Consider the following 72,089-nt stretch of genomic DNA (forward strand, 5'->3'; position numbering starts at 1 on the left):
GGGGGGCATTCACGAACAACACCTGTTCCAAGGTTAGGCCTGGGAGGGCCATATTATTTTAAAAAAGATTATATTCGTCGTTCTATCCTCACAGATCTTTGAACTGTACAATTTGAAACAGAACTTTCTAAAGGCTGCATTGCTCATTTCACGATCACAAGTCAGGGTACCAGCACTCTTTCCAATAGACGTAATGGCTTGGGGAGCCTTTTTCTTTCATGCAAGGTATGCTAGATACCTGCCAGGCTTGTCACCGTATTCAAATAATCTCTGCTTCGCAAATAATATATCCCTCTTTGCTGTCTGAGTCAGTGTGGCATTCAAAGTTGGCCTAAGGGCTGTGATCAGCTGTAGTCTAGTAATGGAGGGTCTACCCACATACGCTGTCTCACCTGCCTTCAGGCGAGTCTCGATCAGATGCTTTTGTTCTCCCTTGTGTCTTTTCCGGGTCACAGAATATGACATGACCAAGCCTCGCACATTTGCCTTACCAGTCTCTCACATCACCGAAGGATTACCGGCCGTGTTTGAGCTGATATTCCAGAAGGTTTTTAATTCCTGAGAGAAATATGTTATGAACTTACTATCCTTCAATAGGAAAGGGTCCATACACCAATGTCGGGAAGCTATCTCGTCATCACTAGTCTTAGCCTCCATATGTAATGCGGCATGTTCTAAAATAGTTATATTACCTAGTTTACAAAACAATATTGAGTTCAAAAGGGTCGAGGGGGCAGGCGAATATCAATTCTGGTATGGCACTTGCGTGGGTTAGAATAAAAAGTAAAGTCTCTACCCTGAAGGCGAAGTCACGTCCACATACATACCAGCCTTACCTCCCTAATCAGATCCACCAACTGCCTAGATCTCAAAGATATGCCCACAGAGCTCTTAGGTATTCTGTCCACCTCGGGACGATGGTACAATTAAAATCTCCCCCTATAATTGTGTGGCGCACCCCAAGAGCAACCTACTTGTTGATCACTTCCATTACAAATTTAAATGGTGCACCGGCGGGCAATAGAGATTCAAATTCCCATATTCCTCTCCATATATTAGGGCTTTAATTAATATATACCATCCAGACTCATCTTTTATCTGGCTTCGCATTTGGAAGGGAAGATGCTTCCCAGTAAGACTGGCAACTCCCCTACTTTTTGAGCTGAAAGAGGAAAAGAACACCTGGCCGAATCCACCCTGTAGCAGACTCGAATGCTCCTTATCAAGTAGATATGTCTCCTGTAGAAGGGCGACATCCACCTTTTCTTTTTTTAAGACTTGATAATATTTTTTTCCTTTTGATTAATGAGTGGCTCCCCTTGACTTTGCAGGTGTACCACCTAAACGAATGACTAGCCACGATAGTCTAAGCAAGCCCGAGACCCCACAGGAGGGAGAACCCCACCCAAAAGACATTGGTTAAAAACCAAAAATGAATCACACATAAAATACTCTTTAAAAAAGCTAAATCAAAACAACTAAGAACTATTCCTAAAAACAAATAACACAAAACATATTTAAAAGAAAACTTTGCCCCTTGTTCACAAGGGGCATTACTACCTTCCAATAATCCCACCATAACATCTCCCAGCCAGAGGCATGCCCTCGGCTCAGGCATTACAAAGTAGAGTAAATAAATTCCAACACCTTATAAGACAGATGTTAGAAGTGTGCGAGCTAAACCACCATCACCTCGATACACTTAGCAAAACAACACAAGATGAAAATGTATAAAATTACAAAATTACAATCCCAGCAAGTAATAAGCAACCAAATAAAAATAAATAAACACTCAGCAAAGTCCCCCAATAATCAAATAAACCGCACGATAGATAAGAGTCCATAGAAAGGATAAGGAGCTAACACTCCCCCTCCCCCACCACCACGGAAAGATGGAGAAGAGAAAAAAGGAAGAAAGGAGGAGAAAAATAAAAAGAAAAGGGGGGCAAAATTAGGTCATTAACCATACAGTTCAAATCCTACAGTTTATTTGAGAACATTCAGGAATTCTTTTTCTTTTTTCGGTGATCTGATACAGAATCCTCCATGACTGTAGCATAGCCTTGCCGGATATCGCATAGAATATTGAATATTTAATCCCTCAGGCGCTTCTTCGCCTCATCAACTGCCTTCCTCTTGCGGACCACAGCCAGAGAACAACATTATCCTGGAGGCTTTATATATCATGCCATGGCGATCCTTACCCAACATTTGGTGGACTCAAGCAGCATCTGTTTTTCCCTCTAATGCTGAAGTTGAACTAGGACCGGGCAGAGGCGCTGGTCCAAGCCGGGCCGGCGCACAGCAACCCGGTGGGCCCGCTCAAGCGGCAACCAGCCCAGCTCCAACTCCAGTTTCAGCAGCTGTGGGAGCCATGGCTCCAGGAAATCAACAAACTGACGTTCCTCCTCCCATTCGGGAAGGCCCAGCAACCGAATATTTTTCCGATGACCTCGATTTTCGAGGTCATCAATATGATCATCTAAGGTCGGATCTCGATGTTCCAGAGCCCAGACCTGACCCATGGATGACTCATCTGTGGTCTGGGAGGCCGAGGCACATTGCCCCGCCCCACCCCTCCCCCGACACGCTGCCCGAGTTTCTCGACCTCTCCGTCATGTTTCTGCATCATGACCGAGATCGACTCCCACCTGAACAGTGTCTCTTCAATGGACTCATTAATCTTCTCTCAGAGTTTAAGAAATTCCGAGATTAGGCTTGCCCTTGCAGGTCACGCCCCGGGGTGGACGCAGGCGTCTCTGTTGCTAAGGGGTAGTGGGGGGAAGGTCCCTGCCTGGGCTCTGCCCGTTGTGAACTGTGAGAGACTTTACCTCTGGTCATTTCAAAAAGCGTCAGACTGCTAAAGTTTGATGTAGAATGGCTAGGGCTGCTGGGCAAAAGCTATTTTAGCAATTTAGCAGGTGAGGTGAGGGTGGGTACCTCAATTTGCCTGAGTTTTGGGCAGAGCTCTGCAGACTGAGACCTACTGGGCCGCCGCCATCTTGGATCTCACTAGCATCCTGTTTAAAAGGGGCATGAGGCAATAGACAGAAAATTAAAAACTGATTAGCCTAACCCTGGTCATGGGTACGTTCCTGGAATCCATTGTGATTGATGAGATTTCTGAATAATTGCCAGTGCCTGGTAAAGTACGACAAAGTCAGTATGGTTTCATCAACGGGAGGTCATGCTAATGAATTTGTTAGAATGCTTTGAGGATGTAACAAGCAGTTTAGACGAAGGAGAGCTAATGGATACTGTGTGTCTGGACTTCAAAAAGGATGTTGACAAGGTGCTTCACAGGAGATGGCTGAGTAAGACAAGGGCCCATGGTGTCAGAGACTAGGTACTAGTGTGTACAGAAGCTTGACTGTCTGGTAGAAGGTAGAGAGTGGGAATAAAAGGATCCTTCAAGGATAGCAGCCAATGACAACTGGTATTTTGCAAGGGAACCATAACTTTTTACTTTGTACATGAAGAATCTAGATGAAGAAACTGAGGGAAATACTGTGTTTGAAATCTTATATTCAGCAAAAGAACTGAGACATCTCTTATAAACAATGATATTTGTTTATTGAACACAATTAATATTAGAACAATAAAACGTACAATACCGTAATGAAAAACACTACAATCTATCTTATTGTTTAACTGAACTTTGGATGATCACATATCACCCCACTAGAAGTTGACCAGATTCCACGTGGTGAAGTCTTCTTGTTCTTCTGATGGTCTTGTAGGTGTCTTGTCTTTCAGTGGTTTTTCTCGAGCTACCACTCGCTAAGCAGTTTTACGTTGATTCTTATCCTCCCAAGTCTTCACGCCTTTTGGGAGGGTGTGAAGAATCTGCCAATGAAATGATCAGGTTCATTTACCCTGATTAATCAGATCCAACCTGGGGTTGTCACATTGATGGCCCAAAGGCGACATTCCATGGTCCCATTCAGGTCCAATTTCAGGTGTGTATTACAGGGTCTGGAGCTGTCAGGTTTGTTTGCAACCATTTGTGGGTAGCTGCAGCCTGTCTGCATTCTGTAGCATGTGGAAGAGCACAGAGACTTTGGTCAAGGCTAGGTTCTTCTTCCCAGCATGTTTTAATCATTGTTCATTTTTGTAACTCCATGGTAAATGTATTATTGTCCATCGTAAGATTATTATTTAAGGTGGCCTTAAATACAGTGATGGCACTTCTTTTGCAATGACTTGAATGGATGGACTTCTGTGGTTCTACAAGACTCTGGTCAGACAAAATTTGGTTTGTTGTGTACCGTTTTGGGCCCCATAACTCAGGAAGGATGTACCACCCCGGAGCATGTTCAGAGTAGCTTCATAAGAATGGTCCTAGTAATTACATGCTCAACATATGAGGTCTCTGGGTCGATAGGTGTTGCAGTTTATAAGGGTGAAAGGGGATCTAATAGAAGCATACAGAATACTGGTTGCCTGGTCAGAGTAGACATTCTGAAGATGCTTTCACATTGAGGAGAGAAAAGATCAAGGACATAGCCTGAGAGTCAAGAGATAATCTTTAGAATGGAGATAAGGAGGAACGTCTTCAGTCTGAGAGTGGAGAATCTATGGTAGAACGGCAGTTTCCTTCCCTAAAGGACATCAGTGAACCAGGTATGTTTTTCTTGGCAATCGATTCATAACCACCATCAGTCTCTTCATTCCAGATTTGAATTCAACCTCTGCCACTTGCTGTGGCAGGATTTGGACCCAGGTCACCAGAACATTATCTGGGTTTATCACATAAGAATTCAATGGTAATACCACGGGGCCACTGACTTGCCCAATCCTCCACAGTGTGACTAACATGTGCAGTATGACATGCACTGGGATGTGCCTTCATGTTATCCTTGACTTCCTTATCAAGGTATGGAAGATTTTTCTCCATTATGCAATTCCTCGTCAATCTATAGTATCTCCCTAATTGTTTGCCAAATTTCTTCAGCTGTCCTGCCTTTGACTGTTCTTTGCTCCCCCCAGACCATACAGCCTTCCTTCCTTAGGTCAGTGTAATTATCATTGCCTAACACTAAAACTCTCATGTATGACTCAGTCTTCACTCTTTCAATCTGAACGTGAAACTCCAGCATGTTGTGGTAACTTCTTCCAAGATAAAGCTCATCCACCAATCCTTCCTTGCCAAATAATATCAAATCTAAATTAGATTAGATGCCCTACAGTATGGAAACAGGCCCTTCGGCCCAACAAGTCCATACCGACCATCCAAAGAGTAACCCACTCAGTCCCATTTCCCTCTGAGTAATATACCTATCTCTATGGGCAATTTAGCATGGCCAATTCACCTGACCTGCACATCTTTGGACGGTGAGAGGAAACCCACGCAGACAGCGGGAAAATGTGCAAACTACACGCAGACAGTCCCCCGAGGCTGGAATCGAACCTGGGACCCTGGTGCTGTACTAACCACTGAGCCATCGTGCTGCCCCATTCTCTGGTTGTTTCCATATCGTCCTGCTCTCAGAAATACTCTCTCATACACTCTATATTCAAGGATATCACTGTCCAGTTGATTAATTGAGCCAATTTGCATGTTCAAGCCACCCATAGTTACTGTTGTGCCCTTTTTACAAACCCTCACTCTTTTCCACCTCAGAAGTACTTTGAGGGGACAGTGGCTGAAAATTACTCTTCCCAAGAGGTTTCTTCTCTTGCTTTTTATTTGCACTGAGACGGATTTCAAATATTGTTTTTGCACAAAATACTTTGAAAAGATCTGAGTTACCACTCACACGAATAAATGTTTATTTTCTTTTCACTAGCCACATATCACAGTAAATAGCGAGGAATTAATATGGCTAAAAGTGGTCATGAGATATCGTTAGCAAATAGGGTTGAGGAAAATTCCAAAGAGTTCTTTTCATAGATATGGAGCAAGAGGGTAACTAGAGAAATGTTTGGCACACACAAGGACAAAGGAAGAAAGGATTAAGAGAAATTGGGTGAGATTCTTAGCGAGTACTTTGCATCTGTATTCACCAAGGAGAGGGACATGACGGATGTTGAGGTGAGGGATAGATCCCCGAATACTCTGGATGAAGTCGACATAAAGAGGGAGGAAGTTTTGGATACTCTAAAAGGTATTAAAGTAGACAAGCCTCCAAGTCTGGATGGGTTCAACCACAGGTTACTGAGGGATGTGAGTGTGGAAATAACTGGGGCTTTAACATATATCTTTGCAGGATGATAGACCATGGGTGAGGTCCCGTAGGACTGGAGAATTGCTAATATTGTCCCCTTATTTATAAAGGATAGCGGGATAATCCAGGTAATTGCAGCCCGGCGAGCCTGACATCAGTGGTAGGGAAGTTGCTGGAGAAGGTACTGAGGGACTTGAGTAAGGTGTTTTATTAGGTTCCCCATGGTCGGCTGATGGAGACGGTGAAGTCGCATGGTGTCCAGGGAGTTCTATCTAGATGGATAGAGAACTGGCTGGTCAACAGGAGACAGAGAGTAATAGTGAAAGGGGATTTCTCAAAATGGTGACCTATGACCAGTGTTGTGCAACAGCGATGCGTGCTGGGACCACTGTTGTTTGTGATATATATCAATGATTTGGAAGAAGGTATCGGCTGCCTGATTAGCAAGTTTGCAGATGACACCAAGATTTTTGGAGTAACAGACAGTGAAGGGGACTGTCAGAGAATACAGCAGAATATAGATTGATTGGAGAGGTGGGCACTGAAATGGCAGATGGAGTTCAATCTGTGCAAATGTGAGATGATGCATTTTGAAAGATCCAGTTCAAGAGTGAACAATACAGTAAACGGAAATGTCCTAGGGAAAATTGACTTATAGCGAGATCTGAGTATTCAGGTCCATTGTTTCCTGAAGATGCCAACATAAGTCAGTAAATTGGTCAAGGCGGCATATGGCATGCTTTACTTCATTGGATCAGGTGTTGAGTACAAGCGCTGGCAGGACATGTTATAGTTGCATAGGACTGTGGTTTGGCCGCATTTGGAATACTGCATATAGTTCTGGTCACCACATTAACAAAAGGATGTGGATGTTTTGAATAGGGTACAGAGTAGGTTCACCAGGATTCTGCCTGGGATGGACGGTGCTGGTTATGAAGCAAGATTGAGTAGATTAGGACTATTTTCATGACAAAGTCGAAGGTTGAGGTCAACAAAATCAAGACAGATATACACAGGGTGGATAGCAAGAAGTTTTTCCCCCAGATTATGGAACTCAAATATTCGGGGTCATGAGTCAAAAGTGAGAGGAGAAAGGTTTGGGGCAGATATATGTGGGAAGTTTTTTACACAAAGGGCGGTGGCAGCCTGGAATGTGTGGCCAGCGGAGGTGGGTAGGGGCATGAACGAAATCGTTATCTAAGATGTATTTAGACAGAAATATAAATGGGCAGGGAGCAGAGGGATACAGGACCTTAGAAAATAGGTGGCAGGTTTAGACAATAGGAGGATCTGGATCAGCACAGGTTTGGAGGGCTGAAGGATCTGTTCCTGTGTTGAAATGTTCTTTGTTCTTTATCATTCATTCTAAAAATAGCAAGTTTTCAACTTATTGTATGCTACAATTTAATAATATAAACGATTTATTTATTTGATAATGCATGTCAAATTATTATCATTTCTAAATTACAGTCATAGGGTCAAAGAGATGTACAGCATGGAAACAGACCGTCCGGTCCAACTTGTCCATGCCAACCAGATATCCCAACCCAATCTATTCCCACCTGCTTGCACTCAGCCCATATCCCTCGAAACACTTTCTATTCATATACCCATCCAGACACCATCTCAATATTATAATTGTACTAACCACCACCACTTCCTCTGGCAGTTCATTCGAAGCATGTACAATCCTCTGAGTGAGAAAAAATGCCCCTTACATCTCTTTTACATTTTTTCCCTACCCAACCGTAACCTATGCCCTCTCGTTCTGGACTTCCCTATCCCAGAAGAAAAAGGCCTTGTCTATTTACCCTATCCATACCCCTCATAATTTTATAAACCGCTATAAGGTCACCTCTCAGTCTCCAACATTCCAGGGAAAACAGTCCCAGTCTGTTCAACCTCCAGCTATAGCTCACACCCCCCAACCTTGGCAACATGAATGTAAATCTTTTCTGAACCCTTTCAAGTTTCACCTGATTAATCAGATTCTGGGGATTTTTCCATCCTCATGCATTTCAAGACATCCAGCACTTCTTCCTCTGTAATATGGACATTTTTCAAGATATCACCATCTATTTCTCCATATATCTACATCTCCCATGTCCTTCTTATGAGTAAACACTGATGCAAAATACTCGTTTAGTATCTCTCCCATCACCTGTGACTCCACACAAAGGCACCTTGCTGATCTTTGAGGGCTCTATTCTCTCCCTGTTTATCCTTTTTATCTCATGTATTTGTAAAAACCTTTTGGATTCTCTTTACCTCTATTTGCCAAAGCTATCTCATGTTCCCCTTTTTGCCTTCCTGATTTCCCTCTTTAGTATACTCCTCCTGCCTTTATACTCTTCTAAGGATTCACTCAAACTATTCTGCCTGTATCTGTCATATCCTTCCTTCTTATTCTTAACCAGACCCTCAATTTCTTTTGACTTTCAGCACTCTCTATACCTACCAGCCTTTCCTTTCACTCTAACATGAATATACTGTCTCTGGACTCCGGCTATCTAATTTCTGAAGACTTCCCATTTTCTAGCCGTCTGCTTACTTGGGAATATTTGCCGCCCTCAGCTTTTGAAAGATCTTGCCTAATGCCGTCAAAATTGGCCTTTCTCCAATTTAGAACTTCAACTTTTAGATCTAGTCTATCCTTTTCCATCATTATTTTAAAACTAATACAATTGATGGCAAATAACTGAAGCTCACACATTTCAGATGAGAAATTAAATTTAAATGTGTCAGAGTTATAATTCTATTTGATTGTTCAATCATTTGCTCACTCTGAATATTAAATCATGTGGAGGTCAACCATTTTGCAAATGATAGGGTGACAATATATGCAGTTGAATACTGAGATTCAATGTGTAATTGTGATCACCAGCACAGTCAGACAACATGTCCTTTTTCGATACAAATAAAAATGTGATTCCTTACTTTTGTATCATAAAAGATTGTTTGGTGTTTATATTTTAATTCTATCAATATAAAATCAACTTCATTGTTTTCAGAGATGATGCAGTTATTGTTCATTGAATATTTGTAGCTCATACTTTATTATTGCCCACTTCATAAATATGGCAAACTCCTGATCATTGTTCAGGTCAGCAAACCCATCACTTTCCATCATGACCGACATTAATAGTGGATTCTAAAAGGCCTGAATTCAGGTACAGTGCTACTGGACCTCACAGCTGCATGTAGCGATGACAGAGAGCCTGTCCTGGTCCTGAATCTGTGAAGAGAGTTTCCAACCTGTGTCAGGGCAGTCATAGAAACATTCCCTCACAGAGAATCATTTGGAATCCACCTTGAGCAGGAGGAAACTAGCCAACAGGCTATCACTGCTCTCAGTGTAGGTACAAATGCTGTCTAAATTAGATACCAATGACTGACCAAGTACCAGGCCTTACAAGTTCATCATTAGTCAGAGCCTGGCCCATGGAGCAGATGTATGGACATGGAGTGTCAGAATCACAACGCACACATTACTTATGGTGATGACATCTGGCATGTCACCCAGACTCCGTACATCTGCACCGTGGGCCAGACACTGGGTGAAAACGTTCACATTTGACAGTCTATTGAAGCATTTTGTGTCTTACAGTGAACCCTCTGAAACAACAACCAATAAATGTACCTTCACATTCAACAGTATCAAAACAAAATTATACATGTCTGTGGATATTCAGATACTAATTCATGGGTCACCCAGCAGAATGTATCTGTAGAAACCAGGAGCAAACAGCAAGCCAACATCGTTTTAATAACTGAACTTGTGGATTTTGTCTGGTCTAGATAACCACACATATTGTGCTGACACTTAGGTGAATGTAACAATTACATCAAAAATGGAAGTCTTGGTCTAACGTCCCTACCCACCTTCCTGACCTCACACACCTCACTCCCTCACACACTCCATTCCCTCACTCCCTCACACATTCACTAACTGACGAAAATCCACAAGCTGAGTGAAATTTGCAACATAGAACAGTACAGCACAGTGCAGGCACTTAATCCCTCAATGTTTTGCCAGCCTTTTTTTCCCACTCTAAGATCAGACTAACCTATATAACCTTCAATGCACTAACTTTCGTGTGCCTATCCAAGAGTCTTCTTAAATATCCCTAATGGATCTGACTCTCCTACTACTACTGCTGGAGGAAAGCCCAAGCAGCTCAAACTTTCGTTGTAAGATATGCCCTCCAGTCCAGGAAGCACCCTGGTAAGTCTCCTCTGCACACTCTCTGAGGCTTCCACGTGTAGTTGAACCACAGCTTTATAGAACAAAGAAATAACTTCGCTGCTCATAATCTCTATCTCCCTGATAATGAAAGACAACACACCGTATTCCTTCTGAACAACCCTATCAACTTGGTGGCAACTTTGAGAGATCGATGGACAATGACCCCAAGATCCCTTTGTCACTCCGCACAGCCAAGAATTCTGCCTTCAACCCTGTATGCTTTATGCAAATGCAACCTTTTAAAATAAATTGCTTCACATTTTTTAAAGTTGAACTCTATCTGCCACTTGTCAGCCCAGCTCTGCATCCTGTCAATGTCCTGTTGCAAACTACAACAGCCCTCCACACTATCCACAACCCGACCACCCTTCGTGATATTGGCAAACTTACTAACCTACTTGTCCACTTCCTCATCAAAATCATTGATAAAAATCACAAAGAGCATAGGTTCCAGAGCCGATCCCTGTAGAACACCACTGGTCACTGAGCTCCAGGCTGAATACTTTCCAACTGCTTCCATCTTCTGTCTTCTGTGGGCCAGCCACGCCCGTATCCAGACAGCCAAATGTCTCTGCGCCCCATGCTTCTGTACCTTCTGAATGAGCCGACAATGGGGAACGCCTTGTTCACCACATCTACTGGTCTCGCTTCATCAATGTGCTTTTTCCATCTTCAAAGGTTTCAATAAGGTTTCTGAGGGATGACCTGCTCCTCACAAAGCTATGCTGACTATGTCTAATCAAACTATTGTTTTCTAAGTAATTGTAAATCCGGCCTCTCAGAAACGTCTGCAATACTTTGCCCACACTGATATAAGACTGACTGTTCAGTCATTCCCACAGTTATTCCTAATCCATTTGCTGAACAAGGGTGTATCATTTGTAACCTTCCAATCATCTGGCTGGCACTGCTCCAGTGGACTGTGAGGACGCAAAGATCATCACCAAAGGCACGCCAATCTCTCACGTCACTTCCTGGAGTAATCTAGGGTAACCCCATCTGGCCCAGGGGATTTACCTATCCTTATGTTTGTAATTCATTCAATCAGTGTATACTTCCCCTCATACTTTCTGCACCCTGTCCAACCAACTGGTTGACTGCTTTCCATTTCAGTGCAATACACAGTGCTGCCTCCCTGAGTAAGTACAGTTCACAACATTCTGGGAATCATGGAATGAAAAAATAAAGGAATGCACGAATGCCTTCCTGATGAAGAATTTATGACCGAAAGATCGACTCTCCTGCCCCTCGGATGCTGCCTGACGTGCTGTACTTTTCTAGCACCACACATTTTGACTCTGATCTCCATCAACTGCAGTCCTCACTTTCTCCACTACTAAGGGCTGTCCCCTCTGTACACTGAGTGGGGAATTAACCATCAGAAACTCATTGTATGTGGAGCTGACTGCTCAGTTCTGGCAAGTTGCATTTGATGAATATGTTTTTTTTAAAAAAAGAAGTTACAATTCCTCATATATTCATTTAGTGCCAGAGTTAGAGTTGTGGTTCATGGTTTGAGCAGCTTGATAACAAACAGGAAATGACTGAAGAACTCCGAGGTACAGGGTATTCCAGGAATTATATTCCAGCTTAGATTAATGCTGGGAGTATTATCAGACAGGCTGACAGGTGCGATAAGGGAATGAGTTGACATGTGGAGGTGTGACAGTTTTACCAACGCAGAGGCTCTTTTGAGGGAGGTTAGAGCTAACAACTCAATACTCTGTTGTACTGGAACTATAGACAGGACAAGGCAGGGTGTTAAAGAGGAGGTGATGTTGCTTTATTAATTATCAAGTCAGTTACTGCTGAAAGGATGGACAATAGCTTAGAAGGGTCTTCAAATGAGACTTTGTGGGTTGAGGTTTGAATCAAAATGATGACACACACACTGCTTTTTTCAGCACATTTTAGCTTACATGTGGAACTAGTTCCTTAGGTCCAACAGGTCCAGACAGACCCTCTGAAGAGCAATATTAAGACTGACAAGTTGCCAGGCCCGAATCAAATTTGTCCTCGGCTGCTTTGGAAACGAGAAATACAATTGCTTCGGAAACAAGAAATGCAATTGCTTCGCCACTTGCGAAGTTCTTTGCATCCTCGAACTCCACTGTAGTCGTACCTGAGGACTGGAGGGAGGCAAATGTAATTCCTCTCTTCACGAAAGGAAATAGGGAAATCCCCGACAATTACAGACCAGTAAGTCTCACGACTGTTGTCTGCAAGGTGTTAGAAAGTATTCTGAGGGATAAGATTTCTGACCATCGGGAAAAGCATGGCTTGATTAAATGCAGTCAACACAGCTTTGTGAGGGGCAGGTGATGATGAGGATCGAGCAGTGGATGTGGTGTGTATGGACTTCAGCAACGCATTTGATAAGGTTCCACATGGTAGGCTCATTCAGAAGGTCAGGAGGAATGGGACACCTGGGAACTTAGCTGTCTGGGTACAGAATTGGCTGGCCTACAGAAGACAACGAGTGGTTGTAGAAAGAAAATATTCTGCCTCAACGTCCGTGACGAGTGGTGTTCCACAGGGCACTGTCCTTGGGCCTCTACTGTTTGAAATTTTTATTAATGACTTGGATGAGGGGATTGAAGGATGGGTCAGCAAGTTTGCAGATGACACAAAGGTTGGAGGTTTCGTTGACACTACAGAGGGCTCTTGTAGGCTGCAGCATGACATTGACAGGATGCAGAGATGGGCTGAGAGGTGGAAGATGGAGTTCAACCTGGATAAATGCGAGGTGAAGCATTTTGGAAGTTCGAATTTGAAAGCTGAGTACAGGATTAAGGATAGGATTCTTGGCAGTGTGGAGGAACAGAGAGATCTTGGTGTGCAGGTACATAGATCCCTTAAAATGGCCACCCAAGTGGACAGGGTTGTTAAGAAAGCACATGGTGTTTTGGCTTTCATTAACAGGAGAATTGAGTTTCAGAGTTGTGAGATCTTGTTGCAGCTCTATAAAACATTGGTGAGACCGCACCTGGAATACTGCATCCATTTCTGATCGCGCTATTATAGGAAAAATGTGGATTCTTTGGAGACGGTTCAGAGGAGGTTTACCAGGATGCTGCCTGGACTGGAGGGCTTATCTTATGAAGAGAGGTTGACTGAGATCGGACTTTTTTCATTGGAGAAAGGGAGGAGAGGGGACCTAATTGAGATATACAAGATAATGAGAGGCACAGATAGAGTCGAAAGCCAGAGACTATTTCCCAGGACAGAAATGGCTAACACGAGGGGTCATAGTTTTAAGCTGGTTGGAGGAAAGTACAGAGGGGATGTCAGAGGCGGGATATTTACAGAGATTTGTGAGAGCATGGAATACGTTGCCAGCAGCAGTTGTGGAAGCAAGGTCATTGGGGACATTTAAGAGACTGCTGGACATGCATATGGTCACAGAAATTTGAGGGTGCAGACACAAGGATCAGTGGTCGGCACCACATCATGGGCTGAAGGGCCTGTTCTTTGCTGTACTGTTCTATGTTCTATGCTCTATTTCAAAGTCCTTGCACTTAATAATAAATTGCTCTTGGGTGTGGAACTGAGACCCATCATTTCAATGCTCCATACTGTGAGTTGTGCACTGTTTTCATCATATTGTTGTGAAAATGAACTGAATAAAGGGGGGATTTTGTGTTTATTGGACAATCTAAAAGTTCGTATTACGAAAGGATGTCGGACCTTCAGTAATAAGACTTTACTGTTAATGGTTAGAACAATGCTGCAAACATTTACACAGAGATTTCCAGATCAAGTCACACACAAGTACGTTTGGCTGTACTGATGCCGGTCATCAATGGAGCTGCACAAATCTGTTTGGATACTGACATTGTGGAGATAACATACACTGGATATGGTTTATGAGGGATTCAATATAAGATGCCATGTGCTGCAGGAGTCCATCACCTTTATAACACTTTCATTCAGGATTGGGTCCAAGGTACAGAACTACAGAGTTTAGGTCCCATACTGGAAGGGATATAATTCCAAGACATGGTTGTTTACAGGTCATTGTTATAAATGTTGAACTGCATTTTGACCAGAGCCATGTGGTAGTCCATTGACCAGTCTGAACCACACACATCTCCCTGTTGTTCAGGTATGTCTCTAACCAGTCTATTGTGAGGGATTGTGTGAGTAACTGCCCAGCTCCAGTTAGGAAGCTCTCTGGTCACAGTGAGTCAGGGGGAGTCTCAGATCCCAGTCCGGGAGCTCGGACACGGTCAGTCACGGTGCCCAGCACAGTGAGACAGGGGGAGTCTCAGATCCCAGTCCGGGAGCTCGGACACGGTCAGTCACGGTGCCCAGCACAGTGAGTCAGGGGGTGTCTCAGATCCCAGTCCAGGAGCTTGGACATGGTCAGTAACGGTGCCCAGCACAGTGAGTCAGGGGGAGTCTCAGATCCCAGTGCAGGAGCTTGGACCCGGTCAGTCACGGTGCCCAGCACAGTGAGTCAGGTGGAGACTCAGATCCCAGTCTGGGAGCTTGGACACGGTCAGTCAGCCTCTCGTGGTTGTTAGGGTCAGGATCCTTCCCCTGTGAGGGGGTGAGGAGATGAATGTTAGGCTGCCCCATATCCCTCTGCGTTCTTTGTGCCCTAGTGTGGGATGGTTCCTTCTGGAATGTGAGAATTACCAAGTAGGATTAGGGAAATGGAAGTGGTTGGTACAGCTGTTAGTGCTGGGACAGCTGGGAGAAAGGTGTCGAGGTGTTCTGAGTGAGGGAGTGGGCAGCACAGACACCAGGCAGAGTTGGGCAGAGGGGCAGAGAAGAGATTAAAGAGACTGAGAGAAGATGCTGCATTCAGTGAGAGTGGGAGAACGTGAGCCTTGGTGAGAGGTGGGTGCAGTAACAGAGATAGAGTGAGAGTGAGGTCACAAAGTGCAGATGGTGGCACTTACCCTGGTGCAGGGGAGAAGGTCACTGACCTTCTGCCTATACTGATAGATATTCACCCAGAAGGCTGGTACCTCACTGACCCAGGGATCAGCTTTGACCAAGCTGGCAGGGTCTGGTGTCATAGCTTCCCCTGTAATCCCTGGAGGAGGATAATGTCCCTCTCATGCACCATGTCATACACCAGGACAAGGGCCTTGCCCACATTTTGGGGCCCCAGTTTACCCCTTCTGCCATGTCCCGGCCAATTTCGACTTCACAATCCAAGAGTAAAATGACTTTTTAAAGATGGCTCCTGGAAACAGGGAGGCTGGTAAATTATTGGGTATCCAGGCAGAGGGCAATTCTTATGAAGAAGGGGAAAAATCATCACGTTAGTGTCAGATGAGAGGAAGACCACGCAGGCAGGGACGGTATAAGGCAGATTGGGGATGGTATCATGAGAAAATGCAATTCACCTTGTGGAGAGAAACACTCCATAAAACCCGATTAAAATGAGACTTGACCAAATCATAAGATGGGTTTGGCCTGTGTCTGTCTGAATCAAAATAGGGATGAAATAATGGGAGCAACAAACTTGGAAAGGAGAATTATACAGGAGATTCAATTCCTTAAAAAAGGGGTAACATAATGTTCCAGACTGTTAAAAGGTGCCGGGGAAAATCCCCTGCCTTATACTTACCTACATTATCAAATCCTCCCTGAATGCAGGGCTGGTGCCGGAGGACTGGACAACGGCTAACACTGCAACTTTGTTTAATGTGGAGCAAGGGACTAACTGAATAGGTCGAGGCTAGAATTCTGAGACAGTGGATAAACTGTCACTGAGGAAATCCCAGGGACTCCAGGACAGTCGGCCTTGATGTTTTCAAGGAAGATCGTGTGTCATTAATCTGACAGTGTCGGTTTGAAGCAGTTAGTTGTACCTGCATGTTACCTACTTGGATTTGACAAGAGATCCCATGGCAGACTGTTTAAAACCAGAAACTATGGGGACCAGATGAATGGAGCAAACAACCCAGAGAAATGCAAGGCAAGGCATTTGGGGACATCAACAAGAGAGAGGAATACACAATAAATGAGAGTATGGTCAGTGTGGGCAGATAAATGAAGGTAGCTGGACAGATCAATAATCTTTTTAATGCAGCAATTGGCATGATTTCCTCTGTCAGCCAAAATACAGAATTTCAGAGCAGGAAGCTTATGCAGGAAATGTATAAATAATGAGTTCAGTCACAGCTTGGGGACTGTATACAGTTCTGGTCATCCGATCACATGGAAGGATGGGATGGAATTGGACTGGAGAGGGTACAGAGGAGATCCGTTACCCTGTGACAGTGGAAGTGCAGTTATGGGGAAAGATAGGGGAATGGAGGATGCTGAGAGGAGATTTGATTGGGGTGCACATATTGTCAGGAGCCTGGGTAGAAAGGGAGAGAACATTTTGCTCTTGTTGTAGAATTGCATTACAAACGGTGAATATTAAATATAATTAATTGAAATATTAGCGAAGTACTGAGGAAGGTTGTTATTTCACCCAGAGTATGGTCGAGATCTGGGAGTCACGCATGGAAGTGGAGTAGAGGTAGAAACTGTCAAACAATTTTAAAAAGGTGCCGGGAGCTGAACTGGAAGGCCTATCGTCTCTGGGGAGAGAGAACTAGGGCTTTAAAAATAACATTATATCTTGTCCAATGTAGACAGTGTGCAGAGTGATTTCCTCTATACTGTACTATTTTATGAAGTTTTCAAGGGTTACCAATATCTGACAGGATCAATACGCAGGAATGAGGGGAGAAAACAGCGAGTAGCAGTGTGTGAATTGATTATCATCACAATAATACTGATCCCAATCTTTATACACAGTGTACTTCACTGAGTTAGCCTTTTTATCCTTCCTGTGTAAATGGTAAACCCCTTTGATATATTCAGTTCTCGGTCATTGTCACACTGGAGCCACATCTCCATTATGACAGCTCCATCTGACCTGGTTCATGCTATTTAAAACGACCATTTCATTGGCCTTGTTGAAACGTTAGGAAGGAATTCAGGGATGGCAGCAAGTACAAAGTCCAGGATAGCTGTAGGGTCCAGAGGTGGTTAGAGAGATAGGAAGTTGTGTGAAAGTTATGAGATATTGCAGGGATATGGGTTGTTCCGGAGGCTGAAGAAGATTACAAAGACAAGAATAGTTTTAGATTTCGGTTGAAGTGAAAATGAAGCCGGAGCAGCCAGATCAATTTTCTGGCTACGAGAGCCTTGTAGAGAGAAACCCTCCCCGACACCAGATGAAAATGTTACCTGGACAATTTATCAGATCATTTATTTATCTTTACCTCTCAGCTCCAGATATAAAAAAAATTCTGTCCACTGTGCCTACATACTGCCAGTCTCTGAAACATCCTACATGTTCCATGACCCTTCCCACTTCTGTAAACCCACTAGTTTCTACAAACATTCCTATTTGTGTAAAGGTCTCCATGCCCTATGAAGCTCTCTGTTTCGAAACCCCCTTCCTCCTTATGGAGAAGGTCACACACAAATGGCAGACCGAGTCTTTGGAACCAGTTAGTGATTAGTAAGAGACATTTTGGGTGGAGAACATTGAGACGGAGAGTTTGTAGAAAACAGGAAAAAAAGCCTGCAGGAGATTGATAACAGGAGGATCGACTGAAAGGTACAGGACAGCCATTGGGGAAATGTACAGAGACAGCATTGGTGAAACTGCAGGAGGTTTCAGAGACTAGGGGACTTGTAGGTGTTAATTAACCTTAGAGATACGTGGAGTGTTTTTACAGTGATTGGAACGAGGTCAGTCAGTTAAATCTCATTAATACGTGTTACCTGATTGGGACTGTTAACTGACTCTAATCAGGGAATCCTGGCTCAAAAATAAACAGAAGCATCAGGGGCTCTGTTAACTATAAGAGCCGGCTCTGAGCTAGCTTGGGTCAGTGCCATGGATCTGCATGAAGAAATAAAAGGTGATTTGGTAACAGGATACCAGCCTCTGTGGAGTTATTTCAGTCTTAACATCTGGTAGATATTACAGAGAGAGGGAGGGCTGGGAGAATTTCCACAGATCAGGACGGGTTTAGAATCTGGAGGTTGCAGAGACAGTGAGCTGTGTCGGGGCAGAAAGTGGTTACAGAATCAGGAGCATGGTTGGGACTAGAGGATGTTACACAGCTGGTTAGGCATTGGATTAGGGTACACAACAGGGAAAATTGTAGGAACTGGAACAAAGAAAATAGATTGGCAGTGTTGTCAGTGCTGGAGAACGTTGGAGATATAATGAACACTGTAGTGGCTGGAGTTTATGGAGATATTGCAATCTGTCAGGGTAGGAGGAGGTTAGTAAGGCTGATTGTTGTGTGGATTGGAGGAGATTGCAAAGATTAGGTTTATATGGATCAGATAGTTGCAGAGAAGGGGAGAGCTGTAAAGACTTGAGAAATATTTTATAGAGAGGAAAGGTTATTGGGGCTGGAGGAGATTTCAGAGAAAGAAGGTTTGTATAGCCTGTATGAGTTACAGAGATAAGGACGGCGACATTGGCTGATGGAGATTTAGAATGTATCATACAGGATCGACGAGGTTATAAAGACGGGATATTTATGGATTTGGAGGACTCTCAAGACATCACACGGAATGACACAGACGCCTTTTGGCACAGAAGGGTATCATTTGGTCGATCATGGCTACACCAGCTCTTCAACTGAACTCTTTGCTGAGTAATGATCTCCTCCTTCATTCACATCCTCACATTTGTTTTGTATCAAATATCATCTAATCGCCTCCTGAATGTGTCAGTCAAACATGCATCTACAACGCATCTAAGTGCATCTTAACTACTTGCGAAGATCTTTTTCCAGGTATAAATCCTCTTTCTAATTCCGACGCAGCCTTACTCCATCTTTTGATACGCTCGTTATGAGGGGCCCGCAGGAGGATTCCGGGACAGCTCTATGGTGGCTCTCAGTTTGCCCATAATTCCCCTCTGCTCTACCATCTCCCCTCTGAACCTCCAGCATTCTTCGTGGCTCTTAATTCGATTCTCCATCTGACACAAATTCTATTGTTATTCACACGAAGCATCATTGGGCTTGTTTATCCTGCTGTTCCTATTTGAGGGACCATTCCTCAACTGGACCCAAGCCATCTTGTCTTTGCAGGGAGCCCATAGTTCAGTTTGTCATTTTCTGACCAAATTGGTGTTCCGGTCAAACCTTCCCAGGTTCACTCTTGCCCCATTGAAGGCTGCTCTCAGTCAACTAATGTTTCTCACTCTCAGTTACTTATATCATTCTCTACCATCATCCTGAACTTTACAATAAAATGATCGCTGTGCCCCAAAATCTTCCCCTACTGACACTGGATCTACTTGCCCCATCTTTTTCCAAGGACTAGGTCCAACAGTACATGCTGTCTTGGGCTGGACACATACTCCTGCAGTAAGCGCTCCTCCATGTAATCTAGGAATACTCGAACCTCGTGACCCTGCAACACCAATAACACAGTTAATATCAGTTAATATTTATTCCCTCCGTCATTTTTTTTTGGTTTCTGACCGACAGACTGTACCTCACACTGTAATTGTATATTTTTTTGTTCTGTAGCTCCAGCCAAATTAATTGTGTCCTTGGATGGATCATCTTTGTCTTGGACTCCTAAACTAATGCTAATTTAAACCAGTACTTTTCCCTTCATCCTTTCCCTTCACTTCTATCATTTTGGAATTCTTTATCCCCAGCAATATTTGACACCCAGTCCTGCCATTCCTTGAGCCAGATTTAGACACACCAATCTGCATCTGTAACTCCACACACTCCGAGTATTAATGTCTATGCAGAGAACCTCAGATTAAGGCTTTCTTTCTTGCTCCATCTTCCACTGATAAACTTGTTGTTGTAAGTTAGTACCAAATGTATCTCCCAGTATTTTGAGAATCCTGGTAGGCTCCTCTAATATTCCTTTTTGGATCCTAAGCACAGGCCAAGTTATTTTCAATCCCTCCCAAAAAACCCCATAAGAAATTCAGTCCCGGCTCTGTCACGTTAGCCCATCCACCTTGCACAGTTGCTGCCTTCTTCAGAACCAGTCCCAATGTCCCAGGGATCTGAAGCCCTTCCTGCTGCACCATCGTTCCAGTCACACTCTCATCTACCTAAAACTCCGAGTTCTGTTCTCACTTTGACATGGCACTGGCAGTAACCAAGGGATTGCTACATTTGAGGTGCTGCTTGCTAACTATCCACCTAGCTCCCTAAATTCTGATTCCCAGACCACTTCACCCTTCCTACCCAGATCATTCCTATCAGCATGGACGTGACCTTGGACTGCTCACTGTATCCCAGATGAATGTCCTGCAGACACAGTGATATTCTTAACCCCACTATCCTGGAATTACAGAAACACTGACATCTTCTTCAATTTCCTGAATCTCCTGTTCCTATTGTTCCTCCTTCCTTCTCCCTCCGATCCTGGACAGTCAGGCTGCTTGTGGGGCCACAGACAATGGCTCCGACTGCCCTCCCTTGAGCAGCCTACACCTTCATCAGCTTCCAAATTGGGAAACTGAATTGGGAGGGAGATATCACGGTATTCCTGGATTCCCTGACTGTTTCTCTTCGATTGCCTAGTCCCCCATTCCCTTCCTTATTCCAGGCTGTCATGTCTGCAGGGTGATCTGCTCTCTGTGTGTGCTATCCCCATAACTCTCAGCATCACAGAGTCTCTAGAACTGTCTGATCTCCGAGACCCCGTGTTCATCTAGGACACGAGCAGGGGCTATGAATTCCCAATGTAACAGAACACAATTTCCATCTGACAAATATGTCTTGCCATGTCGTAAAATGCAACAGTCTAGAATAACTTAAATACTTACTTAGAATGAAGTTAACATCCGGGAAATAACAATATGGTTAAGTCCCTTATTCCACTGTGGCTTACTGAGGGTAATTGACTATATTAGCTCAGAATTTCACAGTCTCTCTTATTTCTGAGTTCAAACCTTACTTCAGAATTGGAAAATTAACTTTGCTGACTTACAGAAATTAACTGATAGTCGTTAATAACGGTGTATTTATCAGCCAATGAATTTACAGCCTTTTCTGTGATGGCTCTTGCACTTCTTCCAAACTCAGTGCAGGCAGGTCCCAGCAGCAGAAAGTTATAACTGTGACTCCCAGATACGTGTAATCCTCCAGCTCCCACTCCACTCTGCTCCCTCACAGGGTCACCGTCTCTGTGACTCCCAGATACGTGTAATCCTCCAGCTCCCACTCCACTCTGCTCCCTCACAGGGTCACCGTCTCTGTAACTCCCAGGTACGTGTAATCCTCCAGCTCCCACTCCACTTTGCTTCCTCACAGGGTTACAGTCTCTGTGACTCCCAGGGACGTGTAATCCTCCAGCTCCCACTCCACTCTGCTTCCTCACAGGGTCACCGTCTCTGTGACTCCCAGGTACGTGTAATCCTCCAGCTCCCACTCCACTTTGCTTCCTCACAGGGTCACCGTCTCTGTGACTCCCAGGGACGTGTAATCCTCCAGCTCCCACTCCACTCTGCTTCCTCACAGGGTCACCGTCTCTGTGACTCCCAGGTACGTGTAATCCTCCAGCTCCCACTCCACCCTGCTCCCTCACAGGGTCACCGTCTCTGTGACTCCCAGGGACGTGTAATCCTTTAGCTCCCACTCCACTCTGCTTCCTCACAGGGTCACCGTCTCTGTGACTCCCAGGTACGTGTAATCCTCCAGCTCCCACTCCACTCTGCTTCCTCACAGGTTCACCGTCTCTGTGACTCCCAGGTACGTGTAATCCTCCAGCTCCCACTCCACTCTGCTTCCTCACAGGGTTACTGCCTCTGTAACTCCCAGGTACGTGTATTCCTCCAGCTCCCACTCCACTCTGTTCCCTCACAGGGTCACTGTCTCTGTGACTCCCAGGGATGTGTAATCCTCCAGCTCCCACTCCACTCTGCTCCCTCACAGGGTCACTGTCTCTTTGACTCCCAGGGACATGTAATCCTCCAGCTCCAACTCCACTCTGCTCCCTCACAGGGTCACCATCTCTGTGACTCCCAGGGACATGTAATCCTCCAGCTCCCACTCCACTCTGCTCCCTCACAGTGTCACCGTCTCTGTGACTCCCAGGTCCGTGTAACCCTCCAGCACCCACTCCACTCTACTCCCTCACAGGGTCACTGTCTCTGTGACTACCAGGTGTGACTCGGCCTTGATCCTCCGTGCTGATTTACATCGTCCTGCTTTACTGCCTCTGGACCTCCCAGGTATTTTAGACTCAAGCTCGTGCTCCAAGTTGCTCCCTCACATGGTCACTCCCTCTGTGACTCTGTGCTGGTTTCAAGCCTCCTGCTCTGCTTTTTCTCCTACTCCAAGTCCCAGTCGGTCCCGACCCTCGCTACTGATTAATATTCTCCCGCTCTCTCTCAGGTTCTCTGTCCTTGTGACTCCCAGGTAATGGCAGGCCTCAAACCTCAGCTGAGATTTATAACGTCCCATTCCGCACTGCTGTCTTACAGAATTACTGTTGTGCCTGGAAAACAGTGGAAAAGAGGAGAATTAGACAGAGCAGGCGGTGTCACAGTGATTGAGCGAGCCATATGGAATGGAACACGTTATCTGGGGAGCTAGGCTGATCTGCAGCAACTGAAGAAGTTTGCTAGAAGATACACGAGCGTTGCATATACTGATGAAGGCAAAGGACATAGAGAGATAGTGGCTTATTCATGACGGAGTTTTGTACAGTCTATAGGGCTTTTTCTGAGTTGATTACAGAGGTGTGCAGTCTTCAACAAATGCAAATTGATAGCCAGCAAGTGTCGTATGGTACTGGAGACTGTTGGATGTTACAGAGTTGGAAGACTTGCAGTAACTTGGGGGTAATATAAACTTTTGGAGCACTGGTGGTGTTCAAGGACCCTCAGGACATGAGGAGGTGCAGACAATGGGAGCATTCCAAATATTGGGATTATAGGGGCTGGAAGTCCTGAGATGTATAAGGAGGAAGAAAATTGCCAATTTAGCACATGCAACCATTGTAATGACAGAGATTTAGGAAGGGAACCTGTGCTATCATTGATTACAGTTATATGGAAAGTTACAGAAGCTGAAAGGGTTACACATTTTAAAAGGGAGAGATTTTGGGTGATCAGAAGTTTAAACAAGAATAAATGAATTTCAGTGATCTCTCGCACAGATGGGAATGGAGGAGGTGAGATATTGTGAGGAACTGTCAGATTTATATGGCGGGGAGTATGTAGGATATGAAAGGGAGAGCTGCATTGTCTGTATGCAGTTGCAGATCAGGACAAGCACCTGCTGAATGGGACACAGGTAACAACAGTTCCAACGGCTGGTGCAGTGGCTGAGGAAGGCAGCTCACCACCACTTTCTCAGGGACAACTCCAAATCAACAATAAATGCTGGCTCAGTCAACAAAGCTCATGTTCATGATTGAATGAAGGAATATAAGATCTATAAGTAGTATTGTGGTCACTCATGCAGGCTACTTCAACAGTACTTCACAAACCCGGAACCACCACTATTCCCTGGAAGGGCAGGAGCTCCAGGTGCACAGGAACACCAACATTTCCAAGGTGCCCTCCAAGACATGCTCCATCCTCCCAGCACTGGGTCTGTCCCTACACCCAAAGGACTGCAATGGGTCAGGAAGGCAGCTCCCCACCACCTTCTCCAGGGAATTACAGATGGAAAGGTAATGGTGAAACTCTGCTGTTTACAGTCAGACAGAAAAATAAATCCAGCAGTGGGTGTGAAATGAAATTTCCGTTTCAGAACAACATGCTGAGCATGGATAGAGGATTTGTCTGATTGGCACCAGACAGAGAGTGTGAAGAAAGGGGTCTTTTTCACGATGGGAACTGGTGATGGGGGAGCTCCGCAGGTGTCAGTATTGGGATGACACTCTACACATTGTACATTAAGAGTCTGGACAAAGAATATGAAGCGTACGAGAAATGGGTTTCCAAGAAAGATGCCAGGGATGAATTTTGTGTCATATGAAGAGCAGGTGAAGTCTCTGGGTCTGCACTTGACGACGTTTAGGCAGCGGCGGCTGGAGAATCTTATTCAAACTTACAGAATACTGAGGGGTCTGGATGGAGTGGACAAGATATTTCCACGAACAAGCGAGACGAGGGGCCGAGGGCACAGCTTCAGAGTGAAGGGAGGGCCCTTCTGAATAGAGATGTGGAGGAATTTATTCATCAAGAGGGTGATGGATATGTTTAACTCACTGCATCATGGGGTTGTGGATGTTAAGTAATTCACTGTATCGAATTCAGAGATAGCTCGGTTCTTGATGAGTAAGGAGATCAACGGTTACCCGGAGTAAGTGAGAGACTGGGATTGAGAAACGATTCAGCCATAATCAAATAGTGGAATAGACCCGATGGACCGAATGGCCTAATTCTGCTCCTATACATGATGGTCTTATGGTCTGCGTTTTTTCCTTAGGTTTCCAAGTGTGTAGTTATCATTTATGACATATTGTTTACCATAAATTCCAGCACTTTCCTGATTATTGCTGTCACCTCTTGGTTTCAGATCAACTGCAGAAAGCTACATCACAGAGTAACTTGAGAATCATCGTGTATAAATCTCAGAAAGGTGGCATACAGGGCCAGCAGGACATAGAGAATGCAAATGGAATGTTGGCATTGATTTCAAAGGGAATGGAGAATAAAAATAGGGAAGGCTTGTAACAAGTATAGAGGACTCCAATCAGCCCACACTGAGAATACTGTGAACAGGCTTGGTCCCCTATCTGGAGGGAAAATGCCCTTGCATTGGAGGCAGCCCAGAGAAGGTTCACCAGGCTGGTCTTCAAAATGGAGGGATATTGATGAGAAGAGGTGGAGAAGGTTGAACTTGCAGTCGTTAAAATTTAGAAAATTAGGCAAATTTATTGATACACTGAAGATTCTTGTGCTCTTACAGATTAGGTAAAGAGACATTGTTTCACTGAGCAAGGATCTGTAACCGGAGATGAAGGGGAATACAGTTACCAGAGAAGCTAACAGAGAAAAGATGGGTTGTCGAGACTGGAGGATGTTACAGAGTTCGAGTGGTTTGAGACCTTTTTGTTGGTGGTTAGAAATCGGATAGGTTGTCGGGCTGAAAGATGTCAAGGAGATTTACAGGGTTATCAGTCCTGAAGGAATTACAGCGATAGCGAGGAATATAGGCACTAGAGATTTCACAGATAGCGGTGGTCGTTGCAGCTTCAGGAAATACAGAGACTGGGAGGGTTCTCGGGACTGGAGATTACACAGATATTGGTGATAGTTGGAGCTACAGAAGTTTAAGGAGAAAGAGAGGATTGTAGGCACTGATTGTAGACAGTTGGAGTGATACTTGGAGCTGGAGGAGTTTATAGAGCCCGGGAGGGTTGTTGGTGCTGGGAACTACACTGACATGGACAAAAGTTGGAGCTGCAGGAGAAAGGGAGATAGAGAGGGTTGAAGGGTCTGGATCAGTTCACACAGCCAGGGAGAAGTGTAGGGAATGGAGGAGCCAGAGATACTGAGGGTTGTAGGTCTGTAGAAGCTCAGAGAGCTACTGAGCGCTGTGAAGGCAGGTTTGCAGCATTCCCATCAGTTACACAGAGATGTGGGGTGCTGTTCTGGAGGAGGGTACAGAAATCAACAGGGTTGCAGATTATGGAAGATATTACAAAGACAGTGAGCTGTAGTATTTGAGGAGGTGACAGGGACAGGATGCGTTGAGGAGTTGGAGGCTGCTACTGGTGTTAAACATGCTGCAAGGGATCAATATCCTTACATCGATCAGAGGGATTGGAAGCTCTGGAGATAAAGAATGAGAAATGCAGTAACTGAAGAATATCACAGAGATGGGGAGGAACATATGAGGGGCATTAATCACTCAGATGTGAAAGCAGAAGGTATCATTGGTAGGTTTACAAAAGACGTGAAAGGTGAGGGTGTTGTCCACAGTGAGGGGGGTGGCCTCAGGCTGCAGTCTGAAGGTTGAGGCTGGGACAGAATTTCAGCAGAGTAATATCAATTGATAACCAGGTAAGAGCACAGCAGGCAATGAGGGAAAACTGATGAATTAAGCTGCATTTATTTTGATGTAAAATGCCAGACAGGTCAGGCAGATGAACGCACGGCATAGATGGGAACATGGGACTGAGAAATCACAGGAACTACAGAAACACAGCTGAGGAACGGACAGGACTCGCAGATCATTGTTCCAGACGACAGATTCAACAGGAAGGATAGAAGGGGAGGCAAGAGAGTAGGGGGAGTGGATCAGTGAAAACATCACTGCAGCACTGAGAGAGGATATTCCTGAGGATCGCCCAGTGAAGCTGTGTAATGGAACTGAGAAATAAGAATGAATAATCAGTTTGATATGACTGTACTGCAGGCCCACAGTAGTCAGCGGGAAATTGAGCAGCAAATATGTCGGAGATCTCAGATATCTGTAAGAATGATAGGGTTGTAATGGTCGGGGATTTAAACTGTCCAAACCTAGACTGGGACTGCCAGAGTGTTCACAGCTGGGATGGGAGGAATTTGTTCAGTGTGTTTAAGAAAACTCTCTCAATCAGTATGTAACTGGCCCGACTGAAGAAAGGGATAAAACATTACCTCCCTTCGGGAAACAAGGTAGAGAAAGGGGCTGAAGTGTTTGTGGGGGAGCACTTTTGCAAAGTCACCACAATTCTATTAGTTTGAAAATATCGATGGAAAAGGACAGGCCTGGTCTGCAAGTTAAAGATCAAAACTGGCCTTGCCCCAGTCTAGAAGGTATTAGGCGAGACTGTCAAAAAGTTGATTCGTGGAGGCTGTTTGCAAGTAAAGGAACGTCGGGCAAGTGGGATTCTTTCAAAAGAGAGATAAATTAAGATTTCAGGGCCAGCATATTCCTGTTAGTGTGAAGGACCATGCTGACTCAAGTGGGAAAAAATTGGATGACTGTGGATATTGAGGTTCTGGCAGAGACAAAAGGGGACACATGTCATATACAGCCATCTGGATTAAGTCAATCCCTTGAAGAACATTGTGGGTGTAGTATTACTCTAAATATGGAAACCATGAGGGCGTAAAGGGGAACTGACAGAGCTTTGGCAGAGAAGGTTCAGGAAAATCCAGAGAGATTCTACTAGTATATTAACAACAGAAGAATAACTCGGGACAGAATCTGACCCCTTAAAGATTAATGAAGCCAAAGGAAATGGGTGTGGTCCGAAACAAACACTTCACGACAGAAATTACTGTGGAAAACACACTGGAAAGCAGGGAAATACACAGTGATGTTTTCAAAAGAGTCCACATTGGAGAACAGGATGTGCTGAAGGTTTACAAACACATTAAAATTAGACAACTCCCTGGGAACTAATCAAGTATATCCCAGGACATTGAGGTAAGTTAGGGAAGAAACTTACAACGATTGTTATATCACTGACAGCCACGGGTGGTGAGCCCAGAGCCTGGAGGTTGCCTAATGTTGTGCCAGTATTTAGGAAAGGCTGCGATGGAAAGCTGGGGACATAAGCACAAATTAGCTTGATGTCAGTCGTGCAAATGTTGTTGGAAGCAATTCCACGGGACAGGACTTACATGCATTTGGAAAGGCAACGATTGATTAGGGATAGTCAGCATAGCTTTGTGCATACAAAGTCAAGTCTCTCAAACTTGATAGAGTTTGTTGAAGAGGTGACCAAGGAGATGGATGAAGGCAGAGCAGTGGACGTTGTCTATCCTGAATTCAGCAAGTTTAGCGTGGTGCACTGGTTAGTAAGGTTAGATCACATGGGATCAGGGCTAACGAGACAAACAGACACAAAATGGGCTTGACAGTAGATGACAGAGGATGGTGGGAGAGGGTTGTTGTGCAGACTGGGTGCCTCTGACCAGCGGTGTGCCATCAGCATTGGTGCTGGAGTCACGCATGTGTATTATTGACATAAACAAGAATATATGAATTCTTGTTACTAAGTTTGTGGATTGTAAAATAAGAGTTATAGTGGGCAGTGAATACAATTATCAAAGGTGATCTTAACCAATTGAGCCAGTGGGTTAAGAAATAAAAGATGGAGCTGAATTCAGGTATTTGATTTTGTTAAGACGAACAAGGGACGACTAATATTATTAATAGCAGAGCTCTGGACACTGTTGTCGAACGGAGAGAGACCAAGGGCTGCATTTACATTGTTCCTTCGAAGTGGCATCACAGGTGGACAGGAAGGAGAAAGCAGATTAGGCAGACTAGCCCTCATGGGTCAGAGCATTGAGTACATGAGTTGGTCCATCATGATCCGGCTGTATCAGACATTGCTGGGTCTCCAGTTGGAGTACTGTATAGAATTCTGATCATCCTGATTTAGGAAGCATATTCTGAAACTGCAAATGGAGGGAAGATTGATGAAGATGTTACTGATACTGCAGGGTTTGACAGAAACAGAGAGGCTGGATAAGCTGGAAAGCAACATGGGTGAAATTAGATAGATTTGGCAGATCAGGTTAAGGATAATCCAAAAAGATTCTACAGCATACAAGTACAAAAAAGCTACTAGAGAGACAATAAGGCCTCTCAAAGATCAATGAGGCAATCTATGCCTGGAAACACAGGAGATGGCCGCGACCTGAAATGAATATTTCACGTCAGAAAGTACTGTGGACAAAGATTATGAAACAAAAGAAAGAAACAGTGATGTCTTGAAAAGAGTCCCCATTACAGAAGAGGTGGTGATGGAGGTCTTAGAACACAAAGGTAGAGAAAGCCCCAGGTCCGGAACAAGTGTATCCCAGAACATTGAGGCAAAGTGGCAGTGGGGAATGTGGCAGAGATTTGTATCATTAGCCTTTGTATTTCCATTGGGTGTAGCTGGCTGAGGGGTGACCATATAAAAGTTTATAAAAACATGAGGGATATACATAGGGTGAATGGTGAAGGTCTCTACCCCAGGGTAGGGGAATCCATAACTAGAGGACATAAATATGAGGTGGGAGAGGAAATACTTAAAAACGACCAGAGGAGAACATTTCTACACAGAGAATTGTGCACATATTGAATGAGCTGCCACTGAAGTAGTAGAGAAAAGTACAATTCCATCATGGAAAAGACGTTTGTGCAGGTAAATGGAAAGGAGAAGGTTTCACGGGATAGGGACCAAAGGCAGGCAAATGCAACTCGTTCAGGAACTGTGGTCAGCATGGACTAGTTGGATCGAAGGAACCGTTTCTGATCTGCATGGTTCTTTCTCCAGTTATTGGAGGAGGAGACTACTACTGAGATAAGGCATGTTGGAGGCACTGAAGCAAGTTACAGCGATGGATATGGTAGTCTGGAATGCAGTATATTTCAAATGTGTGGAGGGACTATCAGGAAGGGAGAAGGTTACAGGAACAAGAACTGTTGTAGGAGTTACAAATTATTGAAGAGACTAGTCCATGAGACATGGTATATGTACAGTGTTGGAGAGAGACCACAGAACAGAAAGATCCCAGACAGCATTCCCACCCACTCATGGAAGCCTGCTTTCCCCTCTGTTATACTGATGTTCACTAAGACATCACAAGCCTGGATAGATAACTGTGACACTCCCGATGCTGTCTCAGTTCAACAAAACTTACAGTAGGGGTGGTGATAGTCCTGGGGTGTATCTGTACTGTGCTCCCCCTCCAACACTGTATCTAAGTCATGTCTTGTTAGCCGATGTTTGGAGCCCTCTCATTGCTCTCTGCTCTGTTCACTGTGAGAGATGTTACCTCACTGTTGGATTTATTGAAGGTTCTAGATCTCCCTGCCCTTTGTCTCTCTGGCTGACCAACCATCTTCAATGTGGTGATGGACGAAATACCCAGTAGTTGGGAAATCTATTTTTCCTGAATACCTGCAGGAGATAGAGAAATAGGCAGGATTGGAAATTAGACTGATGTAGTGAGGATTACAGATAGAGAATGGCAGTGAGTCCCACAGAGATCTGGAAAATCCCAGTCTCCATTCAGGGCCTGTGCTCTTGTGTCTCTCTGGAGTGGAGAATTCTGTTGGCTCAGGATCTGGAGAAGCTGTAAGAGTGAGAGACACTGACAAAGGCAGAAATTGGACCCCCACAATGAGGAATACTACATGGAGAGAAACTGAGTGCTATCACCAGAGTTCAGGAATGTATCAGGATCAAACAATCATGAAGGAAAAGCAGGTTTAGCTCCATGATGCACTGGTATCAGTGTTCAGGGGTGAATAGCCTGTGAGCAGGCGAGGTGAAGGCCTAGTGGTGTTATTGCTAGACCATGTATCCAAAACCTCAGCTAATGTTCAGGGGAGGTAGTCTGAACCCCACCATCTGAAAGGGTGGAATCTGAAATAAATTATTTTTAAAAAGTAATTGACAATCTATAAATACCATAACTGATGTACAATAGATCCAAATACTTCGCCTTTCAAGAAGGATATCTGCCCACCCTCACGTGGTCTGCATGACATCCACACAGCAAACGTTTACGTCTCAATTACCCTCTGAAATGTCCGAGCAAGTTACTCAGCTGAACGGCAGCTAGGGCTGGGCAAGAAAGGCTGGTTAGCCAGAGACATTCATATCCCATACTTGACTTTAAAAAAAAATCCATTTCAATGTCCCACTGAAACTGTGCTGGGGCTAGTGTCCTGGCCAATCATGTCAGTAGGTTAATGGACAGGACTTTAAACTGACAGAGAGGACGCAGGGACAGGGTTCAGGTGAAAGGAGCTTTCCAGATATAAAGAGAAAAGGTGACGCATCAGAACAGCATGGGGGATGCGGCTAAAGATAAGCAGAAAGGAACAGGATGGGACAGAGTTTAACTAAAACAATACATCAGCGAATCGATTTGTGACAGGAAATTGTGGGAAAGAATAAATTACGTATTTTTTGGAATGGACAAAGTCTCTTCAATAAGGTGGATGGATTTGTGACACAGAGGTGAAAGAGATTTAAACACAGAGATACGTGGTGACAGGACGAACAAAAGGTGAACAGGAATGTTCAATAGTTCACAAACTTGCAAAAACTCGGGCAAAATGGGTAACGCTAACAAAATTAGATACAAAAGGCATTACAGAAGAAGCATTTGGCCGCAGATCATGAAGTAGAGTCAGTCTGAATGTAAATTCTGGCTACTACTTGCCAAGGACACAAGCAGCAGAACAGTTTTTGCCACCGAACAGCATTCCATTGTTCATCACTGCATTACACAGAAACTCATTGGAATTTTTTAACAAAGGCATTGTGATAATTTTGGAAAACCTCAATATTTGTATAATCTGGGACAATCACACGGTCAACATTGATATTGGAAGAGGAGTTCGGTTAATTTTTTTCAGTGTTTCTTTGAAAAACACATTGTGCAACTGGCTAGGGACAAAACTATCGCATAGCGACCGTGTAATGAAACTTAGTGAATGAGTAATGTCACCGGGGGTGATCCTTCGGGAAATTGTGATAGAGTGCAGTTTAAAGAAATATAAAGTTTTAAAGTGAATCACAGAAAGGACAAGCTACAACTAGAAACAAAAACAGCCAATTACATGTTTGTGAGAGGAAAACTGACCAAGGTAGACAGGCGAAACAGACTGAAACCTGTGTCTGTAAGTAGACAGCAGAATATATTTGAAGGAACAGTGTAAAATACTCAACAGAAGGACATTCCACTTAAACAGTAAAAACCTCAGCAAGAAATCCCCACTGGTCCCGCACTCAGGACATAAGGGATCATACTAGATTTGGAGGCTGAGAAGATCACCATAAAGTACTTAAAATCCTGAAGTGAGAGTGTGTTTTTGGAGTAAATGTTAATGGTTTACAATGGGTCTGCTCGCAGGAGGAGGGCTGTGGGAAGGGGAACCACGGTCAGGGTTTAGTAACACGATAGGAACAGGGAGAGGTGAAGATGCTGGAGGTGGTGAGAGTGTTACAGGGAGTGGTCAGGGTCTGAACGGTGTTACAAAGCCAGTACAGATCATTGCAGCTGGAGGGGTTTGCAGAAGTAGGTAGGGACATAAGCATTTTTATTTATTCATTCATGGGATGTGGGTGTCACTGCCTGGACAAACATTCTTTGACCCCACTGCTAATTACCCAGAGGGTAGCTTAGAGTCAGCCATTTTGCTGTGGGTCTGGCGTCCAATGTTGACCAGACCAGGTTAGAATATTTAATGTACATCCTTAAAGGAAGTAAGTAAACTAGATGAGTTCTTCCCACTGATCAACAATGTTTTTATGGTGGTCTCATCAATGCCTTTTACAGGTAGAACATGACATCCCAACTCTTACGCTTAATGCTTTCCCCAGTGAAGGTAACCATCCGAAACGCCTGCTTCACCAGCCTGTCTATCTGTTACACCACACTCAAAAAACGGTGTACCAGCGTCCCTGGGTCGCTGACTGACAACACTACCCAGGGCCTGAACATTAACTGTACAAGTCCCACCCTGGTTTGTTTCACCAAGATGGTACACTTCACACTTATCTAATTAAACTCCATCTGCTCTTCTTCAGCTCACTATCCCAATAGTACTGTTAATCTTGTTGTATCATACAATCTTCTCCAATAACCAATTTTCCACCAATGTCAGTGTCACCCAAGAAGCTTACTTACCAGGAAACCAATATTCCCATCCAAACCATTTATCCAAATGACAAACAACAGGGGTCCCACTACACCGCTGGTCACATGCCTCCAGTCAGAAAAACATGTCTCCCACCACCCTCTGTCTCCTACCATCAAGCCAATTTTGTATCCAGTTCACGAGCTCCTCCAGAATGCCATATCCTTTTTACACTGATCTGAGCTTATTACCTTGTTTACCGCACAGAACATAGTACACAGAACAGTTCAGCCCAAGGCCCTTCGGCCATGACGCTATGCCAACTTTTTATCCGACTGTAAGATCAAACTAACCTACATACCCTTCATTTTACTATTATCCATGTGTCTATCCAAGAGTCTATTAAATGTCCCGAATGTATCTAATGTTACTACCACCATTGGCAGTCCATCCAACTACCTACCATTCTCTATCCTCTTATCCATCCTCCAATCACTTTAAAATTATGCCGCCTTATCATAGCCATTTATGCCATAGGAGAAAAAGTCTCTGACTATTCACTCTCTCTGTGCCTCTCATCACCTTGTTCACCTCTACCAAGTTACCCCACCCCTTTCTTCACTCCAATGAGAATAAAATTAGCTCCCTCAACCTTTCTTCATAAGAAACGCCCTCCATTCCAGGCTGCATCCTGGTAAATCTCGTGTGTACGCTCTCTAAAACTTGCACATCCTTCCTGTAAAAATGGGACCAGAATTGAACTCAATATTCCAAGTGTGGTCTCACCAGGTCGCTATAAAGAAGCAGTAAAACCGGACGGCTCTTAAAATCAATCCCCTTGCTAAGGAAAGCCAACACAACATATGCCTTTTTAACAACCCTACCAACGTGCGTGGCAACTTTGAGGGATCTATGGACACGGACCCCATGATCTCTCTGTTCCTCCACACTGCCAAGTATTCTGCCGTTCACCCTGTATTCTGTATTCAAGTTCAACCTTCCACAATGAATCACTTCACACTTTTCCAGAGTGGACTCCATCTGCCACTTCCAGCCCAGCTCTGCGTCCTGTCAATGTCCCATTGCAACCTACAACAGCCCTCCACATTCCTCACCACTCCACCAAACTTCATGTTATTGGCAAACTTACTAACCCACTCTCCAACGTATTGTCCAAGCCATTTATAAAAATCACAGAGAGCAGAGTCCCAGAGCTGATTGATACAGAACCCCACTGGTCACTGAGCTCCAGGCTCAATACTGTCCATCTGCTGCCACCCTCTGTCTTCTCTGGGTCATCCAATCCTGTATCCAGACCGACAGATTTCCCTGTATCCCAATCATCCTTCTTTTCTAAATGAGCCATTAAGTATTCTGTCATATCCTCAAAGAATTAAATAAGTTTTGTGAGGCATGACCTGACCCCTCAAAAACCCATGCTGACCATCTCTAATTCAACTGCGGTTTTACAAGTAGTCATAAATCCTGTCTTTCGTGTCTTCATCAATAATCTGCACACCACAGACATTAGACCAAGTCTGTAATTCCCAGGATTCTGCCTCCGTAATATGGTACAGACTCTACAAATCTTCTGTCCTCTGCCATGTTCCCCAGAAGTGCACTGGAGGGTGGTGGGGGTTACAGAGGTAGGGAGGTATATCAGGATACGAGGACATTAGGATGGTTGCAATACCAAAAGGAGGCTTCAGTAATTGTGAGGTTTAATGGTGATGAAGGCATTTGAGGAGGGAGGTAGGATTGTAGGGAAATGAGAGGTTTCATAGTTTAGGTGTTTTGCTAGGGCTGCAAGAGGTTACTCAGTTGGTGAGGTTTAAGCACTGGTGAATATTACATAAACATGTGATTTTGGTTGCAGTGGCAGGAAGAGGATGCAGGAAGCTGGAGAGTATGGGATCTGAACGAGGTTACACAAATGGGAAGAGTTGTCATGAGTGGAGGTGTTTACAGAGACAGCAATGGTCTGATCTAGAGCAGAGGACCCAGATTGGGAGGGACGTGGGGACTGGAGGTTGTTTCACAGGGAAGGAGGACCATAGACCCACAGGAGGTTACAAAATATGGATAGTTGTAGGGCTGACAGGTTCATGGAGTTGGGAATGTTGGGAGGGATAGAGAAGTTTACAGGGAAAAGGATGTTTCTAGGACAGGGCTGGATTACACAGACAGGGACTGTTTTAGGGAGCTGAGCAGATTACAGAGATAAAGAGGTTTGTATCATCTGGCGGAACAAACAGAGATATGGAGGGTCATCGTGACTGAAGATGTTTATAGATATAGGAAGGCATGGGTTAGTTAGACATGGAGGCTGTGAAATCTGGATTCGTTTTTGAGAGATTGAGGTAGCAAGTTTGGTTGGAGACAGTTTCACAGATAAGGGAGCATAGCACAAACAGAAGGAAGTTCCTGCGGTAGGGAGGGTTCAAGTGGAGAGTGATGTTTACGCAGACGGAGGGGAAGAGCTGGAGAAGGTTATGGAGATGGGTAGGTGGATGAAGATAAAGGAGGAGCTTAAATTGACAGGGTGGGTGATAGTGACGGGAGGATGTTATATAGTTAATGAGTCTTGTACGAACAGGACCGAGAGAAGCACAGGCATTGAGTGGGATTGACAGATCAGGAGTGTTGCAGGGACCTGAGAGCATAACACAGATAGGGATGGTGGTAGGGTCTCCACAGACTGATGGCGTTTTAGGGACTGGAAGAGGTTATGTCGACAGGGAGGGCTGTAAGACTGCAGGAGATTATGGAGAGTTGAAGAGTTAGAGCAGTTCACAGAGGAAGTGTTCTCCAACAGGAGTAGGTCACAGATAGTGAGGGTTGTGTGGCCTGAGAATGTTAAAGAGAGGGAGAGTTTTCAGGTCCGGAAGATATTACACTGACAGGAACAGTTGAAGAGACTAAAGCAAAAGTGCACGGAGAAGGTTACACAGATAGGGAGGTGAGTAGGACTGAAGGTGAATACACAGACATGGAGGGTTGTATTGTTAGACGGAGCTGAGAGGGATAGGGACTGGTGTAGGGATTTACACAGATGGGGAGATTGTGTTTTTGGACAAGGTTACACTGATGCAGACAGTGTTAGGGAGTGTTTAGTGGACTACAGAGGAGTTCAGAGAGAATATATGATGGGGAGTGGAGGAGATTACAGACACAGAGATGGCTGTCGGTTTGAAATTAGCTTTTACAGATCCTCAGTGCTGTAAGGCAAGGGAGGTTACAATAATAAGGGTTACCTACACTTCAGGACTTTTTTGATATAGAGAAAGTCTCAAAACGGGATTGTCAAAAGGAAGTATAGACAGTCCAGATGAGTTTACAGAGATATAAATGTTTTGGGGGGTTTCAGGATGGAACAGTGATTGGGAGTGATGTAACAAATGTCAACAGTTATCGGGAGGTTTCTAAAAGCAGGAAGAGGTGACAGTCTTATTGATCGTGCTAAGGACTGGAGAAGCTTACGTTGCCAATGAGTGTTTTAGAAACTGTTGGAGATTACATATAAGGAGAGTATTGGAGATGAGGCAAGGTTCAAGAGACAGGGATAGTTGACAGGACTGGACAATAACCTGAATAGAATCTCCACAGTGCGGAAAAAGGCCATTCGGCCCAACAAGTCCACACCAACCCCTCTAAAGAGCATCCTAACCAGACCCATCCCTCTCCCTGTCCAATAAACCCTGCATTCCTCATGGTGAACTCACATAAACCACACTTGCCTGAATACTACAGTCAACTTATGATGGCCAATCCACTTATCGTGCAAATGTTGGACTATGGCAGGAAACCAGAGCACCCGGAAGAAACCCACACATTCGGAGGGAGAACATGCAAAGTCCATACAGACAGTCGGCCAAGGCTGGAATTGAAGCCAGATTCCAGTCACAGTGAGGCTGATTATACAGAGCACTGCAGAGATTGGACTAGCTCACAAAGTTCACAAGGGTTTATTGGAACAGGAGGAAAATATAGTCAGGAACAGGAGAAGCTTATTTAGATGGTGTCCATGAGAGGGACTGGAGGAAGTTAACGCAATAGGGAGGGTTGTGCATTCTCTCGACAATTAGAGGTAGGGACAGTTGGGGAGACTGGATGAAGTTAGTCATACTCAGAGTTGTACACACACTGAGTAATGGCAGATGGAGTTCACTTCTGATCACTGTGAGGTAATGCACTGTGGGAAGTCTCATAAGCGAAGGATATACATCATGAAGGGTAGGTCCTCCTGGAGAACTGAGTAACACCGGGACCTTGGTGGGCAAGTCCCTGGATGTCTGAAGGTGTCAGCACAGGTTGACAAGGTGGGGAAGGCACCTGAACTGGGAGCAGGAGGGGGACCCACATCCTGATGGGGCGAATTGTTAGAGCTGCTTGAGAGGATATAATCTAATCTGGCAGGGTGTTGGACCGTAAACAGTCATAAGGCCAGAAAGAAGATTGAGGTTGGTGCACAAGTTAAAGACAGCATGTTTAGCAGACAAGGCAGGCAAGAACATAGCAGGAAATGGGGGAGGGGGAACTGATGATTAAACTGCATTTTTTTAATGCAAGGGGCCTGACAGCTAAGGAAGATGAACTCAGGGCATGGATTGGAACATGGGACTGGGATATTATAGTTATTACAGAAACAAAGCTGAGGGAGGGACAGGACTGGCAGTTCATTGTTTCAAGGTGGAGATGCTACAGGACGCACCGAAGGGGAGGCAAGAGAGGACGCGTGGTGATGGGTTTTCATTACATGAATCATTACATCAGTACCTAGAGAGGATATTCCTGTGGGATCACCCAGCGACGCTATGTTAGTGGAACTGAGAAATAAGAATGGGTCATCCCTCTGACACGATTGTCCTACTGACCCCGAATAATCAGTGGCAGACTGAGGAACAAACATATCAGGAGATCTCAAATATCAATCATAATAATAGGGCTGTTATGGTTGGGGTTTTTAAACTTTCCAAACCTAGACTGGGACTGCCAGTGTTCATTGTTTGGAAGAGAGGAATTTGGTAATTGTGTTCCAGAAAACTCGCAATCAATATGTAAATGGCCTGAAAAGAGAAAGGGGCAAAACCTGACCTCCCCTTGGGAAAGAAGGTAGGAAAGGGGACTGAGGTGTGAGTGGGAAAGCATTTTGCTAAAGTGACTCAAATCTATTAGTTTGAAAATAGCGATGGAAAAGGACAGGGCTGGTCCATAGGTTCAAGTTATAGAATGGGGCCAGACTAATGTTGATAATATTAGCCAGGAACACTCAAAATGTGATTGGCGAGTCTATTTGCAGGGAAAGGGAAGTCTGGCAAGTGAGTATATTTTAAAAGTGAGATAAACTGAGCGATCACCACCAGCATGTTCTTGTTTGCGTGGAGGTCAATGCTGACAGCATTTGGAAACATTGGCTGTCTATTGAGGGTCTGGTCAAGGAAAAGGGGGCACATGTCAGGTATAGCCAGCTGGATCAAGGGAATCCCTGAGGATCACAGGGACTTTAGGAATACACTTTGGGTAGAAATCAGGATTGCAGAAAGTTTACATGCAATAGCCTTGGCAGAGAATGATAAAGAGAATCCAAAAGTGATTGTATAAATATATTGAGTAAAAGAGTAACTCGAGACAAAATGCTGTCCCTTAAAGATCAATGAGACCACTGATGTGTGTAACAGCAGGCTATGTCAAAGACATTGACCACATTTTTTACTCCAGAACTTATTGTGGACAAAGACTGGGGAATTCAGGGAACAAGAGTAATACGTTAGACCACATTTGGAGTTCTCTGCAATTCCAGTATCCCCGCTAAAGGAAGGATGTTGTGAAAGTTGAAAGCACTCAGAAAAGATTGACAAGATGTTGCCAGGGTTGTTGTTGAATAAACTGGGATTATATTCTCTGGAGCATCGGAGACTGAAGGGTGACCTGACAGAGGTTTATATAAATATGAGGGATATGGATTGGGTAAACAGTCAAGGTCTTTTCCCAGGGGTTCGAGATCCACACCTAGAGAGCATAGGTTTAAGGTTAAAGGAGAAAGGTTTAAACGGCACTGAAGGGACAGCTTTTTTATGAACACAGTGGTGTGTGTATGTAATGACCTGAGAGAGAAAGTAGCAGATACTGATACTATGACAACATTTAAGAGTTATTTGGATGTGTATATGAATAATATCATAATAAGTACATGGGCCAAATTCTGGTAAATGGGATGGATTTATTTACATCTTCTGGTCAGCATCGACGAGTTGGACCGAAGGGTCTGTTTCAATGCTGTACATCTCTATCACTTGAAAAGAGTGCATGTTATAGAGGTTTTTAAAACACAAAGCTATGGAAAGCCCCAGGACCTGATTAAGTGTATCACAGAGCATTGTGGAGCACCAAGCAAAGGTTTTTGTACCATCGATAGCCATGTGTGATGTGCTGGAAAGGCTGGAGGGTGGCATAGTGGACAGTGAAGACGTTGTAATCGAGGATAAAGCGGATGGCCCTCAGGACAACTCCATACAACCCTGTCACGGTGGACGCTGCAAGACGTGTCAGATTGTGGATATAGATACCACTATTCCGCGTGGGAAAACCTCCCACCTTGTACATGGTAGGTACTCATGTGACTCAGCCCACATTATCTATCTTATACATTGCAGGCAAGGATGCCCGGAGGCATGGTACATTGGGGAAACCGAGCAAAGGCTACGAAAACGGATGAATGGGCACCGCACAACAATCAACAGACAGGAGGGTTCCCTCCCAGTTGGGGAACATTTCAGTGGTCCAGGACATTCAGCCTCGGACCTTCGGGTGACCATCCTCCAAGGTGGACTTCGGGACAGGCAGCAGAGAAAAGTGGCCGAGCAGAGGCTGATAGCTAAGTTCAGTACCCATAGGGAGGGCCTCAACCGGGACCTTGGGTTCATGTCACACTACAGGTGATCACCATTGCACTACACACACACACAGATATTCCTACACACATCCTGCACTCTCACATACACATGGACACTGGTACACACAGACGCGCACACAGACACCCACACACACCCTAAAAGACACACACACTCCCACATGCACCCCCTCACAGACTCAAGACACTCTGCACTCACTACAACACACTTTCCCACACTCACAACCCCCACCGACAGATAAAGACCCACATGCACACATATATTTTGTGGGGTGAATTTGTACTTGCAGGATTACATTGTACTTTGTTCAAAAACTACATGCATTCATGTAGAACTCTGAGCTTAAAAACTGCATGAATTTATGTCAAACTCTTCTCTCACTTTTTAGATTAGAATAAATCTAAATATCAGGGCCTAGACAGAGAACACAGGGGGCTAACACCTTAACATATTGTCTAGCTATCACCATTGTTAACAGCTAACCCGAGAATGCAACTTAAAAACAAATGTTTTGTGACTTACACATGAAAGAAGTGAAACTACCACTGTATTCTAACTGATGAAAGGCTTAACAGACAATCAATTTTTCAATGTATAATGTCAGTTACATCACACTGTAAATTTTTGCTATAGATTCTGTGTTACGATCGAGCTCTCCACTATCACCTGATGAAGGAGCGTCGCTCCGAAAGCTAGTGTGCTTCCAATTAAACCTGTTGGACTATAACCTGGTATTGTCTGATTTTTAACTCTCTTCAATAAGGTAGATGGATTTGTGACACTGAGATAAAAAAGATTTAGACACCAGAGAGACGTGGTTACAGGGCAAACAAAAGGTGGAACATAAATATTCAATGGATCACAACCTTGTGGAAACTCAGGCAAAATGGGTAACACTAACAATAATGGATAAGAAAGACAGTACAGAGAAATCATTTGACCTCAGATCATGAAGTAGAGTCAGTCTGAATGTAAATTCTGGCTACTACTTGCCAAGGACACAAGCAGCAGAACAGTTTTAGCCACCGAACAGCATTCCGTTGCTCCTCACTGCATTAAACAGGAACTCATTGGAATTATTTTTACAAACACTTTGTGATAACTTTGGGAAACCTCAATATTCCCATATTCTGGGACAGTCACACTTACAACAGTGAATTGGAAGAGTAGTTCAGAGAATATTTTTCAGTGTTTCTTTGAATATCAAATTGTGCAACTGGCTGCAGACATAACTATCTCAGAGTTACGTTTGTGTGATGGAACTTCGTGAATGACTAATGTCACCTGGAGAGATCCTTCGGGAAACTGTGATAAAGTGCAGTTTAAAGAAATATAAAGTTTTAAAATGAATCACAGAAAGGACATGCTACAACTAGAAACAAAAATAGTCAATGGCATGGGTTTGAGAGGAGAACTGACCAAGTTAAACGGGGGAAACAGATTGAAATCTGTGCCTATAAATGAACAGTGGAAAACATTTGAAAGGACAGTGCAAATCACTCAACAAAAGAACATTCCACTGAAACAGACAAAACCTCAGCAAGAAATTCCCACCGGCCCCTCACTCAGGACAAAATGTATCATATTAGATTATGAGGCTTAGAAGATCACCAAAAAGTACTTAAAATCCTGAAGTGACAGAGTGTTTTAGGAGTAAGAGTTAAAGGGATTGCAAAGGGTCTGATAGCAGACGTTGGGCAGTGGGAAGGGGAATCAGTGTCAGAGTTCAATGTCACAAAAGGAACAGGGAGAGGTGAAAGTGCCAGAGGTGGTAAGAGTGTTACTGAGAGTGGTCAGGGCCTGAACGATGTTTCAAAACCAGTACGGATTGCTTCAGCTGGAGGGGTTTGCAGAGGTAGGGAGGGACATATGCATTTTTATTTATTCATTCATGGGATGTGGGTGTCACTTTTAATTACCCAGAGGACAGCTCAGATTTGGCCATACTGCAGTGGGTCTGGAGTCACATGTTAGCCAGGCCAAGTTAGAATATCAGATGTTCTACACAAAAGAAGGTCAGTGAACCAGATGAGTTCTTCCCACTGATCAACAACGCTTTTATGGTGACCTGAACAATGTCTTGTACAGATACAACATGACATCCCAAATCCTACTCTCAATGCTCTCCCCAAAGGAGGTAACCATCCCAAACGCCAACTTCACCAGCCTGTCTACCTGTGACACCACTTTCAAAGAACTGCGTACCTGCATCCCTGGGTCACTGACTGACAACACTACCCAGGGCCCGAGCATTAACTGTACAAGTCCCACCCTGGTTTGTTTCACCAAAATGTAACACCTCACATTTATCTAATTAAACTCCATCTGCTATTCTTCAGCTCACTATCCCAGCAGTACTGTTCATCCTGTTGTATCACAGATAAACTTCATTACTGTCCTGTTTACCACCAATTTCAGTGTCACCCAAAAAACTTATTTAACTTACTTAACAATATTCCCATCCAAACCATTTATCCAAATGACAAACAACAGTGGACCCACTCCACCGCTGGTCACATCCCTCTAGTCAGAAAAACAACATGTCTCCCACCACCCTCTGTCTCCTACCATCAAGCCCAATTTTCTGTCCAGTTGACTAGCTCCTTCTGAACACCATAACCTTTTACACTGATCTGAGCTTATTACCCACTTTATCATACGACACGTAGAACACCGAACAGTACAGAACAAGACCCTTCGGCCATGATGATATGCCAATCTTTTATCCAACCATAAGACCAAAAATAAAAGTGGCAGATAGAGTTTAATTCAGATAAATGCGAGGTGCTGCATTTTGGGAAAGCAAATCTTAACAGGACTTATACAATTAATGGTAAGGTCCTAGGGAGTGCTGCTGAACCAAGAGACCTTGAGGTGCAGGTTCATAGCTCCTTGAAAGTGGAGTCGCAGATAGATATGATAGTGAAGAAGGCGTTTGTTATGCTTCCCTTTATTGGTCAGAGTATTGAGTCCAGGAGTTGGGAGGTCATGTTGCGACAGTACAACACATTGGTTAGGCCACTGTTGTAATATTGCGTGCAATATTGGTTTCCTTACTGTCGGAAAGATGTTGGGAAGCTTGAAAGGGTTCAGAAAAGTTTTACAAGGATGTTGTCAGGGCTGGAGGATTTGAGCTATCGGGAGAGGCTCAACAGGCTGGGGCTGTTTTCCTTGGAGCGTCGGAGGCTGAGGGGTGACCTTATAGAGGTTTACACAATTATGAGGGGCATGGATAGGGTAAATAGACAAAGTCTTTTCCCTGGATTTGGGGTGTCCAGAACTAGAGGGCATAGGTTATAGATGGAAGGGGAAAGATATAAAAAAGACCTAAGCGGAAACTTTTTCATATAGTGGGTGGTATGTGTATGGAATTGGCTGCCAGAGGAAGTGGTGGAGACTGGTACAACTGCAACATTTAAGAGGTATTTGGATGGGTATATGAATAGTAGGGGTTTGGAGGGATATGGACCGGGTGCTGGCAGGTGGGACTAGATTGGGTTGGGATGTCTGGTCAGCATGGACAGGTTGGACTGAAGTTTCTGTTTCCATGTTGTACATCTCTTCGACTCTAACTTCCATACCCTTCATTTTATTATCACCCATGTGCCTATCCAGAAGTATATTAAATGTCCCTAATACATCTAATTTTACCGCCACGCTGGCAGTGCATTCCACTCAGCCACCACTCTGTATGAAACGAACCTACCTCTGAAATCTTCCCTTAACCATCCACTAAACACCCGAAAATTATACCACCTTGTAATAACTATTTATATGATGGTAAAAAAATCTCTCTCTCTCTATTCACTCTATCTCTGACTTTCATCATCTTGTTCACCTCTGCCAAGTCACCCCTCACCCTTCTTCACTCCAATGAGAAAAGCCTTTGCTCCCTCAACCTTTCTTCATAAGACATGTTCTCCAGTACAGGCAGCATCCTGGTAAATCTCCTCTTTACCCTCTCTAAAGCTTCTACATCCTTCCTGCAATGAAGGGAACAAAACTGAACACAATATTCCAAGTGGGGTCTAATCAGGGCTCTGTACAGCTGCAGCATAACATCACGGCTTTAAAACTCAATCCCCAAACTAATGAAATCCCACACAATATATTGCTTCTTAACAAGCCAATCAACTTGGGTGGCTACTTTGAGGGATCTATGGACCTGGAACCCAAGATTCCTCTGCTCCTCCACACTGCCAAAGATCCTGCCTTTAACTCTGTATTCTCCATTCAAATTCAATCTTCAAAATGAATGAATTCACACTTTTCCCACATTGAACTCCATCTGCCACTTCTCAGCCCAACTCTGCATCCTGTCAATATTCCATTGCAACCTACAACAGCCCTCCACACTATCAACCACTCCACCAGCCTTTGTGTCATTGGGAAACTAACCCCTCTTTCAATCACACATCCAAGTCATTCATAAACTCACAAAGAGCAGAGGTCCTGTAACCTCTCCCTACAGAAAACCACTGGTCACTAAGCTCCAGGATGAATGCTTTCCATCTATCATCACCCTCTGTCTTCTGTGGGCCAGTAATCCTGTATCCAGACAGACAGGTTTCCCTGTACCCCATGCCTCTGTACTTTCTGAATGAGCCATAAAGATGTTTTGTCACATTCTCTAAAGATTCAATAAGACTTGTAAGGCATGACCTGCCCCTTACAAAACCATGCTGACTATCTCGAATCAAACTATGGTTTTCCAAGGAATAATAAATCCTGTCTCCCAGAGACCTCTCCAATAATCTGCACACCACAGACATAAGACTGACAGGTGTGCAATTCCCAGGATTATCCCTATTCCCTTTCCTGAACAAGGGAATAATATTTTCGTGCCTCCAATCATCTGGTCCAACTCCAGTGGACAGTGAGGGTGCAAAGGTCATCACCAGGTGCTCAGTAATCCAATCCATTGGTTCCTGTAGTAACTTTGGATGCATCCAGTCTGGTTCAGTGACTTATCTATCCTTATCTTTTACAAAATTCTCAGCACATCCTCCTTCTTAACATCCACCTGTTCACGTACATCAGCCTGTTTCACGCTGTCCTCACAAACGACAAGACCCTTCTCAGCAGTGAATACTCAGGCATAGTATTCATTAAGGATCTCCCCTACTTCCTGTGACTCCAGGCACAAGTTCCTCCCACTCTCCCAGATTGGCCTTATCCTCACTCTGGCCTTGCTCTTGTTCCTCGCATAAGTGGAGAATGCCTCACGGTTTTCCTTAATCCTTCCCAACAATGCTTTTTCACGTCTCCTTCTAGTTGCCCTCAGTCAATCTCTTGGTTCCTTCCTGGTACCTTCAGAGAATCCCTACTGTGTGGAAACAGGCCATTTGGCCCAACACCTCCATATCAATCCTCCAAACAGTATCCAACCCAGCCCCATTCCCCCACCCTATTGCTCTCCATTTGCCCTGACTAATGCGCCAAACCTACCCATCCCTGAACACTATGGGTAATTTAGCATGGCTAAGGCACCAAACTGGCACATCTTTGGGCTGTGGGGGGGAAACCGGAGCACCAGGAGGAAACCCACAGGGAGAATGCGCAAACTCCCCACAGTCAGTCGCCTGAGGCTGTAATCGAAATGGAGTCCGTGGTGCTATGAGGTAGCAGCGCTAACCACTGAGACACCGTGCCACCCAATGTAACTCTCTGGAGCCCTGTCTGATCCTTGCTTCCTCAACCTTAAGTAAACTTCCTTCTTCCTCTTGATTAGATGCTAAAGTTCACGTGGCCAATGTTGACTGCTCTGTCTTCATCTATCTCTTGGCCACCTCCTCGAAGAGTCAATCCGATTTGTGAAACATGCTTTCCCACTCACAAAGCCATGCTGACCATCTCGAATCAGCCCTTGCCTTTGTAAATGTAAGGATCTCTTTTCTCTCAGAATCTCCTCCAACAACTTCCCCATCACTGGTCTCACGGGGCTGTAATTTCCTGGCTTTTCCCTGCAGTCTTTCAGTGGTGGAACAGCATTAGCCAAACTCCAGTCTTCCAACATCTTACTGTGCCTGTTGATAATATACATATCTCTGTAAGGGACACTGCAATCTCTTCCCTAGCTTCCCACAATATTCTAGGATTGACCTAATGAGCTACTGAGGATTGATCTAGCTTTATTTGTTTTAAGATTCCAGCACTTTCTCTTCTCTGTTGAGGATTCTTTCCAAGACATCACTATTTATTTCCCCACGTTCCCGAGCTTCCATGTCTTTCTCCACAGTAAATACTGACAAGACTATTTTGTCTAATATCTCACCCATCTCCTCTGGTTCCACACATAGGTGACCTTATTGATCTTTAAGGGGTCCTATTCTCTCCCAAGTTACTCTTTAGCCTTTATTGAAACTTGCAAAAAGGCTTCTGATAATTCAAATATACCATATCCCCTATACCAGTACACCCCTCCTACACCCTTACAATTCTGCCATTTATATTCTCACCAACAAATTCAATCCAACAGTCTCGTTGCTGGATCAGTCGGCATGGAGACCACTGTCACACACTGTTACTGTACTGCCCTTGCCATAAGTACATTCAGTGTCCTGACTGTAACCATATTGACATTCCCATCACTGTTTGGTGCCTACAAAAGAATTCCTGATAACGGTTGCTGCTACTTGCTTATTCTCAGCTCTACTTTTCATATTCAGATCCACATGATTGTCTCATTAATGCATTAACCTCATCCTTCCTTCATAACTTGTTGGCTTTTTGCCTAGTCTGCATATTGGGACTAGATTGGGTTGGGATATCTGCACAGCGTGGGTGGGTTGGACCGAAGGGTCGGTTTCCATGCTGTACATCTCTATGACTCTTTGACTCTATGCAAATAACCCTTCAGTATTCACTTCCCAGTGATGGTGATTCTGCAGCTACATCTCCGGAATGACAGTTCCATCATATCTGATCACTGTCATTCCATCTGCCTTATGGCAAACGCAGGGAGTCACACCTCAGTAGTGGGGGTTTGAACAGATGGGTAGAGGTTACAGAGACAGGGAGGCTTACAGGGGCTCAAGGATGTTAGTTTAAACAGAGTTACATCTGGTTAAGAATGTCAGTGGGACAAAGGGGTTTGGGGATTGGAGGAATTTACAGAGAGAGAGGGAGCTGGATTAGATTCTGGAGATGGGGTAGGGATGGAGATAGGAAGAGGCAGGCAGACTGAGAGGCACAGACAAGGGGCTGTTTCATCTCGGAGAGTATTGTGTATACTATCAGAGATACGGAAGGTTGTCGTGACTGAAGACATTTACAGATATAAGAAGGCTTCTAGGCTCTGGAGGCTCCATAGATAGGAAGGCAATGGAGAATGCCAGGTTACTGGGTTGGAGACAGTTACACAGATGGGGAGGGTTGCACAAACTGAAACAGGTTCCCATGGTTGGGAGGGGTATGGTGTCGCGAATGAGGGTGAAATTTAACAAGATTAAGATCAAAGAATTGGAGAAGGATAAGGAGATTACAAATTTTTCACAGCTAAGGAAGGGTTGTAGGAGCTGGAGAAGATTATATAGGTAGGGACGGATGGAGAGGTTAAAGACAAATACATTGACATGGAAGGTGGTATTGGTGGGAGGAGCTTACAGGGATAGACAGGGCTGTCAGGGTTTACAGGGATGATGGGATTTAGTATCTACTGCAGAAGGTTAGGGATTAGGGTGTTAGGGACTGGAGAACGTGACAGAGACAGAGACAGAGACACAGAGAATGATGTGGACTAGAGGAGATTCCAAACAGAGGAAGGATTATCGGGAATGGAGAATATTACAGAGATCATTAACACAGCATGGTCCAGGATTGATGCCTGCGATCCCCTGTGCTGTCGCATTGAGGACCAATACAGAAGAGATGAAAGCAGGACCCTCACAAGATGGTGGGAATGAAGCCTAGAATGTTGCTGTTCCTTACCCAGCTCTGTGTCTGTATCCTGTCTTCCAGGTCTGAATATAGAAGTCTACTACCTCCACCCTGTGCTGTTCACTGTGAGCGATCTTACCAGCTGCAGAAATTACTGAAGGTTTCAGATCTCCCTCTCCATCTCTCTCTGGCTGACCAACTGTCTTCAATGAGGTGATGGATGAGACAGGAGTTAGGAACATCCTGATGACCTGCATGAGACAGAAATAGACAGAATGGGAAACTAGACTGATGCAATGAGGAGAACACATGCAGAGTGGCACTGTGTCCAGCAGAGATCTCGATAATCCCATTCTCCATCCCTTGCCTGTGCTGCTGCATCTCTCTGGAGTGGACAATTCTGTTGACTCAGGATCTCAGATCATCTGTAAGAGGGAGAAATGTTGACAGAGGCAGTAAATAGACCGACACAGCCAGGGATACCAGATAGAGAGATACTGAGTGATAGCACATTATTAGACACTGCATTAACAGGGAATTGTTTGAATCTGTAACAAAAGCACTGGGATAATTGTGAGGGGATTCAACCTTCGAATCTCATCATCTCTTTGGCAGTGGATCACAGATAAGGCTGACCCTCTCCCACTCTCAGTGGGGGTGGGGGAGTCTGGAGTTGGCTGTACAGACCGATGTGGCCTTCCACAGACTCTGTTACACTTGAGGCAGAAGGTGGACATGGAAAGGGGGTGGCTGGGGCGTTGATATGACAGCGCGCTCCTTGGCTGTTTTCTCCTGGATTCCCGTTTTCCCCACAGAAAGTCTCGAGGTGCTCGACACCTTCCCAATGCTCCTTCCCCACTTCAGACGGTCTTGGCCGATTTGATTAAGAGATGAAAAAGAACCGATCAATTCTGAAGTAACCAACATTTAGAAATGTGGAGGAGTGCAGTAGGAAGAGGAAACATTGTCAGTGATTAATAAGAGGAGTGGAACAGGGAGAATTGAAGGTGGTGAGAGTGTTACAGAGAGGGGCAAAGGCCTGAACAACATTACAAAGCCAGTACGGATTGCTGCAGCTAGAGCTGTTTGCAAAGGTAGGGATGGACATATGTATTTTCATTGATTCATTCACGGCCTAAGGATGTCACCGGTTGGACCAACATACATTACCCTTCTGCTAATTGCCCAGAGGCAGCTCAGAGTCAGCCATATTGCTGTGGGACTGGAGTCACATGTGAGCCAGACCAGGTAAGAATGTCAGATATCCCTCTCTAAAGGATATACGTGAACAAGTTGATTTTTTCCAGATAATCACCAATGCTTATACAGTGGCCTCACTAATATCCTGTACAGATACACCATGACATCCCAACTCCTACTCTCAATGCTCTGCCCAATGAAGGGTAACCATCCCAAACACCTACTTCACCAGCCTGTCCACCTGTGACGCTACTTTCAAAAAACTGTGTACCTGCATCCCTGAATCACTGATTGACAACAATACACAGGGCCCGAACATTAATTGTACAAGTCCAGCCTGGTCTGCTTTACCACAATACAACACTGTGCATTTCTCCACCTGTTATTCCTAACCTCACGGGTCCAGCAGTACTGTTGATTCCATTGTACTCTTCGATAACCCTCTTCACTGTCCACTTTCCCACCAATTTCAGTCTCACTCACAAACTTGCTAATCATGACTCCTGTACTATCATCCAAAATGTTTATATAAATGATGCACAACAGTGACCCAGCACCGAACCCTATAGCACACCGTTGGTCACAGGCCTGCAGTTTGAGCAGTAACCCTCTATAAACATGCTCTGTCTCCTAGCGTCAATCCTGTTTTGTATCCAGTTGGTGAGTGCTCCCTGATTATGTCTGATCTAAACTTACGATCCAGTCTGCCATGCAGAACCTAGTCAAAGGCCTTGATAAAGTTCATGTGGACATTGTGTACTGCTCTGCTTTGACCTCTCACTTGTCTATCTCCACACTCAGGTTTGAGGCATGATTTCCCGTGCACAAAGCCATGCTGATGATCATTAATCTGTCCTTACCTTTCCAAATGCACGATGATCGTTTCTGTCAGAATCTCCTCCAACAACTTATCACCCTGCCATCAGTCTCACTGGTCCGAAGTAGCTGTCGATGATACAAATATCTCTGGGAGGGGCCCTGCAATTTCCTCCCTCGCTTCTCACAAGGCGCTGGGATATATCTGACCATGTCCAAAGGTTTTATCTAACTTATTGCATTTTAAGACATCCAGCACCTCCTGTTCTCCAATGTGAACTCTTTTCAAGACATCCCTATGTATTTTCCCAAGTTTCCGAGCATCCATGTCTTTCACCACCATAAATCCAAAAACAAAATATTTGTTCAGTATCTCACCCATCAGCAGTGATTCCACACAGACAGCCTCATTGACCTTTCAGGGGCCCTATTCTCTCACGAGCTAAGTTTTAGCCCCTGTTGAAACTTGTCAAAATGCTTCTGAAATTTCAAATATCCCTCCACCGCAACTAGCCTCCCCCAACCTTATCTATTCTGCATTTAAGGTCACACCAAAATATAGAATCCAACAGATTTAAAAATATTCCCCTTTTATAAAATCATACAGCTCCCATTGTTTCTAAACATCCAGTTATCATTTATTGTCATATCCTTTAAAACACATTCCAGCACGTTCCCGACTTACTGTCAGGCTAACACCGTTTGGTTTCAGACTGACTGCACAAAGGATTTTGGGAATCCTTGTGCATCAATCTGAAACAGGTAGCTTAAAGGATCAGCAGGTCATAGAGAAGGCAAATCAAATGTTGTCATTTATTACAAAGGGAATGGAGTCTAAAAATAGGGGGGTCTTGCTAAAACGATGCAAGGTACAAGTCAGACCACACCTAGATTATAATGAATAGTATGTGTGCCCTAAGGAAAGACATTCTTGTGTTGGAGGCAGGCCAGGGAAGGTTCACTCGGCTGATCCTGGAGATGGCGGGATTTTCCAATGAGAAGAGGTGGAGTAGATTGCCCTTTAACTGAATGGGATTTTGAAGAATGGGAAAGAAATTTAAATGAAACATCCAGGATTCTGAGGGGCTTTGACAGGGTAGATGCCGTGAAGTTAGAAACTAGAACAGTACAACAGAGTAATAGGCCCTTCGGCCCACCATGACTGTACTGACCATGATGCTATTCTAAACTAATCCCATCTGCCTGCACATGGGCGATTTCCCTCTATTCTCGGCCTGTTCATGTTTCTGTCTACATGCCCTTCAAAACTTTGCTCTTATTTCCACCTCTCCCACCTCCTGAGCAGCTTCCACCCTCTCGGAAAAGACAACTGGTCTCATTCATCTCACTTAAAACTTCTCACTCTCACCTTAAACTGAGGCACCCTAGTATTTGATATTTCTACATTGGAGGGAGGATTCCAACTATCCACACTATTCACGTCTCTCCTAATGCTATATACCTGTACCAGGTCACCCCTCAGTCTCCGATACTCACGCAAAACAATCCAACTGCGTCCAACCTCCTTACAGTAAACACATTCTCATCCAGGCAACATTCTGCCAACCCTCTGTTGCACGCTCCCCAAAGCCTCCACATCCTTCCTATGGTGTGTCGATGAGAACGACACGCAACCTTCCAAACATGGCCGACTGAAGTTTCATTCAGTCACAACATGACATGCAAACGTCTGTACTCAATACTGTGACCAATGAAGGGAAACCTACCATACTCCTCCTTTACCACCACATCCTACTGTGTTGTTATTTTGAGGGAGCTATGGATTTGCTTCCAATGTCTCTCTGTTTATCAATGTTTCCAACTCGTCAATTAGTGCACTTCTCTCTTCCATTTGGCTTCATAATTGCATCACTTCACACCTGTCCCGATGAAATTCAATTTGCCACATCTCTGCCCAGCGTTCCAGCTGATCTAACTACTGCTGCAACCTTAAACACTCTTCCTCACTATCCACAATTCCCCTAACTATCCCTAATCATTACATGCCTTTCCAAATGTCGTCTGCAAAACTACCACTCAAACTGCTGACCTTTTCATTTGAATCACAGATATAAATTACACACAGACATCGCAGCACTGATCCTTGTGAAACAGCATTGGCCACAGATGTCCAATCAGAAATTGACCACTCCACATACCTCTGTCTACTATCACCAAGAAAATATTGCAACCAACTTAACAACGAGCATGGATTGTGATTTGATCTTCCAGATCCCCCTTGCTATTTGGAAGCTGTCCATTCAAAATGACTCTATATTTTGATTATCCGGATTAAATTGGCTGTCTCACTAATGTACTGACTGCGTCCTTTCTTCACAACAAAACAGGACCTTGTTTGGTTTTTTGCTGATCCTGCCGAAATCCCTACAACCGCTCAATAATCACATCCCAGCGATGGTCATTCTGCAGCCACCCCTCCACAATAACAGTTCGATCATATCTGTTCCCTTCAGTTAATGCTGTCATTCCATCTGCCTTGTTGCAAATGCATGGCGCGTGTCACCGAGTGAGGGCCTTTGAGGGATGGATCGAGGCCACAGAGTGGGATAGAAGTTTGGGGGCGCGACAATGTTGCAGGGTTAAACATAGTTATAGTTGCTACAGAATGTTCGCAGGAGAAAACATTTTATTGTTTGGAGGAGGTTAGAGAGATAAAGCGTCTTTGATGATATTCCAGAGAGAGTGATGTGTATAGGGTTGTGGATTGTTACATGGACTATGTTCATCAGGGTGGATAAACATTCACAGGATTCCAGGATGTCGTACATTTAACAACAGTTGTGGGATCTGGAGAATATCACAGTGAGAGGGAGGATGGTATGGACTGGAGAATATTACAGGGAAAGGGAGGGTGGTATGGACTGCAGAATGTTGCAAACACATGGAAGATGATATAGACTGGATAATGTTGCACGGATAGGGAGGAAGTTGTAGACTGGATAAAGTTAGGAGAGATGAGTTTATGCACTGGAAGGTATGTCAGAGAGAGAGAGTGGTGTGCATGCTGCAAGTTACGACAGGGATAGGGAAGCTTATAGATACTGGAGGAGAGAGTCATAGAGAGTCTTGTAAGAGACCAGATTCACTCATGAGCTAGGATGTACTGCAGTGAGCGGAGCCTTTTGCAGATATAAACGAGAATACAATGGCCACAAAGCAATCACACCAATACATGGGAATATAGGAACTGAAGGATGTGAAGAGATTACACAGACTAGGAGTGTTGTATGCAGTGGAGGAGATTAAACTGATAGAGATGGTTTTAGAGACTTAACAATGTTTTGAAATAATGGGAGTTGCAAAGGTAAGAGCAGGTTTCAACAATTCGGAGGATATAGACCTGAAGGAGCTTTGACAGAAAGCGAAGGTACAGTAAAGGGAATTGTAGTGGCTTCCCTTTCAGAAGCAATTCATAAGGACTCAAAACAGCCTGTTTGACATGTGCATTATCTCTCGAACATTCATCAGACGGCGCTGCAAATATTTCACTGGTTCTGCCTACCAGCTTAGACTGAATTGGCATTACCCAGAAGACCTCGGTCCACTCTACCCGTCTATGCAATTTTTCAAATGAAATACAGAGTTCCTTGACAGTAGAGTCACAGTTAGTTAGGATAGCGAAGAATGCGTTTGGTATACATTCTTTTATTGGTCAGAGTATTGAGTACAGGAGTTGGGAGGTCATGTTGTGGCTGTACAGGACAGTGGTGAGGCCACTTTTGGAATACTGCATGCAACTCTATTCTACTTCATATCGGAAGGATGTTGTGAAACTTGAAAGAGTTCAGAAAAGATTTACAAGAATGTTGCCAGGGCTGAGCTGTAGGGAGAGTTTGAACAGGTGATGGTTGTTTTTCCTGGAGAGTCGGAGAATGAGGGTGACCTTAAGGAGGTTTATAAAATCAAGAGGGGCATGGATAGGGTAAGTAGACAAAGTCTTTCTCCTGGGGTGTGCAAGTCCAGAATTATAGGGCGAGGTTTAGGGTAAGAATAGAAGGATATATAAGAGAACTAAGGGGCAACATTTTCACGTAGGGGATAGTGTATGTATGGAATGAGCTGCCAGAGGAAGTTGTGGAAGCTAGTACAACTGCAACAGTTAAAAGGCATCTGGATGGGTATATGAATAGGAACGGATTAGAGGGAGATGGGCCGGGAGCTAGCAGGTGGGACTACATTGGGTTGGGATATCTGATCTGCAGGATGGGACCATGACTGGGTTGTGGAACCTGGAGGATGTTATGATTTGAACCACAGGTAATGTTTGATTGGATCTTTCAGCCAATCTTACAGATGGTACAATTGCAACATTTAAGAAGCATTTGGATGGACATATGAATAGAAAGGGTTTGGAGGGAGACAGGCCAGGTACCTGCAGGTGGGACTAGATTGGGTTGGAATATCCTGTCGGCATGGCTGGGTTGGAATGAAGGGTCTGTTTCCATGCTGTACATCACTATGACTGTAAGATAGGGTGAATAGTCCAATCAAAAATTACCTGTGGTTCAAATCATAATATCCTCCATGTTCCACAAGCCATCCCCTGTCTCATCCTGCAGGTTCAATGAATCCTGGAACCTCTAACCTTCTCCAAGTCCCACGTCCCTTCCTACATTTGTACCATCCTCCAGGTTCTGCAGCCCTTCATACCTCGTAACATGACTCTCCAACTCCTCCTTCCTCTGCAATGTTCCCCAGAAGAGAACTGGAGGATGGTGGGGGTTACAGAGATATGCAGGGACATCAGGACGGGAGGATTTTGCAGATATTTGAAAAATAGGGACTTGAGGAGGTTTCACAGTTTATGTGTGTTGTAGGGACTGGAGGAACATACAAAGATAGGGATAGTTTTAGATTGGAGGATTCTGCAGAAAACCTTTACGTGGTTAAAGGCAGGATTCTTAGCAGCGTGCAGGAACAAAGGGATCCTGTGTCCCTCAGGTTCCCACCCAAGTTGACAGGCTGTTAAGAAGGCGGATGGTGTGTTGGCTTTCATTAGCAGGGGGATTGAATTTAAGAGATGTGAGATTTTGCTGCAGCTCTACAGAACCCCAGTTAGACCACACTTCGAATATTGTGAACAGTTCTGTTCGCTTCATTATAGGAAGGATGTGGAAGCTTTAAAGATAGTGCAGAGGAGATTTAGCAGGATGCTGCCTGGACTGGAGGGCATGTCCATAGAAGGTAGGTTGTGGAAGCTAGGGCTTTTCTGATCACAGCGAAGGAGGAAGAATGGTGACATGATAGAGGTATACAAGGGAATGAGAGGCAGAGATAGAGTGGATAACCAGAGACGACTTCCCATGGCGAAATGGCTATCACAAGGGGACATACGTTTAACGTAATTGGCGGAAGGTTTAGCTTAGATTTAAGAGGGATATGGGCCAGGTGCTGGCAGGTAGGACTAGATTGGGTTGGGATATCCTGTCGGCATGGAAGGGACTGGTACGTTATTTACACAGAGTGTGGTGGGTGCGTGGAATGTACTGCCAGCCATGGTAGTAGATTCAGACACATTACAGACATCTAAGCAACTCTTGGATAGGCACATCAATGATAGTAATATGTAAGTTATGTAGGTTTGTTTCATCTTCAGAGTAGGATAAAAGGTCAGCACAATATTGAGGGCGGAAGGGCTTGTACTGGAATGTGCTGTTCCATGTTCTAAATAGCAAGGGTTATGATGGCAGCAAGAGGTTTCGGGAAGCGGGAGAGGATGCGATCTGAATGAAGTGACACAAATAGGAGGCGTTGATAAAGTTGTATGAGGTAACAGAGACAGCAATGGTCTGATCTGGGGCAGATGACCAGACTGGGAGAATTGTGGGGACTGGAGGTGGTTTCACAGGGAGGGGGGAGCATAGAGCCACAGGAGGTTCCAGAAATGTGGAGAGCTACAGGGCTGACAGGAGTTCATGGAGATGGGGAGGTTGGGAGGAATGGAGCAGTTTACAGGGATAAGGATGTTGGTAGGATGGGGTGTTTTACACAGACAGGAATGTTTCAGGTGAATGGAGCGGAGTACAGAGAAAAAGTGGGTTGTACAGATTGGAAAAACAAATAGACGTATGGAGGGTAGTTGTGACTGAAAATGTTTATAGACACAGGAAGGCTTAGTTTCTGCAGGTTATTTAGATAAAGAGGGTGTGGAATCAGACAGATTCTCCAAGTGATAAAGACAGCAATTTTGGTTGGAGACAGTTTCACAGATTAGGGAGCATTAGTAACCTCCTCCAGTTTGGTCAGAGTGGGAAGGGTTGTAGGGGAGGGTGATGTTTACCCATGGAAGAGCTGGAGAAGATTGTGGAAATGAGTAGATGGATGGAGACACTGGAGGAGCTTACATTGACAGGGTGGGTGCTGACAATGAAAAGATATCACATCGATAGTGGGTCTTGTAGGAACTGTATTGAAAGAGTCACAGGCATTGGAATGACTTCTGCAGATTGGGAGTGTTACAGGGACTGAGAGGATTGGAGGGTCTCCACTGATTGATCGTGTCTTTAAGAATATGTAGATACGGAAATCTTAAACCCAATGCATGCAGTCTTCATTTCAAGACCAGAGCCTTATTATCCCTCATCAGCCAAGGATCCCTCACCCTGCCAGCTTTTCCCTTTATCCCAATGGGGCATCCTAGTCCTGGATTCTTGAGATCGCACTTTGAAAAGCCTCCCATTTGCCAGTTGTTCCTTTTCCTTCAAACAGACTCACCCAATCGATTAGAATCATAATGTGGAGGTGCTGGTGTCGGACTGGGGATGTACAAAGTTAAAAATCACCCGACACTCGGTTCCAGTCCAACCGGTTTATTTGAAAGCACTAGCTTTCAGAGCACTGCTTCTTCATCAGGTGGTTGTGGAGCACAATCCTATGGTACAGAATTTATAGCAACAGGATGGCAGTGTCATGGAATATAATATCAAACAAATTTAGTTTAAGCCTTTCATCTGTTTCAGTGATCACCAGCCCTTCCAAAGCGAGTTGGATTATAACTGGGCATTGTGCAATTTTAAATTCACGGCATTGACACTGGCCAGATCCTGCAGAATGGTCCCAAACCTGGCCCTGTTCCAGTTTTCCTCTTCAATCTGTGGACCTGCTGATCTTTCTCCATAACTATGTTAAAACGAAGACAGTTGTGGGCACTGGACCCAAAGTGCTCTCTGAATGACAGTTCAGTCACTTGCCCGACCTCGTTTTCTGAGGGGAGGTCCAGTGTTGCACCTGCCTGAGTAGAGTAGGGCCCTCTGCATATTGATTTAGGAACTTTCCTTGGACACATTTGAAAAATTGCCCTCCGGCCAGTTCTTTTTATACTAGAAGTGGCCCAGTTAGTACAGGGAATATGAAAATCTCCAGCCTGCACTCCTCTATTATTCCTATAGTTATCTGCAATCTCTCTACATAGTTGCTCCTCTGGTATCTGTTGGGTCCACAACAGTCTACAATACAGTCCCAACAAAGTGACCCCCTCCCCCGTTCTTCTATCTAACTTCTAACAATGTGGAATTTTAAATGAATTTCAATTTTTAAATCATATATTAACAATCCATAAATAAGTATTGATAAAAATCCAAACACTTGACCTTCAGAGAAAGACAACAGTTCACTCTCATGTGGTCTGCACGACATCCCCACAGCAAAGTGTTTGCCTCTCAATTACCCTGTGAAATGGGCGAGCCAGCTGCTTAGCTCAAGGGCAGCAAGGGATAGGCAATAAAGGCTAGTCAGCCAGAGACACCCACATCCCATACCTGATTTTTAAAAGAATCCATTCAGATTGGTCCCAGCACAGTTCCAGTGGAACAATGTCCTGGCCAATCACGTTGGTAGATTTATGGACAGGACTTTAAACTGACAGAGAGTATGCAGGGACAGGCTTCAGGTAAAAGGAGCTTTCCAAATCCAAACAGAAAACGTGAAGCATCAGAGCAGCGTGGGAATGTGACTGAAGACAACAGAAAGGAACAGGATGGGACAAAGTTTAACTAAAACTGTAGATCAGCAAATCCATTTGTGACAGGAAATTGTGGGAACGAGTAAATTATGTGTTTTTATGAATGGACAAAGTCTCTGCAACAAGGTAGATGGATTTGTGACACAGAGATAAAAGAGATTTAGACACCAGAGAGATGTGGTTACAGGGCGAACAAAAGGTGGAACGTAAATATTCAATGGTTCACAACCTTGTGCAAATTCAGGCAAAATGGACGACGCTAACAATAATGGGTAAGAAAGGCATTACAGAGAAAGCATTTGGCATCAGATCATGAAGTAGAGTCAGGCTGAATGTTAATTCTGGCTACAACTTGCCAAGGACACAAGCAGCAGAACAGTTTTCGACCACCCACCGAACAGCATTTCATGGCTCGTCACTGCAATAAATAGGAATTCATTGGAATGTTTAATACAGGCATGGGGAACATTTAGTGAAACATCAATATTCGCAAAGTCTGGGACAATCACACTGACAACAGTGATATTGGAAGAGGAGTTCAGAGAATTTTTTTCAGTGTTTCTGAGAATAACACATTGTGCAACTGGCGAGGGACGTAACTGTCTCAGAGCGACTGTTGTATGATAAAACATAGTGAATGAGTAATGTCACCTGGAGAGATCCTCTGGGAAATTGTGATAAAGTGCAATTTAAAGAAATATAAAGTTTTAAAGCGAATCACAGAAAGGATAACTAGAAACAAAAATAGCCAATTACGTGGGTTTGAGAGGAGAACTGACCAAGGGAAACAGACTAAACAGACTGAAATGTGTGTCTGTAAATGAACAGTGGAAAACATTTGAAGGAACAGTTTAAAACACTCAACAAAAGGACATTCCACTGAAACAGATAAAAACTCAGCAAGAAATCCCCACCAGTCCCTCACTCAGGACAAAATGGATCATATTATATTATGAGACTGAGAAGATCACCACAAAGTACTTAAAATCCTGAAGTAAGAGAGAGTTTTAGGAGTAAGTTTTAAAGGGATTGTTAGCAGGACGAGGGCAGTGGGAAGGGGAATCATTGTCAGGGTTTAATGACACGATAGGAACAGGGAGAGGTGAAGGTGCTGGAGGTGGTGAAAGTGTTACAGAGAGTGGTCAGGGCCTGAACGGTGTTACAAAGCCAGTACGGATTGCTGCAGCTCGAGGGGTTTGCAGAGGTAGGGAGGGACATATGTATTTTTATTTATTCATTCATGGGATGTGGGTGTCACTGCCTGGACCAGCATTCTTTGACCCCATGCTAAATTACCCAGAGATTGTTGGGGCCTTGGTGGATATATATAATACTTTGCTGGACACAGGTGAAGTGCTGAATGACTGGAGGATCGCGAATGTGGTTCATTTGTTCAAGAAGGGCAGCAGGGATAGGCCAGGTAATTACAGAGCAGACAGTCTGACAGCAGGGGAAGGGAAATTATTGGAAACAATTGTGAGGATGAATCAACACTTGCAAAGGTAAGGATCAACTCGGCTTAGTCATCACGGATTTGGCAGAGGAAGATACTGTCTGAGGAATTCAGTTCAGTTTTTTTGAAATGGTGCTTAATTATATTGATGAGGGCTGTGCAGATGATGTGGTTTACATGGACTTGAATAACTGGAAGGCTGGTCCAAAAGGACTGAGTTCCAAGGCAAGTTGGCAAATTGGATGCAAAATTGGTGGATAGAATGCTTTCACCAGTGGATGTATCACAGGAATCTGTGCAGGAACCATTGAACATTAATAACTCAGATGTGAAAGCAGAAGGTATCATTAGTTCATTTGCAGATGACATGAAAGGTGAGGGTGTTGTTCACAGTGAGGAGGATGGTCTCTGTCTGCAGTCCGACGTCGATCAGATGATAATCTAAGCAGAGTTTAGTTCTGATTGAAGTGAGGTAATACTCTGTGGGAGGTACAATAAGAGAAGTACAGACATAATAAACGGTAGGTCCTTGCAGAGTACTGAGGAATACAGGGACCTTGAAGGACAAGTCCATAGATCCCTGAAAGTGTCAGCACAGGGAGACAGGGTGGGAAAGGCACCTCAACTGGGAGCGGGAGAGGGACCCATATCCTGATGGGGTGAACTGCGAGAGCTGCTTGAGAGGATATAACCTAGTCTGGCAGGGTGTTGGACCTTAAACAGTCGTAAGGCCAGTAAGAAGATTGAGGCTGGTACACAAGTTAAAGACGGCAATTTCAGCAGACAAGGCAGGCAAGAGCATAGCAGGAAATGGGGGGAAACTGATGATTAAACTGCATTTATTTCAATGCAAGAGGCCTGACAGCTAAGGAAGATGAACTCAGGGCATGGATTGGAACATGGACCTGAGAGATTATAGTTATTACAGAAACACAGCTGAGGAAGGGGCAGGACTGGCAGTTCATTGTTTCAAGGTAGAGATGCTACACGAAGGGAAGGCAGGGGAGGACGTGTGGTGGTGGGTTTTGATTGCATGAATCATCACAGCAGTACTTAGAGAGGATATTCCTGTGGGATCTCCCAGTGAAGCTATGTTAGTGGAACAGAGGTATAAGAGTGAGTCATCACTTTGATACGATCGGACTGCTGACCCCAATTAATCTGTGGCAGACTGAGGAACAAATATGTCGGGACATCTTAAATATCAACCATAATAATAGGGCTGTTATGGTAGGGTTTTTGAACTTTCCAAACCTAGACTGGGACTGCCAGTGTTCAGTGTTTGCAAGGGAGGAGTTTGGTAATTGTCTTCCAGAAAACTGCCAATCAATATGTAAATGGCCTGAAAAGAGAAAGAGGCAAAACCTGACCTCCACTTGGGAATTAAGGTAGGGAAAGGGACTGAGGTGTGAGTGGGAAAGCATTTTGCCAAAGTGACCACAGTTCTAGTAGTTTGAAAACAGCTTTGGAAAAGGACAGGCCTGGTCCACAAGTGCAAGTTATAAAATGAAGATTGACCAATCTTGATTGTATTAGCCAGGAACTTACAAAATGTGATTGGGGAAGGGAATTATTTACAGGGAAAGGGAAGTTTGGCAAGTGAGAATATTTTAAAAGTGAGATAAACGGATCGATCATCGCCAGCATGTTCCTGTTTGTGTGCAGGTCAATGCTGACAGCATTCGCAAACACTGGCTGTATATTGAGGGTCTGGTCAAGGAAAAGAGGGCATATGTCAGGTATAGCCAGCTGGATCAAGGGACTCCCTGAGGATATACAGGGGCTGTAGGAATACACTTTGAGGAGAAAACAGGAATGGGGATAGGCTAAATGAAATAGCCTCAGCAGAGAAGGAAAGGAGAGTCCAAAAGTGATTGTATCAGTATATGAAGAGTGTATAAGTAACTCGGGACAAAATAGTGTCCATTAAAGATCAATGAGGCCATCGATGTGTGGAACTGCAGGATATTTGCTAAGATCCTAAACAATTTTTTTCATTCCAGAACTTACTGTGGAGAAAGACTGGGGAACTCAGGGAACAAGAGTAACACATTAGACCACAATTGGAGTTCTCTGCAATTGCAGTCTCTGCGCTACAGGAAGGATGTTGTGAAACTTGAAAGGGCTCAGAAAAGATTAACAAGATATTGCCCGGGTTGTTGCTGAATAAGCTGGGGTTACTGTCACTGGAGAATCGGAGACTAAGGGATGACCTTACAGAGGTTTATATAAACATGAGGGGCATGGATAGCGTAAGCATTCAAGGCCTTTTCCTAGAAGTTTGTGAGCCCAAAACTAGAGGGCATAGGTTTAAGGTTAGAGGTGAATGGTTTACAGAGGGACTCAAGGGAGAGCTTCTTCACACACATGGTGATGTGTGTATGGAATGAGCTGAGAGATAAAGTAATGGAGACTGATACCTTTTAAATGTTGTAATTGTATCTGGACGGGCATCTGAATAGTAAGGGTGTAGACGTATATGGGCCAAATGCTGGAAAAGGGAATGGATTTATTTCGATCTTCTGGTAAACCTGGACGAGTTGGGGACCGAACGGTCTGTTTCTACGCTGTATATCTCTATGACTTGAAAAGAGTGCACGTTATAAAAGAGGTGGTGCTGGAGGTTTTAAAACACAAAGCTGTGGCAATTTCCAGAACCTGATTAAGTGTATCACAGGACAATGTGGGATGCTAGGGAAGAAATTGTGGAGCCCCTAGCAAAGGTATGTGTACTACTGACAGCCATGTGTGATGGGCTGGCAGGCTGGAGGATGGCATCATGGACAATGAAGGAGGTTTTCTGAGATTACAAAGGGATCTTGATGAAGGGAGTGAATGGGCTGAAAAACTAGAGATGGAATTCAATCTGAATAAATACGAAGGAATGCATTTTGTAAAACAAACAAGGGTAGAGCTTATACAATTAATGTTAAGGCCTCGGTTAGTGTTTTAGAGCAGAGGGCACTCCGGGTTCAGGTACATAATTCTTGAAGTTTGCATCACAGGATGGATAAGACACTGCTTGCCATCCCTGACTATGGCTCAGTCCATTGAGTGTAGGATTTGGGACGTCATGTTGAGATTGCACAGACATTTGAGAGGCCTGTTCTGCAATACTCTGTCCAGTTCTGGGCACCCAGTTAACAGGGAGGATATCATAAAGCTGCAGGACATTCAGAAGAGATTTACCAGGACATTGTTGGGTATGGAAGGCTTGAGTTCTGAAAAATAGCTGGATAGGCTGAGTCTTTTTTTCACTAGAGCCTGGAGGTTGAGACATGACGCTTTAAAGGTTTATGAAAAACAAATGAGGTATATCGATCAATTTAATGGTAGTTGGCTTTTCCTCAGGATGGGGGAGTCTCAAGAGGAGGTTCCACATTTTTAAGGTTAGAGCAGAGAGATGTTCAAAATAAAAAGATATGGGGCAATTTGCTACACAGAGGGTGGTTTGAGTGTGGAATGAACCTCCTGAGAAAGGGGTTGATGTGGGTACAATTACAACATTTAAAAGATATTTGGAAAAACAGGAGAATAGGGAAGGGTTGGAGTGATATGGGCCAACTACAGGCAGCTGGGAAGAGTTTAGTTTTAGATTAGGGTGGGTATCAACTGAAGGGTCAGTTTCCACGCTGTATGGCTCTATGACAAGAATATGGTTTGATTCCATTATTGAAGAAAGGATCAGGGCTGGGTCCACTGATGTGCATCATCTACATAAACAATTTGGTTGAAAATATAGGAGTGATTGTGTGAAAGTTTGTTGATGATCAAATGAATGGTGTCGTGGGCAGTAAATACGGTTATCAAAGGGGATACTGACCAACTGGGCCAGTGGGCCAAGGAATGAAAGATGGAGTTTAATTCAGCTGTTGGATTTTGTTAAGACAAACCAGGGAGGACTAATACAGTTAATGGAAGGGCTCTGGGCAGGGTTGTCAAACAGAGAGAGAGAGAGAGAGAGAGAGAGAGAGAGAGAGAGAGAGAGAGAGAGAGAGAGAGAGAGAGAGAGAGAGAGAGAGAGAGAGAGAGAGAGAGAGAGATAAAGACCAGAGGGTGCAAGTTACATTGTTCCTCGGAAGTGGCATCACAGGTGGACAGGGTGGGGAAAGTGACATTTGGCACATTTGCTGACATTGGCCAGCACTTTGTTACATCCATTGGAGATATTTGTAACATTGTCCTAAATATTTCCCTTGGGCAGAGGAGGCCAAGGGGTGACTCTAAGAATGGTGAATAACCAAGAGTAGGTGAGTCCAAAACTAGAGGGTATAAACGGGAGGTGAGAGAGCAAAGATTTAAGGAGGGAGCTGAGGGGGAACATTATTCACAGATGATGGTGCATAGATGGAACAGACTGCCTCAGGCATATGGGAGAAACAAGAACAATTACAGCATGGAAAAGACATTTGGTCAGGTACATGGAGAGGAGAAGGTTTGAAGAGATAAGGGCCAAATGCAGGCAAATGAGACTCATTCAGTTTAGGTAACATGGGCAGCATTGAGGGGTTGGACCACAGGTTCTGTTTCCGTGCTGTATCACTCTGTATCCAGTTAAAGAGGATTAGTGTACCAAAATAAGGCATGTTGTAGACACTGAAGCAAGTTACAGCGATGGGGATGGTAGTCTGGAATGCAGTACATTTCAAATATGTGGAGGGAGTATCGGGAATGGAGCAGGTTACAGGGACAATTACTGTTATAGGAGTTAAAAATGACTAAAGACACTGGTGCACAAGCCATGCCACAGATACAGTGTTGCAGAGTAATGATTCTGAGTACAGTGTTGGAGGGAGAACACAGAACAGAAAGATCCCAGGCAGCATTCACAACCTCTCGTCGGAGGCCTGCTTTCCCCTCAGTTGTCCTGATGCTCATTAAGACAGCGCAGGACTGGATTGATAACTATGAACTCCCGATCCTGTCTCAGTGCAACATAAGTTAAAGTAGATGTGGTGATTGAGCATGGGGTGTGACTATAATGTGCTCCCCATCCAGCACTGTATCTATGTCATGTCTTGTTAGCGATGTTTGGAGCCCTCTCACTGCCCTCTGCTCTGTGCACTGTGAGTGATCTTACCTCACTGCAGGATTTATTGAAGGCTCCAGATCTCCCTGCCCTTTGTCTCTCTGGCAGACCAACCATCTTCAATGGGGTGATGGATGAGACACACAGCAGTTGGGAAGTCTATCGAGTTAACAACTTACTGAGTACCTACAGGAAGAGATGGACAGAATGGGAAATTAGACTGATGCAGTGAGGGTTACACAAGGAGAATGGAAATGAGCCCCACAGAAAATCCCAAACTCCATCCCTGGCCTGCGCTGTTGCGTCTCTCTGGAGTGGAGAATTCTGTTAGCTCAGGATCTGGAGTAGCTGCAATAGCGAGAGACACTGACAGAGGCAGCAATTAGACCCTCACAGTGAGGGATACCACATGAAGAGAGACTGAGTGATATCACCAGCGTGCTGAAAGACTTCTGGATCACACAGTCATGTTGGAAGAATGGGTTTAGCTTCGTTTATCAGTGCTCAGGGATGAGCAACCAGTGAGCAGGTGAAATGATGGTCTAGTAACATTATTGTTAGGGCATTTATCCATAACCTCAGCTAATGTTCAGGGGAGGCAGGTTTGAATCCCACCATAAGATATGGTGGAATATAAAATCAATAATTTTAAAAATAGCAATTCACAATCCATAAACAAATATGAAACCATTGCTGAAGAACAAAAAACTCAATCCCTTAGATTAGATTCCCTACAGTGTGGAAACAGGCCTTTCGACCCAACCAGTCCACGCCATCCCTCCAAAGAGTAACCCACTCAGACCCATCTCCCTCGACCTAATACACCTAATATAATGGGCAATTTAGGATGGCCAATTCGCCTGACCGGAGCATCCGGAAGCAATTCACGTAGACACGGGGAGAATGTGCAAATTCCATAGTCGCCCGCGGCTGGAATCGAACCTGGGACCCTGGTGCTGTGAGGCAGGAGTGCTAATCACTGAGCCAGCGTGCCGCCCACTTGTCCTTTCGAAAACGAGACCTGATCATCCTCACTTGGTCTGCACGACATACCCACAGCAAAGTGTTTGCCTCTCAATTGCCCTCCGAAATGGCCAAGCAAGCTACTCAGCTCACGGGCAGCTCGGGCTGGGCAATAAAGGCTGGTCAGCCAGAGACACCCACATCCCCTACCTGATTTATAAAAAAAATCCAATAGGATGGTCCCACTGGAACCGTGCTGGGACCAGTGTCCTGGCCATTCATGTCAGTAGGTTAATTGACAGGTCTTTAAACTGACAGAGAGGATGCAGGGACAGGGTCCAGGTGAAAGGAGCTTTCCAAATCCAAAGAGAAAAGGTGAAGCATCGGAACAGTATGGGGATGTGGCTGTAGGCAATCAGAAAGGAACAGGATGGGACAGCGATTAATTAAAAGTGTACATCAGTGAATAGGTTTGTGACAGGAAATTGTGGGAAAGAGTCAATTATGTTTTTTTTTTGAATGGACGAAGTCTTATCAATAAGGCAGATGGATTTGTGACACTGAGATAAAAGAGGTTTAGACACCAGAGAGATATGGTTACAGGGTGAACAAAAGGTGGACATAAATATTCAATGGATCACAATCTTGCAGAAACTCAGGCAAAATGGGTTACACGAAGAAAGGCATCACAGAGAAATCATTTGGCCTCAGATCATGAAGTCGAGTCAGTCTGAATGTAAATTCTGGCTATCACTTGCCAAGGACACAAGCGGCAGAACAGTTTTAGCCACCGAACAGCATTCCTTTGCTCATCACTGCATTAAACAGGAACTCATTGGAATTTTTTATACAAACACATTGTGATAATTTTGGGAAAAATCAATATTCACAAAATGTGGGACAGTCACACTGGCAAGAGTGATATTGGAAGAGGAGTTCAGAGAATTAGTTTTCAGTGTTTCTTTGAATCACAAATTGTACAACTGGCTAGGGACATAACTATCTCAGAGCGACCATTGTGTGATGAAACTTAGTGAATGAGGAATGTCACCTGGAGAGATCCTCTGCGAAATTGTGATAAAGTACAGTTTAAAGAAATATAAAGTTTTAAAGTGAATCACAGAAAGGACAAGCTACAACTAGAAACAAAAATAACCAATTACATGAGTTTGAGATGAGAACTGACCAAGGTAAACAGGCTAAAAAAACTGAAATATGTGCCTGTCAATGAACAGTGGAAAATATTTGAAGGAGCAGTGTAAAATACTCAACAAAAGGACATTCCACTGAAACAGACAAATCCTCAGCAAGAAATCCCCATTGGTCCCTCACTCAAGTAAAAAGGATCATATAAGATTATCGGGCTTGGAGGATCACCAAAAAGTACTTAAAATCCTGAAGTGAGAGAATATTTTAGGAGTGAGTTTTAAAGGGATTGTAAAGGGTCTGCTCGCAGGAGGAGGTCAGATGGAAGAGGGAATAACCGTCAAGGTTTTATGTCCCAAAACGAACTGGGAGAGCTGAAGGTGCTGGAGGAGGTGAGAGTGTTACAGAGATTGGTCATGGTCTGAACGGTGTTACAAAGCCAGTACAGATTGCTGCAGCTGGAGGGGTTTGCAGAGGTAGGGAGGGACATATGTATTTTTATTTATTCATTCATGGGATGAGGATGTCACTGATTGGACCAACATTCTTTGCCCCACTGCCCATTAACCAGAGTAGAGCACAGAGTCAGCCATATTGCTGTGGGTCTGGTGTCACGTGCAGGCCAGACCAGGTTGGAATGTCAGATGGTCTTCTCTAAAGGACGTAAGTGAACCAGGGATAGCTTTACAGCTGTGCTGAGGGATAATATTCCCAGAAATACATCCAGGGAAGTTATTTGGGTGGATCTGAGAAATAAGAAAGGGATGATCACCTTATTAGGATTGTATTACAGACGCCCCAATAATCAAAGGGAAATTGCCAAACAAACTTGTAAGGAGATCTCAGCTATCTGTAAGAATAATAGGGTAGTTATGGTAGAGGATTTTAACTTTCCAAACATTGACTGGGACTGCCATAGTGTTAAAGGTTAAGAAGGAGAGGAATTTCTTAAGTGTGTACAAGACAATTTTCTGATTCAGTATGTGGATGTACCTACTAGAGAAGGTGCAAAACTTCACCTACTGTTCGGAAATAAGGCAGGGCAGGAGAGTGAGCTGTCAGTGGGGGAGCACTTTGGGGACAGCGACCATAATTATATTTGTTTTAAAATAGTGATGGAAAAGGATAGACCAGATCTAAAAGTTGAAGTTCTAAATTGGAGAAAGGCCAATTTTGACGGTATTTGACAAGAACTTTTGAAAGCTGATTGGAGGCAGATGTTCGCAGGTAAAGGGACGGCTGGAAAATGGGAATCCTTCAGAAATGAGATAACAAGAGTCCAGAGAAAGTATATTCCTGTCAGGGTGAAAGGGAAGGCTGGTAAGTATTGGGAATTCTGGATGACTAAAGAAATTGAGTGTTTGGTTCAGAAAAAGAAGGAAGCATATGTCAGGTATAGACAGAATAAATCGCGTGAATCCTTAGAAGAGTATAAAGGAAGTAGGAGTGTACTTAAGAGGGAAATCAGGAGGGCAAAACGCGGACATGAGATAGGTCTGACAAATAGAATTAAGGAGAATGCAATGGGTTTTTACAAATATATTAAGGGAAATAGGGTAACTAGGGAGAGAATAGGGCCCCACAAAGATCAGTAAGGCAGCTTTTGTGTGGAGCCGCAGAAAATGGGGGAGATATTAAATGAATATTTTGCATCAGTATTTACTGTGGAAAAGGATATGGAAGATATAGACTGTAGGGCAATAGATGGTGACATCTTGCAAAACGTCCAGAGTACAGAGGAGGAAGTGCTGGATGTCTTGAAACAGTTAAAGGTGGATAAATCCCCAGGACCTGATCAGGTGTACCCTACAACTCTATGGGAAGCTAGAGAAGTGATTGCTTGGCCTCTTGCTGAGATATTTGTATCATCGATAGTCACAGGTGAGATGCCGGAAGACTGGAGTTTGGCAAACGTGGTGCCACTGTTTAAGAAGGGTGGTAAAGACAAGCCAGGGAACTATAGACCGGTGAGCCTGAACTCACTGGTGGGCAAGTTGTTGGAGGGAATCCTGATGGACAAGATGCACATGTATTTGTAAAGGCAAGAACTGATTAGGAATAGTCGACATGGCTTTATGCGTGGGAAATCATGTCTCACAAACTTGATTGAGTTTTTTGAAGAAGTAACAAAGAGGATTGAGGAGGGCAGAGTGACAGATGTGATCTATATGGACTTCAGAGAGGCATTCGACAAGGTTCCCCATGGGAGACTGATTAGCAAGGTTAGAACCTATGGAATACAGGGAGAACTAGCCATTTGGATACAGAACTGGCTCAAAGGTAAAAGACAGAGAGTGGTGGTGTCGGGTTGTTTTTCAGTCTGGAGGCCTATGACCAGTGCAGTGCCACAAGGGTCGGTGCTGGGCCCTCTACATTTTGTCATTTACATAAATGATTTGGATGCGAGCATAAGAGGTACAGTTAGTAAGTTTACAGATGACACCAAAATTGGAGGTGTAGTGGACAGCGAAGAGGGTTACAACAGGATCTGGACCAGATGGGCCAATGGGCTATCTGGCAGATGGAGTTTAATTCAGATAAATGTGATGTGCTGCATTTTGGGAAAGCAAATCTTAGCAGGACTTATACACGTAATGGTAAGGTCCTCGGGAGTGTTGCTGACCAAAGAGACTTTGGAGTGCAAGTTCATAGCTCCTTGAAAGTAGAGTCATAGGTAGGTAGGACAGTGAAGGCTGTATTTGATATGCTTTCCTTTATTGGTCAGAGTATTCCGTACAGGAGATGGGAGGTCATATTGCAGCTGTACAGGACATTGGTTTGGCCACTGTTGGAATATTTTGTGCAATTCTGGTCGCTCCCAATTTTCTCATGATCCTTGCCCAACATTGTTCCTACATCATGCCCTCAGGGTCTGAATTACAGTCCACTAACACCTCCCTGTGCTGTTTACTGTGAGTGATCTTACCGGCTGCAGGATTTACTGAAGGCTCCAGATCTCACTCTCCATCTCTCTGGCTGACCAACTGTCTTCAATGTGGTGATGGACGAGACAGGAATTGGGAATTCTGCTGCGTCCGGGACATCGGGACCTACAGGAGACAGAGAAGTAGACAGAATGGGAAATTAGACTAATGCAATGAAGGTTACACATGAAGAATTGCACTGAGTCCCACAGAGATCTGGAAATTCCCAGTCTCCATCCCTGGCCTGTGTGTTGCTTCCCTCTGGAGTGGAGAATGCTGTTGGCTTAGGATCTGGAGTAGCTGCCAGAGAGAGAGACACTGACAGAGGCAGCAATTAGACCCACACAGTGAGGGATATCACATGGAGAGAGAGAGAGTGATATCAGCAGAGTGCAGGAATGTATCAGGATCATACAATGGTATCATCAGAAGTGGTTCTGACCAGTGAGCACTGCTACCAGTACTCAGGGAGGACTGAGCTATTTTATTGGGATAGGCTCCTCTGGTACCAGGATTATGCAGTGTGCTATAAATGGACACAGATGAGGAGGGGGACAGGTCTGAGATGAATGGCAATTCCCAAGTCCAAAGAGAAAGGTTGAAATATTGGAACAACTTGGAGATGTGAATGAAGACCAAAAGAAAGAAACAGTAAGGGACTGAGTTTAATTAAAAACGACATTGTCAAACAGATTTGTGACAGGAAATCATTGGTTAAAATAAAGTAAATGCCAGTTCCACCCCTCTCAATTCCTCATACACCACAAGTGACATCACTTCCACCCCTCACATCATCGCTGATGTCACACACTCAGTGATTTCCACGCCCTCCCCACCACTGCCATGTTTGCCACCACTTCCGCCCCCACCAAAGCCACCCACCTGCATTCTGCTGACACCATCCCCAGGTCCCAGTGTCACCGTCCCTGCCCCCAGAACCCTGAGGGGAACACCACCCCTGCTCATGACTCCATCCCCATTCCCCCTAACACCACACCCACTCCAGTTACAGGCTCCGTCGCCTCCCCCAGCTCCACACCTACGCCTGGTCCCAGCTCCCAGTCCTGCCGAGTTTTGACCATTCCCCCGGACCTCCCCCTCACTGAGGACGAATGATCAGTCCTCAGCAAAGGTCTCACCTTTATCCCCCTCCGTCCACACATCAATGAATTTAATACACGCCGTGACATCGAACACTTCTTCCATCACCTCCGCCTCAGAGCTTACTTTTACAATGAAGACTCCCGCCTATTTTCTGAGGACCCCATTGCCGGCCTCCAATACACTCCATCCACCTGGACACCCCGCGCTGGCCGATTACCTGCCTTCGATTTCTTCATTTCCAACTTCCACCGAGACATTAACCGCCTCACCCTATCTACCCCCTCCCCCACTCCAACCTCTCACCCTCACAACGTGCAGCCCTCTACTTCCTCTGCTCCAATACCGACCTCACCATCAAACCAACAGATAAAGGGGGTGCAGTGGTAGTCTGGTGCACTGACCTCTACACCGCTGAAGCCATGATGCCAACTCAAAGACACCTCCTCCTACCACCCCCTCTCCCATGACCCACCTCCCATCACCAAACCGTCATCTCCCAGAGCAGACAGAACCTCATCACCTCAGGAGGAGATCTCCCACCCACAGCTTCCAACCTCATTGTCCGGGATCCCCCACTGCCCGGTTCTAACTCCTTCCCAAGATCCACAAGCCTGACCACCCTGGCCGACCCATTGTCTCAGCATGCTCCTACCCCACCGAACTCATGTCTGCCTACCTCGACATTGTCCTATCCCCCAGTCCAGGAACTACCCACATTCATTCGAGACACCACTCACACCCTCCACTCCTCCAAGACTTCCGTTTCCCTGGCCTTCAACGCCTCATCTTCATAATGGATATCCAATCCTTCTACACCTCCATCCACCATGACCAGGACCTCCAAGCCCTCCGGTTCTTCATCTCCCGACGTCCACAACAGTACCCTTCCACCAACACTCTCATTCGTTTGGCTGAACTTGTCCTCACCCTGAACAATTTTTCCTTCAAATCCTCCCACTTCCTCCAGACCAAAGGGGTAGCCATGGGCACACGTATGGGCCCCAGCTATGCCTGTCTCTTTGTTGGTTACGTAGAACAGTCCATCTTCCGTAGTTACAATGGCACCACTCCCCCCGTCTTCCTCCGCAACATTGATGACTGCATTGGCACCACCTCGTGCACCCTCGAGGAGTTTGAGCAATTCATCAACTTCACCAACACATTCCACCCTGACCTTATATTTACCTGGACCATCTCTGATACCTCCCTCCCCTTCCTGGACCTCTCCATCCCCATTAATGACAACCAACTTGACACCGACATTTTTTTACAAACCTACCGTCTCCCACAGCTACCTAGATTACACATGTTCCCACCCTACCGCCTGCAAAAATTCCCAACCCCTATTCCCAATTCCTCCGCCTCCACCGTACCTGCTCCCAGATGGGCCAGTTCCACCACAGAACACACCAGAGAGCCTCCTTCTTTAGAGATCGGAATTTCCCTTCCCACGTGGTAAAACATGCCCTCCAACGCATCTCGTCCACATCCTGCACCTCCACCTTCAGACCCCACCCCTCCAACCGTAACAAGGACAGAACCCCCCTGGTGGTCACTTTCCACCCTACCAACCTTCGCATGAACCAAATTATCCACCGCCATTTCCGCCACCTCTAAACGGACCCCACCACCAGGGATATATTTCCCTCCCCACTCCTCTCCACTCTCCGCAAAGACCATTCCCTCTGTGACTACCTGGTCAGTTCCATGCCCCCCAAAAACCCACCCTCCCTTCCTGGCACCTTCTCCTGCCACTGCAGGAATTG

The sequence above is a fragment of the Chiloscyllium punctatum genome, chromosome 13 (genome assembly GCF_047496795.1).
Source record: "Chiloscyllium punctatum isolate Juve2018m chromosome 13, sChiPun1.3, whole genome shotgun sequence".
NCBI classification, from domain to species: Eukaryota; Metazoa; Chordata; class Chondrichthyes; order Orectolobiformes; family Hemiscylliidae; genus Chiloscyllium; species Chiloscyllium punctatum.